Below are 72,089 nucleotides of genomic sequence, written 5' to 3' on the forward strand. Positions count from 1 at the left end.
GGGGACGGCTGCCGGGGAAAAATTTGGAGACGACCGAGACGTCCCTGATAACGTTACACTACTTGTGATGCAGGCTGCTGCTCTATATTTTGTATAAAATCAGCAGGACTTGTTCTCCTCCCCCCTTCAGACCCCCCACAGCCACCTGTCATTCAGAAAGAGGTTCTCCTTGACGAGCAGCACTGTAACCAGCAGAGGAACTTCAGTCTGGGTCGAGAGGAACCAGAGCCTCCACAGATTAAAGAGGAACAGGAGGAACTCAGTCAGGAGGAAGAGCAGCCTTTACTGTGGGAGGAGACATCGATTTACCCCCATATAAAGCTACACAGAGCAGGTTGGTAAAGTCACAATGTTCTTCGTGAAACAAAGAGGGAGATCTATCACCTATTTGTATCATTAAAGGATGCATTTTAAAAGCAGCCTGATTTGGATCAGCTGAACTCTTGTGTTAATAACGTTAACTTATACTACGGTACTTCTGATGCAGGCTGCAGGACACAGATACCATCATCTTCCTCAAATTGTACCCCGCATAGGGGACAATTTGAGATCTACCTCTATGTTATCCAATGCTGGAGAATAATTAAGTTTATAAATTTCATCCAGGTTATTTGAGATCAACACACCCAGGTACTTTATGTGTTTCTGTGTCCATTTCGGGTCTGATAAGACTGAGGAAATCATTTTTGGTTCTGCCCCTGGTGATATGACACCGCCTGTGACCATCCATGGTACTGACATTAAACAAGTTCCGTCGTACAAATATCTGGGGGTGATGATAGACACCACTCTGTCATGGTCCTCACATATTGAGTACATTTGTAAGAGGATACAGCAGCGTATTTACTTCCTACGAAGACTTAGATCGTTTGGTGCTAGTAGTCAGATCTTGTCTCTCTTTTATACCTCTGTTGTCCAAACCGTGTTGTTGTACTGTAGCATGGCCTGGTTTAACAGCCTATCAATAACCCATAAGAACAAACTGTATAGCCAAATTAAGATCTGTGCTAAAATTACTGGTAGGCCTGTTGAGGCTGTGCTACATTCTTTCAAAGAAGCCCATACTAAGAGCATGCTTAGACTAGCAAAAAGTATCTCCTCGGACCCCTTACATGTTTTAAATGGAGAATATCAACTGTTGCCATCCATGAGGCGGTTCAGGGTCCCTAAATTTAAGAAAAACAGACTAAAGAACTCTTTTGTACATCAGTCTGTCCTGCTTTTAAACCAACATCGATAATTCAGAGGATATGTTTGTTGCTTTTTGCTCTTTCTGCTCTAGTGTCCTGTCCTGTCCATCGTTCTGTCTTGCTATGTACTGCAATGTTTTGTCTGTAACCAGTTCTGTCCTGTCTGTATTGTGAACGGTGATGCCATGGAGGCAAAACAAATTTCAGTGTAAGCTGACAATAAAGTTGTATCGTATCGTATCGTATCGTATCGTATCGTATCGTATCGTATCGTATCGTATCGTATCGTATCGTATCGTATCGTATCGTATTTCCATTTAAACTGTCTCTGGAGTGAGGTGTAGTCACAGTTAGAAATTGGCCTAATTTGCTCTGCTCTGTTCACCTTTCTCTGGGGCCTCCCCCATTTCAAAAATTACGACCAATCCAGTTGTATGTGACTCTCTCAAGATTTGGAAGCAATTTAGACAGGCCTTTAAATTTAAAGATTTTCTTATTAACACACCGATCACAAAGAACTATGCCTTCCCCTCTTCCATTTCTGACAGTACTTTTGAACTTTGGAGACTGAAGGGAATATCTACCCTTGAGGATCTATTTATTGAGGACACCTTTGCCTCCTTTGATCAGCTCTCCGTCAAGTTTAACCTACCCCCATCGCATTTTTTTTTAGATATCATCAGATTCGTAACTTTTCTCGCTCCAATTTGGGCCAGTTTCCAGAGCGTCCACCCGAAACCCAATTGGACCGTATCCTCAAACTGAACCCTGCTGTAAAAGGATATATTGGTATGCTTTACCTTATAATTAACACTCTTGACCAGGTCCCACTGGAACCCCTCAAAAATTCGATGGGAGAAGGATATGGAAATATCTATTCCTGAGGAAGTATGGGATTTAGCAATCAAGAGAATACACTCTTGATTGTGTTATTCAGTTTAAAGTGGTCCATCGCCTTCATTACTCTAAAGAAAAACTGGCTAAAATGAATCCAGAGCTAGATGCAAACAAGCCACCGCCAGTCTTTGTCATTCTGGTCATGCCCGAAATTAGTTCAGTTCAGGCAGCTCATTTTTGAGGCCCTGGCCACTATTTTGCAGTACCATTTAGAACAGTGGTGACCAATTTGGGGCCCGCGGGCTGTTCGTTTTGGCCCACCACGGATTTGGGGAAAAAAAAAAAAAAAAAATTTGCATGCCAGGCCAGGCCAGGCCTGAGTGTGAGAGCAATTCAATCAATAGACAATAACATTGGTGTGTTTAAAATGAGATATTCCACTAAATATGGCTAAAACGGATTCAAACATGCAAAAAAGGCAAATTTTTCTTTGCCGCCAGCCTTAATTATTATTATTATTTTTTGGGATGGGGGGCCCCCCTAAGAGCTCCGCCCCTGTACCTTGAGGATTTTTCAAGTTGTGAATTAAGTCAAATTTCTCTCTTGATTACAAAGGTGGAAAATAAAACTGTTTTTAACTGGGTGTTTACTGATTAAATGTTTAAGCTCCCCACAAATAATGTCTCAGACTGTTTTCAATAATGAAGACTACTTCACTAGTCAATGATTGTTTATCCATCCCATTCACTAATCCATGGTTCCTTTCCATTCATCTCTCTCTCTCCCCTGCAGCAACGCCCTCAGGTTACATCAGCCATTCATAAATATGCACACCCTCTTTATCCCTGTCCAATCAATGTCTCCCACGCTTTCCCTCTCTTCGGCTGTTGCCAATCACCTAAATGAAGTTCTATTTAAGACTCTTGCAAGTTGTAACTCACCCTGTTTGTTCACCCATATAGCTGCTGTTCCTGCGTAGCTGCTGCTTCGCCCCTCCTCCTCCCCTGAACACCACCAATGTCATGACTCCAGTAGAACTCCCTATGGGGGTTCTCTATCCTATAAATCACTGACGTCCTCCTCTTGTCTCAGAGGAGCGTCATCATACCATGGAGTCATTCGCCAAATCTAAGTGTTGTTTTATCATTAAAGTTTATCGTACTTTCCTTCTAGTCTCTCATTATTGAAATGCAGATGTTTTTTAAAATATATATAACCAATTGCAAATTATTACAATTACCAAACAGATAAAAAGTAGATTATTATATTGAAATGTTATTTTAGATTTAGAATGTTAATTTTCTATAAAACACAATACATTTTAATGTAATTCCACAACGTTTATTTTTGGCCCTCGGCCCTCCACCCAGATTGAGTTTTGGCCCTTCATGGGAAAGAATTTGGGCACCCCTGATTTAGAACCTTCTCCTTGGAGTGCCATTTTCGGGCTCGTTCCAGCTGGTGCACATCTAAACGCTGCTCAGCTGAATCTAGTAGCCTACACTACTTTACTAGCTAGGAGATTGATATTATCCAAATGGAAAGATGCTTCCCCGCCCACTTTTGCACGTTGGATTAAGGAGGTTATGCAGTCATTAAAACTAGAAAAAGTCAGATATACCATGAGAGGATCAGTTTCCAAATTCTACTCAACATGGAGGTCATTTCTTGATTTTGTAGAGGCTTTAGATGCCCAGCTGTTAGCCGGAATGGACTAGTATTTCGTTTTTTTTCGACTTCTATCCCCCCTCTTCTCCCTCCCTCTCTCTCTCCCCATCGTTGTGTGTGTGTATGAATGAGTCTGTATGTGGGAAATTAATTTAATGCAAACGCTTTTGAGATGCCTCTTGCCAAGTGAGGTGGGAATATGTTGTGGTTGTCTTTTCTTAAAGGAACACTCCGCCCATTTTCAACCAGCTTTGTATCATTAGAACATCAGTAGTATATCAGAAAACTATAAACGGTTTTGAAGTCTGTCATTTAATTGGACAGTTATTGAGTGTTAAAGTGTGGACCAGTGACATCACTGGTCCTCACTAACTCAAATTAATAACTCATTAACTCTCAATAACTGTCAAACTATTCATCATTCATCTAGTTTGACAGTTATTGAGAGTTGATTTGAGTTAATGAGTTATTCATTTGAGTTAGTGTGGACCAGTGATGTCACTGGTCCACACTTTAACACTCAATAACTGTCAAATTAAATGACAGACTTCAAAACCGTTTACAGTTTTCTGATATACTACTGATGTTCTAATGATACAAAGCTGGTTGAAAATGGGCGGAGTGTTCCTTTAACCCCTTCTAAAGCCACCTATTTCTGAAGAAAATGGTGAAAACGACATACCCAAACTAAAATGCTTACTCTGGCTGAACCGCTAGGGTTACAGACAACTGCCTGACCTTTTCTGAAAGGTAAGACTTTGAAGTTTCTGGTCCAAGTGTCAGAATGACTCTATGTCTTACTGACCCTGAGTAACCCCAGCTCAAACACAGTGGTTGATTCTCGCCTAGAATAAAAAACACTTTTAGAGTGTAAACAGTTACCTGTGGTTGTTGTATTTATGGCTAGAAACCCAATGGAGACATAGCCACAGGCCTTACCACATCCCAACTCAAAGAAGATGAAAAAATACCAAAACATGAGTATTTGGCAGTGGTTTTTGTAGGGAGATACCTAGGGGGATTTCCAAAAAGCCATTATAAAAAGCCATTTGAAAAAGCCAAATAATCTGAAATGTTGTCTTTGTCTTTGTACAAAGACAGCTATAACTTCTGCTGTGTTGACCTGATCTGAAAAAGGAAGACATGGTTCGATGCGCAAGATTCAGCCGGTTAATTTGGTATGTAGCATGAACAGCATTGTTCAGAATTAACTACCTAATGAATCACATAAATGACAAATAAACAGCAAAAAATCAGAAACGTAACGCCGGCGTTATACGGTGCCATGCAAGAGGAGTCATTTAATCCATGATATAAATACTGGGCCGAAATTAAAGTGACGTAATACCTCCCACAAATAGTTCCATTCAACTCTATCAAACGCCTTTTCGGCATCTATTGCTACTACCACCATGGGAGACCTGTCATCATGAGTATGTGAAATCACATTATAGAATCTCCGAAGGTTATCCGAGTGATAGAGAAAATTTACATCACATTAGCCTTTATTTGGACAATCTCTAGTTATTAATATATTCATATACATTTCCATTTTAGTTACATATAGTTATGACATATAGTTATTTGACCCCAGGAAGAATAGCTGCAGCTCTGCTGTAGCTAATGGGGATCTTAAATAAAGACAATAAAGACAAAGACAAAGACACAGACATACTTCATATTTAGATGACCTGTGTACTGTGATGGAAAAATTGTTTGTAATGATACGATACGATACAACTTTATTGTCAGCTCACACTGAAATTTGTTTTGCCTCCATGGCATCACCGTTCACAATACAGACATGTGTATATGTGTGACCTATAGGATGTTTGCCCAAACTATGCTAACGGATGTTTTGGACCCAGACAGGAGTTTCAGTTCTATGTGAAACTACCCGTAACATCAGACTACCAAGAGACCCCTGTTGTAAAACGAGGATGTGTACCTGTCTATGGCTGGTTTCGTGTCCTTTTGATATATCATGAGACAACATGTTTGTGCAGGAACGCACGTACACAGGGGAACTTCCCTCTTTCTTAGATCCAGCTTTTGACTGTATAAATACTTCACCCTGTGCGGAGGAGCGTCAGGTTCTCTCAATGACAAGCAACCTGTTTTAAGTTGTTTCAATGAGATTGCTCAATCTGCAGATTAATAAATACTTCATTTACTTTCAAGAGTGCTTTGTGACATTTCCTTCTCTGGACTTGCTCGTTTGCTGAGGTTACTGTTTTTTCCACAACAGTACATACACAGATAGACATCATATTTGGATAACCTGTGTACATACACAGACAGACGTATTTAGATAACTTGTACCGTACATTTGCAGCTCCTCTTTAACCGGGGGAAACACCATACATTTCCATTTTAGTTACATATAGTTATGACACAGACATACTTCATATTTAGATGACCTGCGTACATACACAGATAGACATCATATTTGGATAACCTGGGTACATACACAGACAGACGTATTTAGATAACTTGTACCTTACATTTGCAGCTCCTCTCTATCTCACACTGTGCCCTGTCACCGTGCCACGGTGCCCTCTACAGGGCCAGAATAACAGATAGGTTGAGTCTACAGAGTAGCCTTCAAGTGTGCGTCAAGACATTAGGGCTGTCACTTTTCATTCGAAATTCGAATTCAACTTCGATTGTGGGGGAGGAGGGCATGTTCGAATATATAATTGACCTGTTCGATTTTTATTTTTTATTTTTTTATTATTATTATTATTATTATTATTATTATTATTATTACCTTTATTATTATTATTATTATTATTATTATTATTATTATTATTTTTATGAACCAAAATTAACTCATTGAGTGCCAGCCACTTTTGGAGAACGGACGCTCCCAGTGCCAGAGTTTCAGAGCGTTTTCAGTGATTTCTCGAGGCCCACAGAATATTGTGTGATATTACTATGTAAACAGCGAACACGCTGAGACTCTCTTCTATCATCAGCAAAAAAAAGTTTATTGATATCATTTTCCGTTCTTTAGTTATCAGCCGGAGAAGATAGGTTGATTTCAGCAAAAACAGACGTTTCAATTTAGAAGCTGAGATAATGAGCCTTTTGTGAAATGAAGCATTTCAAGCACATCACTGACTCTGAAGCTAATATTTTCTGATGTAATGACACCTCAAATAATTTCCTTCAATAAAACAGTGAAAACAAAGGAATTTTGTTTGGCAAAATAATATTTTTTAGCTGCAACCAGCAGCGCTGGCCCCTGCGTGCGCAGACCCTACACCTTCTTGCTGGTCTTGATTTACTGCTGGTGGGCATCAGATATTCTAGCTTGTTTGCCTGTCTCTGTCCATCGAGCTTGCTGTCTGGGTCTGTGTTGTATGCTGCCCTGCGTGCCCCACCCCCCTCCTCCTCCGTGGGAGTGTCTCTGGTGGCTCTCTGCTGCGTTTGCTCTGCGTTTGCTCTGCACTGAAAAGTGCGCTGCACCCAGCTTTTTCACAGCGTGTCGCCGGCTCCCAGCTGAGAATAATGTAACTTTTCAGAAAGACGCTGGTGTCGGCAACTAAATCATATGGAGGGGCTATCGCAGCGGAGACAGAGGGGCTCAATTGTGGCAGCAGATTGACTGCTGTTCACAGGCACAGCTAACGTTATGCTTCATGCATATCGATGCATACCGATGCCGTTTCCGTTTCCATAACGACTTCTCTGTTTTTTACTCAACTTTCTCTAATCTGGAGAGCACTGTCGCCACCTAATGGGTCTGTAAAATAGGTTATACACATTCAATAGCTCCCATACTTTTAGAGGAGATGTATCAGGCTTTGATCCACGTCCCACCGTCAAAAAACGCATTTGACAGAAAAAAAGTCTCCAGATTTGTCGCGTTAGTCTCTTCTGAGAAAGATTGTCTCCAGGGTCTGAAAAGTTGTCTAGAGTTGGATGCAGCCAAGTTTGTGAGGCAGTGTTGTGACTGTGAGCATCCAAGCTAACACGTCGGGCTGATGCCCAGTGGCCTGGCCTGAAAAAATAAAAAAAATAAAAAAATAAATTTAATTAACCAAAAAACTTAGAATATATTCGAACGAGTTTCGGGCAATTAAAGTTCGTTCGAACTTTATTTTGGGAAAAAGTGACAGCCCTACAAGACATGTCATCTGATGTGTGTCCTATAAGTATCTTTGACTTTCTGTTCAATGTATGTAAACCTATGTATCCATCCGTGAATATACAAGAGTGCATCTCTTGGCCAAGATCTATGTTAAATACATCATATGCAGATTATACAGCCATTTACACCTCCCATAGTGACCTGGCACAAATCCAACATTCCTTACAGCAGGATTTCCAATCGGTTCAGAACTGGTTTTTTAACAATAAACTTGTTCTGAACAAAAAGAAGTCCTGTAGTATGGTGTTTGGCTCTAAATATCGGCACCCCCATCTTTTAGATCTAAATATTGTTTTAGATGATGGTTCACCCCTTGTTCAAGTTCAGTTATTTAAATATCTTGGTCTTTGGGTTGACCCCGAACTTTGTTTTAAGCCACACATTGACAATGGCTGGGTTTCCCAAAAGCTTCTTTGCGCTAAGAAGCTAATTTAACCCTTCTTAAGGCTCCCGTAAGAAGCCAACGAAGCCAACGTGTTTCCCGATTGCTTCTTAGCCTAAAATTATCTTCCAATTATCTTCCGTTAAGAAGGCTGCGTTTCCCAAAAGCTTCTTAGCTTCTGAAATAAATAATGTTTAATAAAGTTTAAGGGGACCATGATTAGGTTATTCTACAACAGTGTTTCTCAACCACTGAGTCGTGGCCCACTGGTGGGCTCAGAGTGCCATCTAATGGGCCGCAGAGGACCTCTCACATCGAGATGGTGGACAGCTCCAGTTAAGATGCTTCTTAAGAGCCTTCTATTTTTTTTTTTTTTCTCTTCTGTTAAGAAGGCGTTTGGGAAACACTTCTTTGGAGCCTTCTTAACTCCTTAAGAAGCTTCTTAACTCTTAAGAAGCTTCTTTGTTGGGAAACTCAGCCAATATTGTTAAAAAAGCTTATTGTTGCCTTGGGTTTCTTTATCGTTCTATTAATTGTTTTTCTTTTGAAATAAGGAAAAGATTATTTTTACAGCTTGTTTTACCAATTATTGATTATGTTGACATTGTCTACCAGAACACCACTGAAACATATCTTAGGCCCCTAAATGTTCTGTTTAATTCCCTCTGTCGTTTTGTTCTTAGATGTCCTTTTTTAACACACCACTGTCATATGTATGATCAACTTGACTTGTTATCACTCAAAAACAGACGGAAATTTCACTGGTTACAATTTATTTTCAAATGTATTTACTTTAATTACCCCCAGTATTTAAAAGTTTATTTGGTCCCCTGTAACTCTCCATATCCACTCAGACACCACCAAAACCCCTGCTTCAGTGTGCCCAGAATTCTTAGAGAAATGGGTCGCAGATCATTTGCTCACAAGGCCCCTTCTGATTGGAATCTCCTTCCCTCCCCTCTCAGGTCTATCACTTCTCTTCATTCCTTTAAGTCATCTTTACTTTCTTCTCTGAAAACTCCCTGTTCCTGTTTTTAATATTATTTTATAATTTTCTCTTTTTTCTGTGGCTATGTCAAGCTTTACAAGAAACTTTGTATATACATGTACCATGTATTACTACACTACTACATACTATGTATATAGGCTATGTATATATTTTTGTAAACATTATGGTTGGGTTGGAGACGTGGGTGATGGGGAGATGACAAGCTGTGTGCATGTGTGTGTGTGAGTTGCGCATTTCCTGTTTTGTGTTCTTTTATGTTGTTCTATGAGGACCCCCTCGAAAATGAGATTTTTTCTCAAGGGGCTTACCTAAATAAAGAATAAATAAATATCAGACGACTTCTTCTGACTCCTGGCTCCATCATTTCATTTCAACTGGTTTCCTTCAAATGGTTCACTGTTTACCTTTTGGCTGTGGAATTTCATTCTCTAACACAGAGGATAGCTTACCTCCCATAAACCCCGTCTGATCTGAATGTATTAGACCCTGTATAACTGTATCTAGCCGCTGTACAAGCACCTTAGCAATTATTTTATAGTCAACATTCAGAAGTGATACAGGTCTCATTGAGGCACAGAGTAATGGGTCCTTATCTTTCTTTTTTTAAAGGGTAATGATAGCTAGTGTAAGGGACTCGGGTAGTTTGTTTTTTAAATAGCAGACATAATCATGTTTTTAAATGGATTCGCGATCTTAGATAGAAAGCACCTGTAAAACTCAAACCATCATTACCAGGAGATTTACCATTATGTAACTATTATGTATCTATAGCTTTTACTAGTTCCACAGAAGAAATATCTTTGTCTAAATCTATTTGATCTGATTCTGATATTGTAGGGAAGGCTATTCCATCTAAAAATGATTGTACGCTCTCTAAGGAGCCAGTATTCTCAGACTGATAAAGCTCTTGATAAAATGATCTGAAAGTCATATTTATGGATACCGGGTCCATTGTAATACTTCCATCAGAGCCTTTAAAGTCCCTGGAAACCAAAATCCACAAAAACGTTCTAACTATGTTATTTAGGGTCTTATGTTAGTAATTGTCTGCCTCAGAAATTATTATACATTACTTTCAACCCAAAGCCTTAAAATCGACACTTTTCTACAAGGTACTTCCTCATTGAAGAGAGCAGTGCGCGAGGTGCTAAAATGCAGGAGCTTATGACGTCATAAGCTCTATATAACCTTTGTACACGCACGCAAATCGCCATTCTCCTTTTGTCCGTTCTTTGCCCCCAGTGACAGCGCTTGCTCAGTGTATGTCTGTCTGCCTCCCACTCTGTGCCGACTGCCGAGCGCTATGCTGCTCTCTCTCTCTCTCTCTCTCTTCTCTCTCTCTCTCTCGGGACTAGTGTGAGAGAGAGCACAGAGAGAGACACACAGCCTGGTGACGCGAGGTTACTCACACATGCACACACACACTGCGCTGTGCAGTCGCAGCAAGAGTCTCTCCCTCTCCGAGCAACGAACACACACACACACACACACACACACACACACACACACACACACACACACACACACACACACACACACACACACACACACACACACGGTGTGTGTGTGTTCGACACAGGCACTGACTCGATCTCTCTTTCTCTCTTTCTCCGTTTCCCTCCCCCCCTCTCTCTCGCGCTCTCCGAGACAGAAATTTCCCTGCTGCAGACGGGACACGCCCACACAGTCCGCGGGAGAAAATACACTCTAAAAACTAATTGATTCTCATGACTTTCTCCACCTAAATTTATATACTTTGCAACGTTCATCATCGTTCAAATTTGGCTGGTGGCTTATTAACATAGGGTCCTGTGATGTGATGAACTCAAAATGCTAAATAATAATAAAATATTTCTGGTTTCCAGGGACTTTAATACTATGGATTGCTCTTTCCTCTTCCACCTTTTTAATTTGCCAAGCAAGTAATTTGCCTGAACTTTCACCATGCTCCACATAACTGTTTTGTTTTCAAGATTGCCTTTTCAGCTGCTCGTGTATTTAGGATATTAAACTTTAGCTTTACACTATTCAGTTGCTGCAATTAAAGTAACATCATCCTTATCAATGCCCATTCTAAAAATAGCTCAGTCACGGCCACTCTCTGGGTGAAACTTAGACACGTTGCTTCACTTGTGGCATCATAGTGAGGAAGCACCTATCCTTATGCTTTAAAATAAATTCTACAAAATCCCCCACAGGATTATCTCAAGTTAAACCATCATTCAAAATGAATCATTTTGCCATGAGTTAACAGTAATGACCGCATCCCATCCCATCCCATCCCATGCAAAATGACCAATTAGGCATTAAAATATTAAATACTATGGCCCACAACAACCCTTCCTCATTCTAATCTCGTCGTTAGTGAACCCGTGTCCGCCTGACAGGCTGTGGTTTGCACCGGCTTCAGTGCACAGCCTGCAGTTCCTTTGAAAAGAGGAAATGTTCTCTCCCCCCATCCCAGTGGCGTGCCTGACCAAGTTGGTGCCCTAGGCAAGATTTTTGCTGGTGCCCCCCCCCCCCCCCCCTCCCCCAAAGAAAATATAATAAAAATGATATCGCAGCTAATCCAGCACTGCAGTGCAGGCTCAGAATCGCCCTTCCCCAGTGGCGCTGGAAGTACTTTTAGGTAGGGGGTGCTGTAAGGAAGGGTCTCTCGGTGCTGCCCGCGAGGGCAGCGCCGAAGAAAATTTTACGTTTTTTGGACTTTCATCCATATTTAGAAGAATATTTAATTTTAAATTAACATTAGGATTATACTGTTGTGATGTCATTATTCAGTATCTTCTCTTTTCTCACTCACTTTCAAGCACCTGCTCTCCCTTTAGTCGTTTTACACTACAACAGACAGAAACACAGGCATAAACACTGAACTTATTATTATTATTATTATTATGGAAAACCAGATTATTATTATATCAGGTGTGGTGTAAAGTGTCCAGTTTAAATACATATGAAAGAATGTACATGTACAGTAAATGTGTAAATAAGCCACAGGATTGTAAACAAAGGCTTAGTGCAATTACATGCACTTGAATTGAGCTTTACCACGACTTCCATTTATTATACTTATTTATTTAGACAATCTGTATTAGTCTCCACCTACTCGGCCCATTACTGTCTCTCCAGTGCTGCTGGATAAGGTTGCATCCTCCTCATCCTCCTTCTCCATCTTGAGAGGCTCCGCCCCCGGGCCTCTTTGCTCCTCCCGCGACCGGTTCACCACCTCGTGTGCTCTCCGTTTCAGGACCCGGAAATCGTGAGCAATTACGATACCAAACGGTACCAATTTGCTGCCAATAAAAGAGGGAGTGTCTGTGGCTCAAAGAGCTGCGTCCTATAGAAAATCTGAAGCAACCAATTAGAGAGCAGCCTCAGTTCACATGCTTGGCAAAAGTTGAAGGACTCTCATACACACTCATTTGGCCAGCAACCAGCACCCAGGAAGTATTCACCGTATGTAGAAGAGAGAGTCTGGCCCAATTCCAATCCGCCCCCTAAAGACTCAAGCCCTGAACCCTCAGTCCCTCTAATGGCCGCCATCTGAAAGTGGTTGAGTTTTACTTCGTTTCGAACTCAAGCTCTCACTAGTGCCTACTTCGCTGCGTACACAGCATTATGGAAGACTGTCATTTTTGCTCCAAAAATTACTTTACATTAAAACCTGACCACGCCCCTTTAGGTGACGTGGTGCCCCCCTAGGGCTGACTGGGCCTCCCACCTCGCCCCCGTGACTACGTCACGGCCAGTCAGCCCAGGGGCCGTCACTCTTCCCTTCTTCCAGCCAGTGTGAGGACGTCGTTTTCTTAAGCTCCGCGGTTAGCTCGAAAGTCAGCACTCTTCATAGCTTGGACAAATAGACTCGCTCCGGTTAATTTGCCCACCTTCGAGAGGTTCGCGTGGACGAGATAAATCAGGATTCGGGGACCCGTTCCTGTTCTCTTCACCAGCGGCATCGGATCAAGTCATCCAAGCTAAGAGTATCTTCTTGCTAACTGTTGTATTACTGCCGCCGTGCAGTGCATGTATTACTGCCGCCGTGCAGTGCATGTATTAACGTTTCCCCGGCTGGGTTAACGTTGTTAGGCTCGAGCGCAAGACTCAGGTCTGCACTCATAACTTTTAGCTAGGTTGCACACGTGCAGAATAGCTTGTACCGTTAAGCACTAGAACAACAGGCTAATTAGCACAGTTGTCAAAGTTAGCTAGCTTGCATCCGTGCGGTTACTTCTGTTGCTAGGTACTGTAGGCGCCAGCTACTAGCGTTAGCGTGCGCACGTTTCTCCGGCTGGAGTAACGTTAGATAGATAGCTAGCTAGTCGTCTCGTGCAGCTAGCAGCTAGCTTAGCACTCCAGCATCTTCACCGTTGCAAGCGACTGTAGACAGTCAGCTTACACGGTTAACTCCCACTAATTCTGGTACAGTTGGCGGGGCTTGTTGGCGGGTTAGCTTCTGCTCACTCGCACAATGAACCGGGCGGCTGACATGAGACAGAGGGAGACAGCCAAGAGCTGTGTTAGCTGTGAGGCTACTTTGGCGATCCAGGACCGCCACAACCAGTGTGTGTTTTGCCTCGGGCACAACCATGCTAGCGACGCCCTGTTGAAGTCAGACTTCTGCCGGGCATGCGAAGGCTTTACCCTGGCCGTTTTATGGGAGAGAGCGATGCTCTTTGTCCAGGTGGGCCCGCGGCTTAGCCACGCACCTCCCGAGGGAGGCGCGTGCGGTGGGTCTGACCGCTCGGAGGAAGAGGAGTTACCTGAAGAGCAGGGCTCCCCGGTCCTACCCGAACGGCAGAGTTTGAACTGGGGGGACGAGCCCATCGACCCTGTGATAGAACAGGGGGGGTTTTTCCCCTATGACCCCATCATTCCCCCCCAGGACGCCCCCCAAGAGGAGTTGTCTGGCGGGGAGGAATGGGACCGCGCGACCGTGGCCACCTCTCTGTTAGGGACCCGTTCGGAGGCTAGCCTCAACGAGCCCTATCAGAAGCAGTTTCTGGGGGTAATGTCTAGGGCTGCAGCTAAGCTTGGCATCGCTCGGGCCGAAACACCTCCGCCCCTCGAATCAGTGCTGCGGGGTTGCTATTACCAGCCACTCCAGGCACCACAGGCACCCCGCCCGAAGCCCCGGCTGCCGGTCTGTATAGACGTGGTTCGCGCGGTGCAGTCAGGATGGGAAAGGCCTCAGGAGGCCAAGCCGCTCTGCGCGGGCATGGCTCCGTGGTCGGCCTTAGAGGGGGCGGATAAACTCGCGTTAACCGCGATGCCTCCTATCGAGGACATGGTGGCCAGACACCTGGCCCCTAACTCCGCGAGGCCTGCTTTGCCCTCTAAAGCGTGCCAACTTACAGCCAAGTTGGCCGAAAAGGCGTACTTGGCCGCGGGGCAGTCCGCCGCCATGACCAACAACCTGGCCATTCTGCAGGGCTACCAGGCGGTGCTCCTGCGGGACATGCAAGGTGACCCTGCCCCCGAGCTGTTTACAGAGCTCAGGATGGCCACGGATTACGCCATGCGTATGGTAGACTGCCTGGCGCAGAACAGTGGGAAGGTCATGGCCTTCTCCGTTCTCACCCACCGCCACCTGTGGCTAAATCTTACCCAGCTCCCTGAGCAGGATAAGAGGAGGCTGCTGGGGGCTCAGATCTCCCCGGGGGGCCTGTTCGGCTCCTCCGTGGAAGACTTGGCCCAGCGGTTGGAGACGCGTCAGAGGGACTCGGCGGCGGTCAGCTCCTTCTTGCCCAAGCAGGCTTGGCTTCAGGGCCAGCCTTCGGCTTGTAGCTTTAGGGACAAGCCCACCGTCCTCGGTGCCCAGCGCCCGAGCCCGGTCGGGAGCTCTCCTTGGATCGCTTATCCGCCGTCAGGAGGCCCCCGGGACAAGCCCACCATCGATGGTGCCATGGGCCCATCGTTGGTCGGGAGCTCTCCTGGGGACCGCGCGAGCGGACGAGCCCGCATCCCGCGGTCAAAAGAGAGGCCTGCCTCCTTACTCCCCCCAGCCGGCGAAAGCCGCACGGCTGGGGGGTTTCGCCGGTTCAACACGCTCACAGGGCACGTCAGTAGGCGGAGCCCGCGTAAGAAACCGGCAGGGGGGCTTAGCCTCGTTTGTCCCGCCCCCCCCCCCTTTTTCTTCCCCAACCAAAGCACCGGGTCCCCCGGTGCCCAACAATATACTAAACAGACCATCGTTGCCCGACAGGCTCGAGGCCTGGGAGCGTCTGTGTTCCCCGTCCCCGTGGCTGCGGCGCACCCTTCGGAAGGGTTACGCCATGCAGTTTGCCAGGGCCCCACCCAGGTTCGACGGGACCCACGATACGGTCGTGGAGGGGGAGTTCATAAACATACTCCACAAGGAGGTCATTTCGCTCCTCGCCAAGGGGGCGATCCGCTCGGTCCCCAAGGCAGAGGTGCGCTCGGGGTTCTACCACAGGTACTTCGTCGTGCCCAAAAAGGACGGCTCCATGCGTCCAATTCTGGACCTCCGGCGCCTCAACAAGACGCTGAGGAAGCTCCCGTTCCGAATGCTCTCTTTTCCCCACCTCTTCAACACGTTGAGACAGGGGGATTTCTTTACTTCCGTGGACCTGAAAGATGCGTTCTTCCATGTCCACGTGGTCAAGAGACACAGGAAATACCTGAGGTTCTCCTTCCTAGGGAAGGCTTACGAGTTCTGTGTCTTGCCTTTCGGCATGTCATTGAGCCCGCGAACCTTCACGGCTTTCGTGGAGACGGCCTTGGCCCCCCTCCGCGCGAGAGGGGTTCGCATCTTCCTTTACCTCGACGACGCTCTTATTGTGGCCGGCTCGAGGATCGATGCCATGAAACATACCAAGGTGGTGACCGATCACCTGCAAACCTTAGGGTTTCTGGTGAACTGGAAAAAAAGCTGCCTCGCCCCAGAACAGACGGCGATCTTCCTGGGGCTCGAGTTGAACTCCCGGGCTATGCGAGCCCGCCTTTCGCGGGAGCGACAGGCGCGCACGGTGCGGACAGCGAGGACATTAAGTCGATGCTCCTCGGTGTCAGTGCTTCAGTGCACAGTCATGTTGGGCCTGATGGCCTCGGCGCTGCATGTGCTCCCCCTGGGGAGGCTACACATGCGTCCGTTCCAGATCTGGTTCCTTGCGTTGCGCTTGGATCCAGCCAGGGACCGTCATCGCAGGGTGCCTATGACAGGTCAGGCCTGCCTGGCTTTGGCCATGTGGGCAGACCCCCGTTACCTATCGAGGGGCACTCGATTGGGCCCGGTCCCGCTCAGGCTAGTGATTCGCACCGACGCCTCCCTCTGGGGTTGGGGTGCGGTGTGCGGGTTTCTGTCGGCGAACGGCCGGTGGGAAGCTCAGGAGCATCGCCACATAAACGTCTTGGAGCTGGAGGCGATCCGCCTCGCTCTGCTTCATTTCCAGCGAGTCATACATGGACGCCATGTGCTGATTCGCTCGGACAATATGGCGGCGATCGCCCACCTGAACAAACAGGGCGGTGTGCGGTCGAAGACTTTGAACCGGTTAGCGGCGGAGATTCACCTGTGGGCGTATCCCCGTCTCCTGTCAGTGTCGGCGGTCTATCTGCCGGGACGGCTGAATTACGGCGCCGACCTGCTGTCTCGAGGCTACCCCCGTCACACGGAGTGGTGCCTCCACCCTCAGGTGGTGGAACAGATTTGGGCCAGGTTCGGTCGTGCCCGCGTCGATCTCTTCGCATCGCGGCGCGCGACGCACTGCCCATTGTGGTTCTCAATCCAGGAGGACAGCCCCCCGTTGGGACACGACGCGTTGGCGAACGCGTGGCCACGGGAGGGGCTCTATGCGTTTCCACCGATCCCCCTGATCCGTCAGGTGTTGGACAGGGTGAGGGAACAGCGTCTCCGGCTCGTTCTAGTGGCCCCGTTCTGGCCCAGGCAGACGTGGTTTGCGGACCTGGTCTCCCTGGCGCAGGGCCCGCCGTGGGCATTGCCGGTGCGGGCCGATCTCCTGTCCCAGGCGGAGGGGGAGGTGTTCCACCCCTCCCCAGGCAGGTGGAAGCTAGCAGTCTGGCTCCTGAACGGGACCAGTTGCTAGCACAGGGCTTGCCTGACAATGTGGTGCGCACTATTCAGAGTGCTAGGGCCGCTTCGACCCGCACTCAGTATGCGTACAAGTGGCGGGTTTTTTCGCGATGGTGCACAAGTAAGGGTGTGGATCCAGTGAACTGCAGCGTGCGTTCAGTTCTCTGTTTCCTTCAAAGCTTGCTTGACGCGGGGCAGTCCCCGCAGTCGCTTAAGGTGTACGTAGCCGCGATTTCGGCTTGCCACATGGGGATTGAAGGGACCCCTGTGGGGGTGTGCCCGGTGGTCTCGCGCTTCATGAAGGGGGCGCGTAAACTGCGCCCGCCGTTGCGGTGCGTTTTTCCCAAATGGGACCTGGTTACGGTGCTGGACGGGCTAACGGGTCATCCGTTTGAGCCCTTGGACTCCGCCGATTTAAAGGTTCTGTCCTTAAAGACTGCGCTGCTGCTGGCCTTATCGTCAGGGAAGAGAGTCAGTGACCTGATTGCCCTCTCGGTACAGCAGGCCTGTATGGTTTTTGGGGACGATGGGCGCAGGGTTACGTTGCGACCTAACCCGGCGTACCAGCCCAAGAATATTAATGCCAGCTATAGGTCTATGGTAATAGACTTATCGGCATTCTGTCCCCCGCCGTTCAGTTCGGGTGAGGAGAGACGTTTGCACATGCTGTGCCCCGTAAGGGCGCTCTCGGCCTATGTGGCTAGGACGCGCTCATTACGCATTACAGATCAGCTGTTGGGTTGCTTTGGGCAAAGGGCCCAGGGCGGACCCCTTTCCAAGGATCGCTTATCACACTGGATAGTGGAGGCGATCGCGTTGGCATACTCTGCCGTGGGCAAGGTTCCCCCGGAGGGTATCAAGGCGCATTCTACGCGAGGTGTTGCGACATCCTCTGCGTTGTTGCGTGGTGTGTCGGTGAAGGACATGTGTGCCGCGGCCTCATGGTCCTCTCATCACACTTTCGTCAGGTACTACAGTCTTGACGTGTCCGGTTCGCAGTTTGCGCACGCGGTGCTGTCGTTTGCAAGAAAGTAGTATCGTTGCCACTCTAATATGTCAGACGGTTAGGCATAAACGTTGCCATATGGCCGTGGTTCACCGGTGCCTTTCGGGTCGCCCTGTGGGGTGCTCCCGGCAGCAAGGTCGGTTGAATGGAGGCACTAGTGAGAGCTTGAGTTCGAAACGAAGTAAAACGTTAGGGTTGTGCTACAACCCAGGTTTTACGAGTGAGAACGAGAGCTCTCACTACCCAGCCTTGCTGCGTCGATGCGTCTCTGGGTGCGTCGGATCTCAGCTGGCTGGAAGAAATGAGTGGCGGCCCCTGGGCTGACTGGCCGTGACGTAGTCACGGGGGCGAGGTGGGAGGCCCAGTCAGCCCTAGGGGGGCACCACGTCACCTAAAGGGGCGTGGTCAGGTTTTAATGTAAAGTAATTTTTGGAGCAAAAATGACAGTCTTCCATAATGCTGCGTACGCAGCGAAGTAGGCACTAGTGAGAGCTCTCGTTCTCACTCGTAAAACCTGGGTTGTAGCACAACCCTAACGTTATCAAGTGTGGAAGGGATCCACATTGGATAAATAGGAGGATTGGGACAGCAGAGCCCTTTGCACTTGACAAGATGATGTTGACTCTGGCAGGTTTGGGGCTCACTATATATTGTTTATTGTCAAGACGCTTTGAGGAATAGACTCCCTGCGATGAGTCTGTTCTCATCCAGGCTCTGGCTCTACAGAGTGGACAACAGGTAATTTAAAAATAAATGTAGCCTACTGCAAAATCTGCAATCTGCAACATGTGTAATTATAATTAAAATAAGCATAATAATGACATGTCACCCAACATTATACACAATGTCAATACTGTACAATACAGATTTGGTAAAACTATTTCTCATTCATCAAAAAAGTTGTGGATTGCAATTATAATAGAAATGATGGATGATTATTCTAGGATTGTGTAAAATAACTACTTGCATTCCTCTGATATAATATTTTTGTCTAATCTGAAATCCCTATTAATGTAATGTTTCATTGTCAATTAAGGCATTCCAGCGCACTCGCAAACACCGCGTTCGTTTCGCGCGTGTTCTTTTATTTTTTTGGCAGATATTTGCAGCCTTGCCCGTTTTATACGTCACAACGCTATGCATTGTGGGCAATTCCCTTTCCGTAAGTGGCCATAGCTGCTCCCTTACGGTAAGGGGGCAGAAAGGGCTCACTCCGAGCCCTCATTCACTTTGCGATTTCACCGTGGGACATCCCTAAACCCTCACTCCCTTCACGTGAACGCGCCTCTAAGGGGGTGAGTCAGTAAGGGGGCGAATTGGAATTGGGCCGAGAGACTAACAGGAAGTGTAAACACAATCGGAACTGATTGTGTCCCTGCTTCCAGTGACCAGGTGTAAAGCAGCCGGCGATTTGAACAGGAAGTCGTAACACAAACAGGTCAAGTGGGCGGGGCTACATAAGGTGGTATTCACACAGATTGGAACCGATTTTTAATTAATGCTGACAGGCACTGACAGACTACCATCCACATTGTATGAGTAATTTACATTTGATTGTATAATTATTTAGCATTATCTAATTAATTTAGGCTCAGTTTAACATGTTTGACTAGACTTTCTTCTCTAGTTGGAGGGAAGGGCGGTGCCCCATCCCCCTCTAGTGGCCAGCTGCCACTGCATCTGAGTACTTACAAGGCTTTATCGTGCGGTATTGAGAATATCTAATTGGATGGATATCATCAATAAGATAAAATACTCTGCTGCTAGTCACTCTGTTCTGCTCTGTTCCTCGGTTTAATCTGTCTTTGAGAAGTCATCATTACGGCCGGTAAATATAAACCCAACCTGTTAAACCCGGTCCAACAGCTTAAATGTTACTGAACCATTACAAGTTATATTCTCACTGACAAACCAACCCATTTTCTTCTTCGACACTGACCTTTTATATTTTCAAAAATGTAATAAAAATGTCAAAATAGAGAGACAAGAAATAGAAAAGCTACGGAACAAATCGAAGGAGAAATATATTTGGTATCAAATCAGCAAGAGTTCTATTAGCACACTGACAAAGCTCATGTCCCCCTACTCAAACAAAGAGGGCTTTGATTCAGGAGCCACAACATTTGTATTGATCAAGTCCCTTCCTGTCTCCTCCCCCTTCAGACCCTCCACAGCCACCTGTCGTTGAGGAGGAGGTTCTCCTGGACCAGCAGCACTGTAACCAGCAGAAGAACCTCGGTCTGGGTCGAGAGGACCCAGAGCCTCCACAGATTAAAGAGGAACAGGAGGAACTCTGCACCAGTCAGGAGGGAGAACAGCCTTTACTGTGGGATGAGGCTGATATCTTTAAGTTGACTCCAGCTTATGATGGAAGTGACCACAGTGAACATAAGTCTCTGCATTCAGATCCTTACCAAACTCAGAGTGTAGCTGAGAAAGAGCCTCTAGCCAACATCTTATCTGTATCTGACAGAGACGGCTCTGCAGTATCAGAACCAGACAGTGATCGCCATCTCCTCTCTCACAACCTTCATGTAGCTGAGAGCCAAGCTTACAACACATCCAGCTGTGGGAATGCAGGATCAACTAGGAGTACCTTGGCATACTTTCACATGAGAGGGCACACTGGTGAAAAGCCATTCAAACATGACCTTTCTGCACAAACGTCCAACCAGAAGTCTGACTTGGAAGAACACATGAGAACTCACACAGAGGAAAAGCCATTCACATGCAGAGTTTGCGGGGAAGGATTCATCTCTCAATCTAACCACGACCAGCATGTTAAAATCCACACAGGCAACAAGCCACATGCTTGCAACACATGTGGGAAGAGATTCAGCCATGGTGAGCATTTGAAACTGCACATGAGAGTTCACACAGGTGAGAAACCGTACAGCTGTGTCTACTGCGGGAAGGATTTTAGATACGGCTCAGATCTCACAAAGCATATCCGAGTGCATACAGGGGAGAAACCTTATGAATGTCTTTTGTGTGGGAAAAGATTTGCTGTCAGCAGTGCACATCAGAACCCACACAGGGGAAAAGCCTTATAAGTGCAGCACTTGTGGGAAAGCTTTTGCTAAAATCAAAAGCTTGAAAGAAGATGTTCGGACCCATACATAGAAAAAAACATAAAGGTGCAGTTTCTGTGGAGAAGGGTTCAGCAGCAGATCAGGCCTGAAGAAGCACACGACTGTCCATACTGGAGTTGAGTACCATGGCTCAAAAACTGTTAAAATAATTGATATGAAAAAATGCTAAGAAGATGGAACTAAGAGAATCCCATGGAGAACAATGTAACTACCAGGGCTCTTCCTCCCCCACAAACAAATCTTGGTGGGCAGGGAACCAACACACAACTGTAATGTAGCAAGCCTCCAATAAAATGTGGAGCTTCATCAATGGCTTCATCTGTATCAGCCAAGAGTACGCACACTTTCATTTCAACCAAACACTTCACCATCTGATTTCACCAGTTGGTTTCCCTCTCTGAATGAATTTGTGCTAATCAGTGGAATCAGCTGCTGTAGTGTTGAGCTGGAATGAGAACCTGCATACTGTTGATTCATAACGGCACATGATTGAAAACCACTGAGCTGTCATATCAGGAAGGCTGATTGTCGGCTGATAATAGTGGGGGAAAAACATGTTTTGCATCCAGCCCTTCAACACGGAACAGAAGGATCAGATCCCTCTTTCAGAATGACAGGGTCACCGTCCCATATCTAATCCATTTCTGTTGAAAATATGTCCCAAATATCCAGTGGGAAAATTTTTGGAGTGTCAAGATACTTTATCACAAACCTTGTTGTGATGTCTGTCTCAAACTTCTCCATCAACGCTGTCGCTATCCAGCAAAACATTATTTGCAATAAATTAGAAATTACATTTTTAATTGCACTTTCTTTGGACTTCATATTTTTGGAAAGAATTTGCCAAATGTTATTCGTAGTAACATTTCTGTTCACTTTTCATTTCTATACAAAGTGCTGCTGTTTGCGTTTCTGCATTTCAGAACAATAAAGAAACTCCTGCACACTGTCTCACCTTCTGCTTTGGATACATTTTAATAATCGATGTTTCAGCCATCAGACCTCCCTCAAGTAGCATGGGTGGTGTGGGTGTAAGATCTGCTCGCCTACACATCTCCCCTATACAGTATACATGTATAGGTTGAGGCGATGTCTCGTTATAGACGCTGGGTTAGCTGGGTCAGCCTGGGTGGGGGCGTGGTCAGGGTGGGGTAAATCCTCTGTTCTATCCATTCAGCAAAGTTAGAATTTAGCTGATAGCCCAGCCCAGGCAGACACGATCGAGGATTTAACCTCCGCAGTAAACGCACATCTGAACAGACGTCGTGTTCTGCTCTAGAATCCCCAAATCTGTAGTTTAGAGCCGCAGCACCTTCCTTTGGTGAGTCAGCCCATTGAGATATATGGGCAGTTTTACCCCACTAGCACGCCAGCCGTATAACATTTTGTGGGCGTTCCCACACATGCCGACTGTCTCTATAGGAGGTGCCCCCCATCATCCAGTCAGAACAGAGGACATAAGCTGAATTGACTGAGCACCTTGAGGCAATTACAAGGTAAATAAGTAAAACATTGAAACACAAACTGAATAAAGTATACACAGTGCTCAATACATCTTCAATAACATTTCAATTATAACAAGTTCAAATATAGCACATAGAAAATGACGAGTGAAACAGGACCGATCAGGACAGACAGAATCAACAGTGTTGCCAAATATTAAGTTAATCCTCTAAAAAGGTGGATAACAGGATAAGGGACAAAACACAATCTGAAAATTATTCTGGCTCCAGAATGAACAAACTGGGATGCATTCCAGAACAACAAATATTGTGTTATAGCCTAAATATTTTTGATTATAGCAACATTTCACATTCACAAAAGTAGATTTTCTAACCTTTATTCATTTTTTTTTAATAAATGAAATGCAACAACAACCTATTCAGCACTCTACAAACCCCAAAGCCTTAAAAACGAATGTGTAAATTGTAGCCTACTAAAATTGTCTAACTGCTGCACCTCTTTATTAATTGTATCCTTTGTTCTTTTTCTTATTCTCTTTTCTTTCATTGTATATTTTATTTACCCATTTAACCCCTGGAATATATAATGTCTATGCATAATTGATGTTGTTACTCAGTTTATAAATATACATGATAAACAAACAAACAAACAAACAAACATGAATCTGCTAGCGGAAGCAGTACCGTCTAGCTCAGTTTCCCCACAGGAACAGTAACAGACAGGAACTCGAGTTTTTAGTTCCCAGCTGACGTGTTGGTGTCTAATGTGCGGCGTTGTACTCTGTGATATAAGGGTGTCTTATGGCGTTGTTGTAGTTATGATAGATTCCCGTGAGTTTAACTTTAATAAAGCTTCTCTTTTAAATAGGGTAACATGATATATAGAGTCCGGCGGAAGTAGCTCCGCAGAGAACATAGGTAAACAAACGATGCTACTAGCTAGCTAGGCAACCGCATAAAACAACACAGAAGAAGAAGCTAACTAGCTGGTCGGGTCATCTGCGTTTCTCGTTCTCGAAGTCGTTAAGTATCTCTCGTCTACTTGAGTGGAAATGTCTACAGTCCAGAGTTTGAGGACGTTCGTCAACGAGCGACTAACTGCGGCTGCTGAGGAAATATTAGGAGTGTTTGTAAAAACTGTACTAGAGTACGAGGACGAGATCGACCGTCAGCGCAGGCTGCTGGATGTCGTTTTGAGGCCTGAGATAAAGCTACACAGAACAGGTTGGTGAAATCACAATGTTCTTAGTGAAACAAAGAGAACATCTGTCACCTATTTGTATTATTAAAGGCTACATTTTAAAATCACTGTTGTGCTGTATATTAATCTGACAAGCCACAATGACTTAGCCACCTTGTGGCTTTAATTAACTTTTTGCAGCATGTAACCTCATCTTCCTCAAATTGTCCCCTGAATATGGGACAATATGAGGAAGACTGAGACGCATGCATCTACCCTTAGCACATTTAAAAGCATTCCCTTGAATTGGGCTTTTCCAAGAAAACAGGTTGGACACATGTGTTAATCGTTCTAGGTGATAACTGGGCTATAATATGAAGCAGGGTTCCCACAGGTCCTTGAAATCCATGAAAGTTTCTGAATTTGAGGGAGGGGCGAAATGCAAGGCCAGCCTGGCAAGTTTGTGAAAATAGACATAGGTCATTTATATTTGATGGAAATGGCCCTTTAAAGTCCTTAAAAAGTCCTTGATTTTGACGTTTAACAAGGTGTGGGAGTGGAACCCTGATGAAGGCTAACATAACATTCCACAAGCATTTTTGAAGGAAAAATCCAACCAGAAAATGAAATCCATCAGTAGATCCAAAAACACAGATGCTTTGTTTGTTGAATCCAATATGATGATGGTCAGAAAATATCGATGATTCTAACTTTAATAGTCAGCTATCATTTTAGGCTCATATTTTTTTCAAAAGGCTTCATTCACATCTAATTTTGGAGAACAACTCTTTATCTTTGCATTCAAATCTCACCACCCTGTTGAGCTGGCGACCTCATTAGCAGCCGGCATGCGTATGTGAGCCCCCTCAAGGGATAACCAAACAACGTTGGCCCGGAATTGCTCGCAACTGTAATGACGGCGAGTGGTGCTGCTACTTCTGCTCTACAGTCTACTACACCAGACAAGAAGTTTAACAAAGAGGGAACAGACACACAGAGAACAGTGCTGCAAGGACGAAGAAGAGGCACGGTAGGCTAGAAAGGAGCGCTGCGTATGTAAAATCTGAAGCAACCAAATAGCAGCCTCAACTCACATGCTTGCCAAAAGTTGAAGGAATCACATACACACTCATTTGGCCAGCGACCTGCAATGAATGCTGACAGGTGCTGACAGGCTACCAGGCAGGCGCATTGTATGAGTATTTTATTTTACTAGGCATCCCGCTGCTCTGCCTCGTTTGCCCTATTGGCACATGTGGGTGTGTGCATGTGTGTGCCTTGCTCACTAAATGTTATTGCATCAGTGATGTCACAATGCCACCTTGTGTGTGTGTGTGTGTGTGTGTGTGTGTGTGTGTGTGTGTGTGCCCCATGATATCACTGATGACATCAGTGTGTGTGTGTGTGTGTGTGTGTGCCCCCCTATGACATCACTGATCAGTCTTGTCACAATGCCTCCTTGTGTGTGTGTGTGTGTGTGTGTGTGTGTGACATCACTGTGTGTCTGTGCCCCATGATATCACTGATGACATCAGTGTGTGTGTGTGTGTGTGCCCCCCTATGACATCACTGATCAGTCTTCCATCACTGATCAGTCTTGTTGTCACAATGCTTGTGTGTGTGTGTGTGTGTGTGTGTGTGTGTGTGTGTGCGCGCGCGTGCCCCTTATGATATGACATCACTTTTGACATCATCACGGTCAATGATTGATGACATCATATCATTAGCTAATTAGCCTAATTAAAAAATCCGGCTCCGTCAGGTCACCCGCACGTTTGCCCTTTACACACCCTGAAGGTTTCAGCCCGATCGCACGTGAAACGGCATAGCTGTGGCCGAACACAGAACTTGAAACAAACAAAGTCCACATACTCAATTTTATATATAGATAGATAATTATTTAGCATTATCTAATTAATTCAGGCTAGGTTTAACGTGTTTAAGGAGACCTTCTTCTCTACTTGGAGGGAGGGGCGCTTCCTCAGCCACTGCATCTGAGTACATGCAAAGCTTTCTTGTGCGGAATATCTAATTGGATACCATCAATAAGACGGAGAAAAAAGAAAAAAAACTGCTGCTAGTCACTCTGTTCTGCTCTGTTCCTCGGTTTAATGTGTTTGAGAGGTCATCATTACGGCTGGTAAATATAAACCCAACCTGTTAAACCTGGTCCAACAGCTTAAATGTTACTGAACAATTACAAGTTATATTCTCACTGACAAATCAACCCATTTTCTCCTCTGACACTGACCTATGTTTTCAAAAATGTAATGCAAATATCAAAATAGAGAGACAAGAAATAGGGTTTTGATTACATTTCTGATCGCAGGAGCCACAATAGCTTGTATTTGTTCGATCAAGTGTTCTTTCCTTTCTCCTCCCCCCTTCAGACCCCCCACAGCCATCTGTCTTTAAGGAGGAGGTTCTCCTGGACCAGCAGCACTGTAACCAGCAGAGGAACTTCAGTCTGGGTCAAGAGGACCCAGAGCCTCCACAGATTAAAGAGGAACAGGAGGAACTCTACACCAGTCAGGAGGAAGAGCAACCTTTACTGCAAGAGGAGGCTGATATCTTTAGGTTGACTCCTGCTTGTCATGGAAGTGACCACAGTGAACATCCGTCTCTGCATTCAGATCTTTACCAAACTCAGAGTGTAGCAGAGAAAGAGCCTCTAGTCAACATCTCATCTGAATCTGACGGAGAGGGCTCTGCAGTATCAGAACCAGACAGTGACTGCCAGCTCGTCTCTCACAGCTGTCATTTAGCTGAGAGCCAAGCTTACAACACATCCAGCTGTGAGAATGCAGGATCATCTAGGAGTACCTTGGCCTACTTAAACATTCACATGAGAGCCCACACTGGTGAAAAGCCATTCAATCATGACTTTTCTGCACAAACGTCCAACCAGAAGTCTGACTTGGAAGAACACACGAGAACTCACACCGGGGAAAAGCCATTCACATGCAGAGTTTGCGGAGAAGGATTCATCTCTCAATTGAACCACGACCAGCATGTTAGCATCGCCCACACAGGCGAGAAGCCGCATGCTTGCCACACCTGTGGGAAGAGATTCAGCCGTGATGGGCATTTGAAAATCCACATGAGAGTTCACACAGGTGAGAAACCGTACCGGTGTGTCTACTGCGGAAAGGAGTTTGCAGGCAAATCACATCTCACAAAGCATATCCGAGTGCATACAGGGGAGAAACCTTATGGATGTCTTTTGTGTGGGAAAAGATTCGCTGTCAGCAGCAATTTGAATGTGCACATCAGAACCCACACAGGGGAAAAGCCATATACGTGCAGCACTTGTGGGAAAGCTTTTGCTAAAAACAAAGGCTTCAAAGAACATGTTCGGACCCATACAGAGGAAAAAGCATAAAGGTTCAGTTTCTGTGGAGAAGGGTTCAGCAGCAGATCAAACCTGAAGAAGCACACGACTGTCCATACTGGAGTTGAGTAGCAGGGCTCAAAAGTGCCAAAAATACTTGTTATGACAAAAATGCTAACATGAAAAGAGAATCCCATAGAGTAGTGTTTCTCAACTGGTGAGTCGGTACCCAAAAGTGGGTCGCGGGGCCATTTTTGAATAGGTCATGGATGTGTGCATGATAAAAAAAAAGTTATTCTACTCATTGAGGACGCTGACGTCCGTGGCCAACATGACTGCCTGTCCGAGGCTGTAGCGGGCTCATTTTTAAATCCAGAGTGAAGATACTGGTACCATATAAAACTAGAAGACCTAAGGCATCCATTGTCATGCCATGCTAGCTTGTTGCAAAGGGGGCTAAATGACGCTATAAAGTTAGACTAAATTCAGAAAATTCGGTCGTGACTTGATGACTTAAGGAAGAATGTGGGTCGTGAGGCTAGACCAGTTGAGAACCACTGCCATAGAGAACAATGTAACTACCAGGGCAATTCTTGGTGGGCATGGAACCAACGCACAACTGTAGTTTATAAAAGCCTACAATAAAATGTGGATCTTCATCAATGGCTTCATCTGCATCACCCAAGAGTACGCACACTTTCATTTCAACCAAACACTTCACTTCATCTGATTTCAGCAGTTGGTTTCCCTCTCTGGATGAAGTTGTGCTAATCAGTGGAATCAGCTGCTGTAGTGTTGAGCTGGAATGAAATCCTGCATACTGTTGATTCATAATGGCACATGATTGAAAACCACTGAGCTATAGACAGAAGAACAGTTTTAGAGAAAATGATTAAGTGTGATAAATCAGCTTGAAGTGTAAATTAGGTTTTTAAGGTGTTTTCAAAATAAAAGCTCTGCAGAGCGGTTGACAAACAGGGACTTGGGACTTGATTGGGATATTAGACTGGAAATAACCATTTAACACGATTACTGGGTCTACTACTGTTACTTTGTGGCCGTCATCCTTATGAGTTGAAGAAGCTCACAATGTCCACACTGTTGTTCAGTGTGGAAACCAGTGTTAATGTCGACTAAAACTAATACATGACTAAAACTACCCTTTTTCACTGACGAAAAGTAGGTTTTAACTAAATAAAAACTAATTTATGATGACGAAAACTTTGAGGAAATCTATTGAAATTTTCGTCAAACAAATAAAAACTAGACAAAAATGTCTGGGAGGGATGAATTGCGAAGAGATCCAATCAGATGAGAAGAAGAAGTTAAACGGTTAAATCTGTCTATATTGCACATTACTTAAATAAGTCAGTTAGATTTTAGTTTACTAAATCTACTGTAGATTTAGTCGAATAAAATCTTATATTTAGTCATCTAAAACTAGACTAAAGCTAAAACATTTCTGATGACTGAAATATGACTAAAACTAAATGCCATTTTAGTCAAAAGACTATGACTAAAACTAAATCAAATCAAAATTAACACTGGTGGAAACCCTGCAGGACCCACGGCACATGTTAAATTCTATGCACTGAAGCACTGAGACACAGGTAAATTAGGCCTACTTAATTCCACTAACATACCACACGTTAAAGTTAAAGTCAGTTAATGTTTCTAGGCAGCATACACGGTTTACTGTTTGCAAATCCCCGTTGCTACCTGTGGAATGTTAATGTTTTGTTTTTACACCAGGAGAGACACTCGAAATGTTGTGATGCACATCAGGCGCATTAGGTCAATTTAGATCTTACCAGATTATCAGGCCTGATAATCGAATTTGGTGTGACTCCGGCCCGGTGTTGTGTTGTGTGTGTAAGGCTGGTTTCACACCGACGACCCACGCCTTGCCTTGCCTCAACCCACGCCTACGCCGAGCTGGGCGTGAACCTGTTACACGCTTTTGCGATCACACTGCACGCCTTTTGCACGCCGAACCTGGAGCCGAGTCACAAGCGCCTCTCCTCTCTCCCGACTGTATTTTTTCACGTGTTGTCCAGAATTGTCATGGGTAGCCTCTAGGTAAAATAAATCTGATATATTTAATGTTCTATTGATGCTGGATATGTATAACCAGGTCTGACTATAGTCGGACATTTTAGAGAGGTGATCTTGCAAGAATATGTGCTGGCACAACAACATTGTCCATCTTGCTTCTTCGGTCGCTATTCTCTCTCATGAAGATTTGTTTGCCGACACGGAGAAAGCCCCACGTGATAGCCACCCGTCAATCTCTCTCTCGCTCTCTCTCTCTGCTCAATACTGTTGTAGAAACTCCATTTTATTTTGAAATTCAGTTGACTTTGACAGTTCCCACGGATATTGTCGCGTTTTTCTTTCATGGCTTGACAGAAAAGCCTGCCTGCACGCGCCTTGTCGGCGTGAAAATAGAACTCTCGCCTATTCGATAAAATCGGCAAGGCACAGGCAAGGCGTGGGTACACGCAGGGTTCACGCTCAGGCGCCCGGTGTACACAGCCTCGTTGACTAAAACGGACGCCTATTTAAAAGCGTGGGTAAAGGCAAGGCATAGGCAAGGCGTGGGTCGTCGGTGTGAAACCAGCCTAAGGCCTGTGTGTGTTTTTGGCTTTTATTTTGAAGCTCTGTGTGTGTTTTGGGCTTTTATTTTGAAGGTTTGGGGCTTTTACCACATAACAGCCAGAACTAAAACCACATAACTTCCAGACCTAAAACCACATAACAGCCAAACCTAAAACCACATAACAGCTTGGTCTAAAACCACGTAACAGCCAGACCTAAAACCACATAACAGCCTGGTATAAAACCACGTAACAGCCAGACCTAAAACCTGTAACAGCCAGACCTAAAACCACGTAACTGCCTGGCATAAAACCTTGTAACAGCAACGGTGCTAGACCTAAAACCACATAACAACCTGGCCTAAAACCACGTAACAGCCAGAGCTAAAACCTGTAACAGCCAGACCTAAAACCATGTAACAGCCGGCCCTAAAACCATGTAACTGCCTGGCATAAAACCATGTAACAGCCACACTGCCAGACCTAAAACCACGTAACAACCTGGCCTAAAACCACGTAGTATCCAGACCTAAAACCATGTAACAGCCAGACCTAAAACCACGTTAACAGCCTGACCTAAAACCACGTAACACCCATATCTAAAACCATGTAACAGCCAGGCCATAAAACCACGTAACAACCCGGCCCTAGGCCGTGTAGTGTCGTTCGCAAATCGTTACTAACAGACATCGCCCGTCTGCCTAGGCAATCTATTATAGGATATGCTTTATGTACAGTAAGAAACTTTTGAATTTGTGCCTGTCTTACCTAACTGACCTATAGTCCAGTAGGTTGTATTTTTTTACACATTATTTTAATTTCAGTATTTAGTTAGTTATCTAATGTTTTTTTACTCTTATTTATTTTCATTTATTTTTATTTTCCCCCCAGTTCAATTATATTTCAAGTTGAAAGAAATCCAGTGTTAAAAAGATTCCCCCCCCCCAAAGTTAATATAATGCATGATGTTCCCAAAGCCAATGAATAATCGTGTCAAGTAACATTGCACTTCCTCGGCTCCCCAGCAACACACCCACCAAGTGTGAAATCGATCGGACGAACGGACGAACCGGAGGAACTCCGCACCAGTCAGGATGGAGAGCAGCCTTTACTGTGGGAGGAGGCTGATTTATTTAAGTTGACTCCTGCTTGTGATGGAAGTGACCACAGTAAACATCAGTCTCTGCATTCAGATTCTTACCAAACTCAGAGGGTAGCAGATGAGATGAGAGGTTGGCTAGAGCCTCCAGCATCTGAATGTGACAGAGAGGTCTCTGCAGTATCAGAACCAGACAATGACTGCCAGCTCCTCTCTAACAACTGTCATGTAGCTGAGAGCCAAGCTTACAACACATCCAGCTGTGAGAACGCAGGATCAACTAGGAGTACGTTGGCATACTTAAACATGAGAGGCCACACTGGTGAAAAGCCATTCAAACCTGACTTTTCTGCACAAATGTCCAACCAGAAGTCTGACTTGGAAGAACACATGAGAACTCACAACGACACCGGGGAAAAGCCATTCAGATGCAGAGTTCGCGAAGAAGGATTCATCTCTCAATCTAACCACGACCAGCATGTTAGAATCCACACAGGCAACAAGCCACATGCTTGCCACACCTGCGGGAAGAGATTCAGCCGTGGTGACAATTTGAAAACGCACATGAGAGTTCACACAGGTGAGAAACCGTACAGCTGTGTCTACTGCGGGAAGGAGTTTAGTCACGGCCCAGATCTCACAAAGCATATCCGAGTGCACACAGGGGAGAAACCTTATGGATGTCGTTTGTGTGGGAAAAGATTTGCTGTCAGCAGCAGTTTGAATGTGCACGCCAGAACCCACACAGGGGAAAAGCCGTATACGTGCAGCACTTGTGGGAAAGTTTTTGCCACAAACAAAGGCTTCAAAGAACATGTTCGGACCCATACGGAGGAAAAACCATAAAGGTGCAGTTTCTGTGTGGAGAAGGGTTCAGCAGCAGCACAAACCTGAAGAAGCACACGACTGTCCATACTGGAGTTGAGTACCAGGGCTCAAAAAGTGTCAAAATATGTGATGTGAAAAAATGCTAACAAAAATGAACCAAGAGAATCCCATAGGGAACAATGTAACTACCAGGGTGCTCCCCCCCCCCCGCCATAAACAAATCTTGGTGGGCATGAAACCAACGCACAACTGTAGTTTAGCAAGCCTACAATAAGCTTCAGCAATGGCTTCATCTGTATCAACCAAGAGTATGCACACTTTCATTTCAACCAAACACTTCACCACCTTTTGTGGACTTCATATTGTTGGAAAGAATAATCATTGTAATATTTCTGTTCAATATGTGCCGTTTGGGTTTCTGCATTCCAGAACAATAAAGAAAGTCCTGCACACTCTCACCTTCTGTTTTGGGAAACTTTAATATTTGATATATCAGTCATCAGACCTTCATGACCCATCATGCATCCACACATCTCCATCTATATACAGTATACATGTATAGGAGGTGCCCCCATCCAATCAGAACAGAGGACATAGAAGCTGAACTGACTGAGCACACATTGGGGTGATTACAAGGGAAATGAGTAAAGCATTGAAACAATAAGTTAGACAGTGCTCAATACAATACATCAATAGCATCCACATTTATTCACAACAAGTCCAAATATAGCATTATTGAAAATGACAAAAGAGTGAATCAGGACAGACAGAATCAACAGTGTTGTCATAGAAGATAATACCCTAAAAACATGGATAAGGGACAAAGCACTGGAATCAGAAACTTTTTCTTCAAAATATTAGAATAGAATAAATGTAAAAGGCATGGTAGGCCAGGGAAGGCTATTAACTTTTTTCTAAACCTCAGCACCAGAATGAACAAATTGGGTTTCATTTCACAACAAAAACAGAACATTTCACATTCCCAAAAGCAAGTTTTCTGACAACCTTCAATCGTTTTGTATATATAAATGAAATGCAACAACCTATTCAGCTGCAGCACTCGACAAACCCCAAGGCCTTAAAAACTCCTAATATGTGTAAATTGTACTATAATTATCTGAACTGCTGGATCTTATTTCATTTTATATTTTGTTCTTTCCTTATTCACGTTTCTTTCATTGTATATTTTATTTACCACGTTAACCCTTGGGCATATATCATTATGCATAATCGATGTTGATGATTGTTACTCAGTTTATAATTGAATTGATAAATAAACAAACAAATGAATCTGCTAGCGGAAGCAGTACCGTTTAGCTTAGTTCCCTGACAGGAACAGTAACAGACAGGAACTCGAGTTTTTTGTTCCGAGCAGACGTGTTGTCTAATGTGCGGCGTTGTTCTCATCTTTAACCGTGTTTTATGACGTTGTTGTATGATACATCCCCCGTGAGTTTAACTTTAACAAACAAAAAATCTGTTTTAAATAGGGTAACATTATATAGAGTCCGGTGGAAGTAGCTCCACAGAGAACATAGGTAAACAAACGATGCTACTAGCTAGCTAGCTAGCCAACCGCATAAAACAACAAGAAGAAGCTAGCTAGCTGGTCTGGTTGCTGAGTGTCGGGTCATCTGCGTTTCTCGGAGTGTCTCTCGTCTACTGCAGTGGACATGTCTACAGTCCAGAGTTTGAGGACGTTCGTCAACGAGCGACTAACTGCGGCTGCTGAGGAAATATTAGGAGTGTTTGTAAAAACGATAGTAGTGTACGAGGAAGAGATCGACCGACAGCGCAGGCTGCTGGATGTCTTGAGGCCTGAGATAAAGCTGCACAGAACAGGTTGGTGAAATCACAATGTTCTGTCACCTGTCTGTATTATTAAAGGCTGCATTTTAAAAGCAGCCTGATACACTACGTACGTGTGTGTGTGTGTGTGTGCGTGTGTGTGTGTGTGTGTGTGTGTGTGTGTGTGTGTGTGTGTGTGTTTGCTTGCTTGCGTGTGCGGGCGGGCGAGTGAGATTGTTTAGCAGCTGTGCTGGGTCCTGTACCACAAAGCACGATTAGTGGCTTAGCGAGGTAACTTCAGGATTAAACCTGGGTTTTGCCGTGCTTCGATGCTAGTTCACTTCTTACCGAGATGGATCACCATGGCAACGTATGCTGCATGGCTAAGTTCAGAGGAAAGATCAAAAACCCATGAAAGAGACCCATCTTCTGACCAATCAGCCCTGTGGAACCAGCAAGTCACCATTCATAGGATCCCCACATGAAAAATCCATTGCATTCAAATGAAAATCACAAAATGCATGAATGGCTCCTGTTGAATTAATCGAGGACTGAAGCCTTACGCTGGGGACACACCAATACGCGGAACTTGCTCCGCGCAGAAGGCACTTAAAGTCTGCACACAGAGAGCGCAGCTCACTTCTCTTTCTCTGTGCGCTCTGCTCGTCCGCTATATATTTTGCCCCAGATCTATTGTCTTCGTTATCATGGGTATAAGTAAATAACGACATAAATATATAAAGTAATATGTTTGGGATAACTGTTAATGACTACCTTCGGCGTTATAAAATGCAATTGCATCATATTTATGTCTGTTCTCCTCCCGTTTTCCCAGTGCGTGCTGTTGTAGAGAGAAGGCGAGTCCTAGCTCTCTACTTGTTGCTCCGCAGGCAACGAGCCCCTAGATGGGAGCCGCTCCCCCTCTCCAACTGCTCTCTCTCTTTTCACACTTCCAAAGGGGCAATCAACAACGTAAATAAACATTATTTTACTTTGAAATTGGTTTTATTTGACGAATGTCCGGTTTCGGAGTTCCTGTCTGCCCTGATCTGTTCAGCTTGACAGAGTCACTCACGGGCGCAGGGGTCCGCGCACGAAAATAGAAATCCAGGCTATCTTGCGCGCCCTGCGCGTCCGCGGAGCTTCGCGCTGCGCGCAATTCGGTGTGGACTGACAGATCTGTTAACATGGTGTCCTAATGAAAACTGGCTGCGCACAAGGTCGCGCCGTGCAGCTTACGCGCAGGAGACGCTTGCGGTGTGTTTTCGCCGTTACACTTGTTGTAGCTACATAATTAAATTAAGTCTAACACTTTGGAATATGTTTTTATATTTATTCTTTTGTATTTGCTCCCAAGTAGCTACAAAACTCGACAACATTGGCCCGGAAGTGCCCGCAACTGTAATGGCGGCGACCGGTGCTGCTACTTCCGCTCTAGTCTACACCAGACAACAAGTTTAACAAAGAGGGAACAGACACAGACCAGCGCTGCAAGGACGAAGAAGAGGCACGGTATGCTAGAAAGGAGCACTGCGTATGTGTGATGAAATGAGCGATGAGGAGGACGAGGGAAAGACGACAAGGCAGGCACGGCTAACTCCCTCACCCAACTCCCTCTCTTCTGCCGTCCTCTCCTTGCTTCCCTCAGCCGGGCAGTTCTCCCTCCTGCCCACTGAGGAGGCTTCTAGTTAGCATTTAGCTGCTAGCCCAGCCCAGGCAGACACCATCGGGGATTTAACCCCCGCAGTAAATGCACATCTGAACAGATGTCTATGTACCTGCTCTAGAATCCCCAATCTTATAGTCAGCCCATTGAGATATATGGGGGTGTTACCCCACCCACGCGCCAGCCGTAGTAACATTTTGTGTGCGTTCCCACAAAATGTCTCTTGAGAATATCTAATTGGATACCATCAATAAGACGGAGGAAAAAATACTGAAAAAGAAACTCCTCTGCTAGTCACTCTGTTCTGCTCTGTTCCTCCTGTCAGTTTAATCTGTTTTGGAGAAGTCGTCATTATGGCCGGTAAATATAAACCCAACCTGTTAAACCCGATCCAACAGCTTAAATGTTACTGAACATGTTGTATTCTCACTGACAAACCAACCCATTTTCTTCTTCGACACTTCAAAAACTTAATAAAAATGTCAAAATAGAGAGACAAGAAATACAAAAGCTACGGAACAAATCGAAGGAAAAATATATTTGGTATCAAATCAGCAAGAGTTCTATTAGCACGCTGATAAAGCTCATGTCCCCCTACTCAAACAAAGAGGGCTTTGATTCCATTTCTGATCGCAGAAGCCACAACAGCTTGTATTGATCAAGTGTTCTTTCCTTTCTCCTCCTCCCCCCCTTCAGACACCCCACAGCCATCTATCGTTAAGGAGGAGGTTATCCTGGACCAGCAGCACTGTAACCAGCAGAGGAACTTCAGTTTGAGTCAAGAGGACCCAGAGCCTCCACACATTAAAGAGGAACAGGAGGAACTCTACACCAGTCAGGAGGGAGAGCAGCCTTTACTGCAAGAGGAGACTGATCGTTTTAAGTTGACTCCTGCTTGTGATGGAAGTGACCACAGCGAACATCAGTCTCTGCATTCAGATCCTTACCAAACTCAGAGTGTAGCAGAGAAAGAGCCTCTAGCAAACATCTCATCTGGATCTGACAGAGAGGGCTCTGCAGTATCAGAACCAGACAGTGACTGCCAGCTCGTCTCTCACAACTATCATGTAGCTGAGAGCCAAGCTTACAACACATCCAGCTGTGAGAATGCAGGATCATCTAGGAGTTCCATGGCCTACTTAAAGACTCACATGAGAGCCCACACTGGTGAAAAGCCATTCAATCATGACTTTTGTGCACAATCGTCCAACCAGAAGTCTGACTTGGAAGAACACACGAGAACTCACCCCGGGGAAAAGCCTTTCAGATGCAGAGTTTGCGGAGAAGGATTCATCTCTCAATCGAACCACGACCAGCATGTTAGAATCCACACAGGCGACAAGCCGCATGCTTGCCACACCTGTGGGAAGAGATTCAGCCGTGATGGGCATTTGAAACTGCACATGAGAGTTCACACAGGTGAGAAACCGTACAGATGTGTCTACTGTGGGAAGGAGTTTGCAGACAGCTCACATCTCACAAAGCATATCCGAGTGCATACAGGGGAGAAACCTTATGGATGTCGTTTGTGTGGGAAAAGATTCGCTGTCAGCAGCAACTTGAATGTGCACATCAGAACCCACACAGGGGAAAAGCCGTATAAGTGCAGCACTTGTGGGAAAGCTTTTGCTAAGAACAAAGGCTTGAAAGAACACGTTCGGACCCATACAGAGGAAAAACCATAAAGGTTCAGTTTCTTTGGAGAAGGGTTCAGCAGCAGATCAAACCTGAAGAAGCACACGACTGTCCATACTGGAGTTGAGTACCAGCTACCAGGGCTCAAAAAGTGTCAAAAATACTTGTTATGAAAAAAATGATAACTATGAAAAAATGCTAACAAGATGGAACTAAGAGAATCCAATAGAGAACAATGTAGCTACGCAGGTGCTTTCCCACCCAAAACAAATCTTGGTGGGCATGGAACCAACGCACAACAGTAGTTTAGCAAGCATACACTAGAATGTGGAGCTTCATCAATGGCTTCATCTGTATCAGACAAGAGTACGCACACTTTCATTTCAACCAAACACTTCACCATCTGATTTCACCAGTTGGTTTCCCTCTCTGGATGAAGTTGTGCTAATCAGTGGAATCAGCTGCTGTAGTGTTGAGCTGGAATGACAACCTGCATACTGTTGATTCATAACAGCACATGATTGAAAACCACTGAGCTATAGACAGAAGAACAGTTTTAGAGAAAATTATTAAGTGTGATAAATTATCTTGAAGTGTAAATTAGGTTTTTATGGTGTTTTCAAAATAAAAGCTCTGCAGAGCGGTTGACAAACGGGGACTTGGGACTTGGTTGCCATGTTAAGACTGGAAATAACCATTTAACACTATTACTGTTTCTACTACTGTTACTTTGTGGCCCTCATTCTTTTACATATGCAAAAATGATTTGAAGAAGCTCACAATGTAACACTGTTGTTCAGTGTAGAAACCAGTGTTAATTTTGTTGACTAAAACTAAAACTTGACTAAAATGACCCTTTTTTACCTGACGAAAACTAGATTTGAACTAAATAAAAACAAAGTTGTGATGATGAAAACTATGAGGAAATCTATTGACATTTTCGTCAACAAATAAAAGATGAAAATATTTGGGTGGGACGAAATGCGAAGAGATCCAATCGGAAGAGAATAACTTAAACCGTTAAATCTGTGTCTGTATTGCACATTCAAACCTTAAAGGAACACTGATGTCATTTGTGCATGAATGACATCACTTGTCCACAACTTAACTCAAATCAACTCTCACTAACTGTCAAACTAAATGAACGACTGCAAATCTGTTTACAGTTCTCAGATATACTACTGATTTTATAATGATACATTACAAAGCTGGTTGAAAATCAGAGTGTTGCTTTAATAAAATTTCATAATAACAGATTAATAGATCTTTCCAATGAGTTTGGAAATTCTAGAGAAACGTACAAAAAAGGCATTATTATACTTAAATACGCCCATTAGATTTTAGTCGGCTAAATCTTCTGTAGATTTAGTCGACTAAAATCTTATGATATTTAGTCAACCAAAACTAGACTAAAGCTCAAACATTTCAGATGACTGAAATATGACTAAAGCTAATGACTATGACTAAAACTAAATAAAATACAATCAAAATTAACTGTTGGAAACCCTGCAGGACCCCTGGCACGTGTTACATTCTATGCACTGAGACACAGGTAAATTAGGCCTACCTAATTCCACTAATGTTATACCACACGTTAAAGTCACCCACAGTGAATGTTTGTAGGGCAGCATAGCAGACACGATTCACTGCTCGCAAATCCCTGTTGCTACCTGTGCAATGGTAAGCGGAAAACATCCTTGTGTGTCAGCCTCGACTTGCAGCCTTGCCGGCGGCAGCTAGTCCCACTGGAACCGTTCCAGTATAATGGGACTAGCTGCCGCCAGTGGAACAGGGTAGTCCTCAGCAAAATGAGTAAATCATGTGATTTCACGAGGATTTCAATGACTAGAAGTTAGCCCAAGGAGAGAAAGTAGTGCATATACTTGGTAATAGCTTTCACGCTCTCCTGTTGTCTCCCCATCTACATCTATATGGGCAATCTGTCTGTTCTCTGTTTCAGTTTTTGTCCCACTGATGATGTCATAGTGATGTCATAAGAGCAAAGTCATCTTATGACATCACTGATTTCATAGGCACCAATGAAATCGTGACTAACAGACACCGCCCGTCCATACCTAACTCTAACTGACCTATAGAGCTATAATAGTTTCCCAATATGTTGAGTATTTTGCAGTAGTTGTATTTTTCATACATTATTTATTTTAATTACAGTGTTTAGTTAGTTATATAATTTCTTTGCTCATATTTATTTTCGTTTATTTCTCTTTTCCCCAGTTCAATTATATTTCAAGTTGAAAGAAATCCAGTGTTAAAACGATTCCCCCCCCCATGTTCAAATAATGCATGATGTTCCCAAAGTCAATCAGTAATCGTGTCAAGTAACATTGCACTTCCTCGGCTCCCCAGCAACACACCCACCAAGTGTGAAATCGATCGGACGAACGGACGAACCGGAGGAACTCTGCACCAGTCAGGAGGGAGAGCAGCCTTTACTGTGGGAGGAGGCTGATATCTTTAAGTTGACTCCTGCTTGTGATGGAAGTGGCAACAGTGAACAACATCAGTCTCTGCATTCAGATCCTTACCAAACTCAGAGAGTAGTAGATGAGATGAGAGGTTGGCTAGAGCCTCCAGCATCTGAATCTGACAGAGAGGTCTCTGTCGTATCAGAACCAGACAGTGACCACCAACTCCTCTCTAACAACTGTCATGTAGCTGAGAGCCAAGCTTACAACACATCCAGCCGTGACAATGCAGGATCAACTAGGAGTACGTTGGCCTACTTAAACATTCACATGAGAGGCCACACTGGTGAAAAGCCGTTCAAACCTGACTTTTCTGCACAAACGTCCAACCAGAAGTCTGACTTGGAAGAACACACGAGAACTCACACTGGGGAAAAGCCATTCAGATGCAGAGTTTGTGGAGAACGATTCATCTCTCAATTGAACCACGACCAGCATGTTAAAATCCACACAGGCGACAAGCTGCATGCTTGCAACACCTGCGGGAAGAGATTCAGCCGTGGTGACAATTTGAAAACGCACATGAGAGTTCACACAGGTGAGAAACCGTACAGCTGTGTCTACTGCGCGAAGGAATTTAGATATGGCCCAGATCTCACAAAGCATATCCGAGTGCACACAGGGGAGAAACCTTATGGATGTCGTCTGTGTGGGAAAAGATTTGCTGTCAGCAGCAGTTTGAATGTGCACACCAGAACCCACACAGGGGAAAAGCCATATACCTGCAGCACTTGTGGGAAAGCTTTTGCTACAAACAAAGGCTTCAAAGAACATGTTCGGACCCATACAGAGGAAAAAGCATAAAGGTGCAGTTTCTGTGTGGAGAAGGGTTCAGCAGCAGATCAAACCTGAAGAAGCACACGACTGTCCATACTGGAGTTGATTACCAAGGGCTCAAAAAGTGTCAAAATACTGAAAAAATGCTAACAAAAAGGAACCAAGAGAATCCCATAGACCCCCCCCCCCAACAAAAAAAAAACCTTGGTGGGCATGGAACCAACGCACAACTGTAGTTAAGCAAGCATACAGTAAAATGTGGAGCTTCATCTGTATCAGCCAAGAGTACGCACACTTTCATTTCAACCAAACACTTCACCATCTGATTTCACCAGTTGGTTTCCCTCTCTGGATGTGCTGATCAGTGGAATCGGCTGGTGTTGAGCTGGAATGAAAACCTGCTGTGGATACTGTTGATTCTAAATGGCACATGATTGAAAACCACTGAGCTGTCGTAAAAAGCAGGCTGTTAAAACGAAAGTGGGGGGGGGGGGCATGTTTTGCATCCAGCCCTTCAACATGGAATAGAAGGATTCTGAAAGAGGGATCTGCCCTCTTTCAGAAGGACATAGTCGGTGTCCCATATCTAATCCATTACTGCAGAAGATTTGTCCCAAATATCCAGTGGGAAAAAGTTTGGAGTGTCAAGATACTTGATCACAAACAAACCTTGTGATGTCGGTTTCAAACTCCTCCAATGCTATCCAGCAAAACATTATTTGCAATAAATAAGAAATCATTGATTTTAATTGCACTTTCTGTGGATTTTTTTTTTTTTTTTTTTTAGAATTTGCCCAATATAATCATAACATTTCTGTTCAATTTTCAATTCAATACAAAGATGTGCAGTTTGGGTTTCTGCATTTCAGAACAATAAAGAAACTCTGGCACACTGTCTCGCCTTCTGCTTTTAATAATGAATAAAATTCTATTAATAGACATTTCAGTCATCAGACTTTCATCAAGTATCGTGGGCGACATCGCCACCTCTCCATCTATCTACAGTATACTATGTATAGGAGGTGCCCCCATCATCTAATCAGAAGAGCACCTTGGGGTGATTACAAGGTATACATGAGTAAAGCATTGAAACACAATAAATTAGAGAGTGCTCAGTAACACCCACATTTAAATTATAACTAGTTCAAATATACTGTAGCACATAGAAAATAACAAGTGGATCAGGACAGACAGAATCAAGTGTTGTCAAATATTAAGTTAATCCTCTAAAAAGGTGGATAAGGGTTAAAGCATTTGAATCTGAAAAATGTTCTTAAGAATATTAGAATAGAATACATTTAATCAAAAGGCATGTTAGGCCAGGGAATACTATTATATTTTTTTGTAAACACCAGATCCAGAATGAACAAATCTGGCTGCATTTCGGAGCAAAAACAGTATTGTGTTTATTTTGATTATCTTAGCAACATTTCACATGAACAAGTTTTCTAACAGACAACCTTTATTCATTTTTTTTAAATAAATGAAATGCAAAAACCTATTCAGCATCTGCTGAACCTCTTATTTAATTATATATTTTGTTCTTTTTCTTATTCACTTTTCTTTCGCTGTATATTTTATTTACCCATTTTAACCCCTGGCATATATGAATAATTGATGATTGTTACTCGGTTTATAATTAAATTGATAAACAAACAAATAAATGAAATCGCTAGAGGAAGCAGTACCGTCTAGCTCAGTTTCCCACCAGGAACAGTAACAGTCAGGAACTCGAGTTTTTAGTTCCGAGCTGACGTGTGTTGTCTAATGTGCGGCGTTGTTGTCATTTACTCTGTGATATGAGCGTGTGTCTTATGGCGTTGTTGTAGTTATGATATTGATACACCCCACGTGAGTTTAACTTTCGTAAAACTTCTGTTTTAATTATGGTAACATATATAGAGTCCGGCGGAAGTACCGCCATAAAACAACAGAAGAAGAAGCTGGCTAGCTAGTCTGGTAGCTTGAGAGTTGTTGGATCATCTGCGTTTCTCGTCAAGTGTCACTCGTCTACTGCAGTGGAAATGTCTACAGTCCAGAGTTTGAGGACGTTCGTCAACGAGCGACTAACTGCGGCTGCTGAGGAAATATTAGGAGTGTTTGTAAAAACTATAGTAGTGTACGAGGAAGAGATAGACCGTCAGCGCAGGCTGCTGGATGTCTTGAGGCCTGAGATAAAGCTACACGGATCAGGTTGGTGAAATTACAATGTTCTTAGTGAAACAAAGGTCAAATCTGTCAACTATTTGTATGATTAAAGGCTACATTTTAAAAGCCCGATTTGGATCAGCCCAGCCGAACTCTTGTTAACGTTCAATCGTTTTACAGTCAACGGTTAACACGCTACTTCTGATTGGTGTGTGAGGTTTAGCAGCTGTTGTACTAACTCCTCCCTCAGAGCGTCAGACACTCAATTAGTTAGTCAGTCAGTCACTCAATATAACCTTGGACTCAATCCACCCGTCCACAAATCAAAACCGACTTTGATAATGTATGTGTGACCTGCACTGACAAAATCTGTCATATTCCCCCCGAAACACATTTTGGGTGATACCAAAATTAACTTTGTACTTCAATGATTGAGTGAGATGGGTCCCTTTATATTATGTCTTGACTGTTTCCCAAACCATGTTTTTGAGAAAAAGGGCCCCAAATGTTGACAAATAAGCTAGTTCTTCTTGTCACCTTATGAGCTTCAAAACTATATTGCTGTTCAAATTTCACTTTATACTTTCATTTTATTTTACTCAAATCTGGTGAAACCCCAAAACAGCCAACAGTCGGTTTAATCTGTTTTTAAGAGGTCATCATTACGGCCTGTAAATATAAACCCAACCTGTTAATCTCGGTCCAACAGCTTAAATGTTATTGAGCCATTACAAATGATATTTCCACTGAGAAACCAAGCCATTTTGTTCAACACTGACCAAAATTGTGTTTTCATAAATGATATAATACCATGAATGATATTTCATGAATGAAATAATTAAAATGTCAAAATCCAGAAAAATAAATAGAAAGCAACAAACAAACAAAGAACAACTCGAAGGAAAAGTATATTTGGTACAACATCAAATCAATACTTCTAAAGTTAGTACTCTGACCAAGCTGGAGTCCCTCTACTCAAACAAAGAGGGCTTTGATTCCATTTCTGATCATAGGAGCCAAAAGAGCTTGTATTGATCAAATGTCCCTTCCTGTCTCCTCCCCCTTCAGACCCCCCACAGCCATCTGTCATTGAGGAGGAGGTTCTCCTGGTCCAGCAGCACTGTAACCAGCAGAGGAACTTCAGTCTGGGTCAAGAGGCCCCAGAGCCTCCACAGATTAAAGAGGAACAGGATGAACTATGCACCAGTCAGGAGGGAGAGCAGCCTTTACTGTGGGAGGAGGCTGATATCTTTAAATTGACTCCTGCTTGTGATGGAAGTGACCACAGTGAACATCAGTCTCTGTATTCAGATCCTTACCAAACTCAGAGTGTAGCAGAGAAACAGCATCTAGCCAACATCTCATCTGAATCTGACAGAGAGGTCACTGCAGTATCAGAACTAGACAGTGACCGCCAGCTCCTCTCTCACAGCTGTCATGTAGCTGAGAGCCAAGCTTACAACACATCCAGCTGTGAGAATGCAGGAACATCTAGGAGTACCTTGGCCTACTTAAAGATTCACATGAGAGCGCACACTGGTGAAAAGCCATTCAAACATGACTTTTGTGCACAAACGTCCAACCAGAAGTCTGAATTGGAAGAACACATGAGAACTCGCACAGAGGAAAAGCCATTCAGATGCAGAGTTTGCGGGGAAGGATTCATCTCTCAATCGAACTACGACCAGCATGTTAGAATCCACACAGGCGACAAGCCTGCTTGCAACATCTGTGGGAAGAGATTCAGCCGTCGTGACAGTTTGAAAACGCACATGAGAGTTCACACAGGTGAGAAACCGTACAGCTGTGTCTACTGCGGGACGAGCTTTTCTGATCGTTCGACATTCACAAAGCATATCCGAGTGCATACAGGGGAAAAACCTTATGGATGTCTTTTGTGTGGGAAAAGATTTGCTGTCAGCTGTCATTTGAAAAAGCACATCAGAACCCACACAGGGGAAAAGCCATATAAGTGCAGCACTTGTGGGAAAGCTTTTCCTAAAATCAAAAGCTTGAAAGAACACATTTGGACCCATACAGAGGAAAAAGCATAAAGGTGCAGTTTCTGTGGAGAAGGGTTCAGCAGCAGATCAAACCTGAAGAAGCACACGGCTGTCCATACTGGAGTACCATGGCTCAAAAAGTGTCAGAATACTTGATATTAATTTTTTTTAACAAAAATGAACCAAGAGAATCCCATAGAGAACACTGTAACTACTAGGGTGCTTTAATTTATGAGAATTAAAAAATGCTAACAAGACTGAACTAAGATAATCCAATAGTTTATCAAGCATACAATAAAATGTGGAGCTTCATCAGTGGCTTCATCTGTATCAGCCAAGAGTACGCACACTTTCATTTCAACCAAACACTTCATCTGATTTCACCAGTTGGTTTCCCTCTCTGTATGAAGTTGTGCTAATCAGTGGAATCGGCTGCTGTAGTGTTGAGCTGGAATGAAAACCTGCATCCTGTTGATTTATAATGGCACATGATTGAGATTGCCATAGACAGTCAGAGGACCAGTTTTGGAGAAAGTGATTAAGTGTGGCAAATCAGCTTGAGTATAAATGTGAGTTTTTTTTAAGGTGTTTTCAAAATAAAAGCTCTGCAGACCTGGGACTTGGTTGGCTTTGTGGCCCTCATCCTTGATGATAATAAATGCAAAAATGATTTGAAGAAGCTCACAATGTCCACACTGTTCAGTGTGGAAACCCTGTAGGACCCACGGCACATGCTGTTCAATGCTATGCACTGAGACCGGTAAATTAGGCCTACCTAATTCCACTAACGTTTATACTAGGCTTGGGCGGTATTACCGTATATCGGAGTACTTAGAAGTCCCAACAGTATGCTTTTCAGTAGCGTCAATAAAGGGTTTCTATCTTTTTTGTTCAGCCACAATAGTCACAATTGTCCTTGCCTCTGCTGGGCTTAGCCGAAATAATTTTGTATTCGTTTATTTTTATTTTCATTCACTATTTGGCTACTTTTTCAACCTTATTAATAGGCAAGCATATACTGTACATGTTACAAGCAACACTACATTGCTTAAGTTTAAGGCTTGCCCATAACGGGGCCCATTCTGTTTGTTTAATTGTCATTCTCCATTGATGACATTTCACATTTGTGAACATTGAACAGTGTGTATGTAAATAAAGTTTTCTGAAACGGAAGTTGCAACTTATTTTTATTTTTATTGATGGACATGAATACAACAGGAACTCCAGCTTTTTTATACCACACGTTAAAGTCACCTGTTAAGGACAACGAAGACTGTTAATCACTGTGACTAACTGTGGAATGTTGATTTAACATTTTTGTTTTCACAGGCTTTTCATAGGCTACACTACAGTACATGCATAAGAGGTGGAGAGGACATTGAAGCTGAACTAACTGAGTACCTGGGGTGATTACATCATTGAAACAATAAATTAGACAAGTGCGCTCAATACATTTTCAATTGCATCCACATTTCAATTATAAAAAGTTATAACAAGTTCAAATATAGCAAATAGAAAATGACAAAAGATTGATGTCAGGATGATACAGAATCAAGTGTTTTGAAATATTAAGTTAATCCTCTAAAAAGGTGGATCAGGTCCAAAACAGTCGAATCTGAAATCTATTATTAAAGAATATTGGAATAGAATACATTTAATCAAAAGGCATGGTAGGCCAGTGAAGACAGATTTTTTTTGTAAACCCCAGCTCCAGAATGAACAAACGGGGATGCATTTCAGAACAAAAACAGTAACTGTAACAGTATTGTGGTATAAATATTTTTGATGCAACACTTCACATTCACAAAAGTAAAATTTCTAACATACAACCTAGAATTATTATTATTTTTACATACCGGTAAATTAAATTAAATGAAAACGAATTCAGCACTCTAAAAAAGCATTACAAACTCTTAATATGTGTCAATTGTAGGCTCCTACAATTGTCTGAACAGCTGAACCTATTTAATTTCATTTTATATTTTGTTGTTTTTCTTATTCCCCTTTCTTTCATTGTGTATTTTATTTACCGCTTTAACCCCTGGCATATATCATACCTATGCATAATTGATGTTGATGATTGTTACTCTGTTTATAAATAAATGATAGATAAATAAGTAAATCAATCAATCAATGCTAGAGGAAACACTGAAGGAGGCGTGTAAACCGACATAGTCAAATGGATCTGGGTTCACTCACACTTCACAGAATGAATTAGTCCATGGGCCAGACCAGATTCCGGTACCACTCAAGGTGGCAAAAGTTGCTTATAATTTTTGATAAGACACATGTCTGTAGATGATATTTTGGTATGATAGCCATTCCTTAGTGGTAGCTGTGACACAGTTACCAGCTTGTGAAGTGAACCACCCCTAAAGTAAATTGCATTTTAGACGCTGGTGCATATGGGTTATGCACATGGTCAGGGCATTTTTCAATATTTTGTACTATTGTTTTTGGTCCTATTTTAAAGGGGACCTTCTTAGCTTTCATTTAAGGCAACTGCTGCAAACAACTACTGTTTGTTTCTGCCTACAGCAGAAACCTGCCTATCTCTGCTGCCAAAAGGGCCTAAACATCTCTGGCCCTTTTCACACCTAGAAAACCCCCACTTTGCACTCAACAAGAACAAGAACAGCTCATAAGTTAACTGAAAATGCATGCTGACATAAGCATTTTCACATCATTTTTAATCATCTATTCATATCCTCATTAATATTAGGTCAATAAGAGATTAGTGTAATTGTGTTAATATTCCCATTAAATACTTAGGCCTATACTGTAGGTAGATTCAATGTTATTTTCTAATGTTAGAAGTGCCTCGCAAATGTGGTTGAACACTCCCCCCCCCCCCCCCCACCACCACCAGCAGCTAAACGACTAATATAGCCAGTCCAGTAGTAGTAAATATTTTTTTAGAAAATGAAACATTTAATATGTGCTGTTTGAAGTATCCAACTCCTTTCACTTTGGCAAACCTCAACTCAAATACAGAATGGCGTCCACTGCAATGAATGTGCAAGGGCAAAACAGAAGCTGCCTTGGCATTATGGTCCCTATCTTCCCACTGGCCTTAGGCGCTAAACTGCCGTTAAACGCAAAAAAACACGCTTTGCGCCTGCCTCGGGAAGATAGCATCATGTTTTTAGGCCCCGAAATGCGCTTTACGCCGAAGAGGCGTGGCGCAGTGCCAGAATAGGCCAGAATGAATATTTACATGCTTGCTGTATTTAACTGCAGTGAGATTGGTTTGAGAAGCATAATATGGAATAATATATATGGAGACAGACGGGGATGAAAGAGGGAGGAAGGAGCTCAGAGCGCTTTGGTCGGGCTTTTCTGACCGGATTGGATCGCTTCATGGAATGGAACATGAAAGGGACATTGAGATTCGTTTACTGCACTTCTCCAATGAGCACGATGTGAATAATTCTACGCTTAAAAGGCGTGGTTATAATGCTTAAAGGAGAATTTCGTTTTTTTTTAACCTGGAGCCCTCCTCACATTAATTATGATCTGACGATTCACCCAGTGTTCTCCGGTGCGATTCTGAGCCTCCTAGGCGTTGTAGTGATCTAAATAGTGTGCAAGCCAGTCCTTGAATGGCGCTGCATCGGGGCCACATGGCAGCATGTAAATAGACAGTTTTCTTCCCGTTTTCTACCCATATCGTCATTATATGATCCCTAGAGAAACATCAGAATGCTAATCACCACTGGGCTGTTTCCAGTAGTGTTTACCAGGGATCTCATATCCTCATCCGGGGTCTGTGTCACCAACTCTCGTCAAGTCACGCGAGACTTTCCTGCCGGCTGGCCTGTGTGACTTGACGAGAGAGCCATATACTGTAGCTACAATCACTGAGCACTTTACTGGAACGCCAGACTAATACTGGGTAGGTATCAGGGTGGCAATTTTGGTGTTTTAGGGGCAAGGCCATCTGGACTTCGGCGTCACGTATTTTTTTAGGGCACAAGGCCACATGCCAGGGCACAAAGGCCATTGCTCTACTGACATCATGAAGAGCGATTTTTCATAAATGTGTGTTAAAATGAGCCAATGACACATCCGTTGCACATTAAACTGAGACCACTGATGCTTTTAAAGCAACTGACAGTAGCAGGCTGGTAGCAGGGTACCACCAATGTGGCCTTAGGGATCTCAGGGCATCACGGCCAGAAGGAGGGGCAATGGAGGCCTCTGCGTAATTCCCACCCTGGTAGGTATAGCTTTCAGCTCGGTGTTAGCCGGCTACCAAAGTGACATCCGCCTTAAGGTTTGACGTGTTGCATTCTGAGATACCTTTCTGCTGACCAAAGTTGTTGTTTTTGCACCATTCTGTGTAAATTCTTGTTGTGAGATCGGCAGTTTCACAAGGGTTGGTGCCAGACCTAATACTGCATGGGTAGGTATCAGCTTTCAGCTCGGTGTTAACCGGCTACCAAAGTGACAGACGTGTTGCATGCTGAGATACTTTTCTGCTGACAAAAGTTGTTGTTTTTGCACCATTCTGTCTAAATTATTGAGACTGTTGTGAGATCAGCAGTTTCAGAAGGGTTGGTGCCAGACCTAATATCAGCTTTCAGCTCGGTGTTAACCGGCTACCAAAGTGACATCCGCCTTAAGGTTTGACATGTTGCATTCTGAGATACTTTTCTGCTGACCAAAGTTGTTGTTTTTGCCCCATTCTGTGTCAATTCTTGAGACTGTTGTGAGATCAGCAGTTTCAGAAGGGTTGCACCAACAACCATGCCGTGCCGCGGTCAAAGTCGCTTATGGTGTGAGTGGCATAATTAGTTCGTTTGTTCAGCCATAGTAACACACACAATGCCAGCATTGGTAAAATAGCTGTTGAATTCAACAATTTGATCAGAGTGAAATAAATGATAAACAATAAACACATGTTGCATGCAGGTGTAATTAGGCTACATCTCAATTAGGTCAACAACAGACACGTTTGAACAAACCGGAGCTCTGAAATGAAACCCACCACGCCTCTTGCCCAGGACAAAATTATAAAAAAGATTATTTTCTTTTTTGAGGGAATGTAATCATTTTATCTATCACATCCGCTATTTCTGTTGCTCTTTTCCCCCCCAATATTTTATTTAAATTGTTTCTTAACAGTACACAAACAAAACACACGAACAGGCTCGGACAGAGAAAACAAAAAACAACAACAACAACAGAAACAGAAACATTCAATATTACCACGTGGTGCTACAAGCTGCTTAAGGTGCTTATGTGCTCATAAGAGATATTGTCCAAAGGATCCCACGCAAGGGCCGGGGTGCACGAGCAACCAGCTGGGCGAGTCACCAGAATCCCGTTAGTGAAGGGCAGAACCAAAATGATCACTTATTTTGACAAAATGTTCCATACATTTATGGACAATTAGAGGGTAATTGTGCTTTTTGCTTTAATTGAGTGTACCTGTCCTGTAAATCCTGTGTTATTGAGACGGCGTCCAAAATTAGCACCAGCCACCAGCCAAATGCTGACAATATATGCAAGTGGCTGGTAGATTTGCTTCACTCACCATCCAAAAAACCCACAATGGTAATCTATTGAGTGGCTGGTAAAATTTTAACATTCACTAGCCATTTGACTGGTGGACAAAAAAGTACATTTTGGACCCTGTATTGAGATCCAGGTGAATTTATTTCTCGTTATTTTGCTGTTGGCTTTGTTCATGTGGCTGTGCTGTAAATCCTGTTGAGAGTCAGGTGAATGTGTCTTAGTTATTCTGGATACTGCATACCGGTATGTGCGCTGTGAGGGGGGCTCTTTATGTGACCATGCCATGCCATCATGTCATAATCCACCTGGGCATAAGATGTTGGGAGAAGCACATTCCTCTATACCAGTGGAGAGGAGTGAAACAAGATCCCTAACGGAATTAAATCTGCATATTCTCTAAATGGTTTTAAAAACCTGAAACAAATTATGGCTGAGTAAACTAGAGTAATGTGCAAGGCGAGCCTTCCGTTGTAATGGCTATTTAACTTGTGTGTTTTTGTTGATTGTTCTATTTGGTTTATCCGATGTTATGTGTTACCGTATGACCAGGGACCATGTTGGAAATAAGTGTTCACACTTTTAGATGTCTATCCCTTGGATTTTGTCTGCTATCCATAAAGTCAGTCAATCAATCAATCAATCAATCAATCAATCAATCAATCAATCAATCAATCAATCAATCAATCAATCAAAAATCAATCAATAAGATACTCTGGTACCATAGACCTATGAGCATCCTTATGCTTGACTGTGGTGTTTGTTATGGCCAATCCATGTCTAAAGCACAGAAGTCCAATAACAGAACACTCAGGTTCAGATCAGGGAAGCCATCCCAATCATGCCCCTCCAAGTGCTGCGAGCATTCCAGTTTTGTGTTTCTGATGTTCCTTGATGCCACCGGGCTAAAATAAAAAATACAATTTAGGTGAAAATTGTGGAAACATGTGTGTCATTGTCATGATGGTTTGAAGAGCTCAAGTCACCTCTATATTTGTCAGAAAAAAATCACAACTGGCCTTAAATGAAATCTAAGAAGGTTCCCTTTAAAATAGGACCAAAAACAATAGTACAAAAGATTGAAAAATCCTGACCATTAGCCTAAACCAGGATAGGCACCAGCGTCTAAAATGCAATTTACTTTAGGGGTGGTTAACTTCACGAGCTGGTAACTGTGTCACAGCTACCACTCAGGAATGGCTACCAAAATATAATCTACAGACATGGATCTTATCAGAAATCATAAGCAAGTTTTGCCACCTTGAGTGGTCCCGACCTTATTTATGTCGATGGTACCGACAAGTGAAATTTTGAGCTCTGGCCCACAGACTAAATGGTCGAGCAATTTGGGATGGGCACTAATTAAATCGATTCTGTAGTAGTTTAAGTTGTAAAACTGTTACAATACACTAGGTGGCGGTAATGCAACATATGGGTGCCAACCGCCATAAAACCCGAAAGAAGAGGAAGAAGAAGAACGCTAGAGGAAGCAGTGCCGTCTAGCTCAGTTTCCTGACAGGAACAGTAACAGGCAGGAACTGAAGTTTTTAGTTCCGAGCTGACGTGTTGTCTAATGTGCGGCGTTGTTGTCATATTTACTCTGTGATATAAGCGTGTGTAATATGGCGTCGCTGTAGTTATGATAAATCCCGTGAGTTTAACGTTAACAATAAAACAACCACGATTAGTCCGGCGGCGGAAGTAGACAGACAGCAACAACAGCTAGCTAGTAGCTAGGCCGGTAGCTCAAAGTTGGATAATTTGCGTTTCTCATCAAGTATCTTGTCTACTTGAGTGGAAATGTCTACAGTCCAGAGTTTGAGGACGTTCGTCAACGAGCGACTAACTGCGGCTGCTGAGGAAATATTAGGAGTGTTTGTAAAAACTATAGTGGAGTACGAGGAAGAGATCGACCGTCAGCGCAGGCTCCTGGATGTCTTGAGGCCTGAGATAAAGCTACACAGAACAGGTTGGTGAAATCACAATGTTCTTAGTGAAACAAAGATAAAGTCTGTCACCTATTAAAGGCTGCATTTTAAACGCTGCCCGATTTGGATCAGCTGAACTCTTCTGTTAAATCTTTATACAGTCAATGGTTAAGACGCTACTTCTGATTAACTCAAACTTGACTGTCTCCCTACTCAACCAAAGAGGGCTTTGATTCCATTTCTGATTGCAGGAGCCACAACAGCTTGTATTGATCAAGTGTTCCGCCTTCTTTCCTTTCTCCTCCCCCCTTCAGACCCCCCACAGCCACCTGTATTTAAGGAGGAGGTTCTCCTGGACCAGCAGCACTGTAACCAGCAGAGGAACTTCAGTCTGGATCAAGAGGACCTAGAACCTCCACAGGTTAAAGAGGAACAGGATGAACTCTGCACCAGTCAGGAGGGAGAGCAGCCTTTACTGTGGGAGGAGGCTGATATCTTTAAATTGACTCCTGCTTGTGATGGAAGTGGCCGCAGTGAACATCAGTCTCTGCATTCAGATCTTTACCAAACTCAGAGTGTAGCACAGAAACAGCCTCTAGCCAACATCTCATCTGAATCTGATAGAGTGGGCTCTGCAGTATCAGAACCAGACAGTGACCGCCAGCTCCTCTCTCACAACTGTCATGGAGCTGAGAGCCAAGCTTACAACACACCCAGCTGTGAGAATGCAGGATCAACTAGGAGTACCTTGGCCTACTTAAAGATCCACATGAGAACTCACACAGAGGAAAAGCCATTCAGATGCAGAGTTTGCGGAGAAGGATTCATCTCTCAATTGAACCATGACCAGCATGTTAGAATCCACACAGGCGACAAGCCGCATGCTTGCAACTTCTGCGGGAAGAGATTCAGCCGTGGTGACAATTTGAGAACACACATGAGACTTCACACAGGTGAGAAACCATACAGCTGTGTCTACTGCGGGAAGGAGTTTGGAGACGGCGCACATCTCACAAAGCATATCCGAGTGCATACAGGGGAGAAACCTTATGAATGTCTTTTGTGTGGGAAAAGATTTGCTTCCAGCAGCAATTTGAATGCGCACACCAGAACCCACACAGGGGAAAAGCCATATAAGTGCAGCACTTGTGGGAAAGCTTTTACTAAAAACAAAGGCTTCAAAGAACACGTTCGGACCCATACAGAGGAAAAAGTATAAAGGTGCAGTTTCTGTGGAGAAGGGTTCAGCAGCAGATGAAATCTGCACACGACTGTCCATACTGGAGTTGAGTACTAGGGCTAAAAAAAAATTAATCCAAAAAGGTTCATAGTGTCTATACTTTACTTATTGACGCCACACACCATCTAGTGACACCTCTGAAGAAGACGGAAGTATTACCGTCGAAACTTGTCAGGTAGGAACACAAACCTGTGTCTGATATAAAAGAAAACCTATCAATCTAAAAAAAAATTGGGGAAAAAATGCTAACAATGAAAATCTTGGTGGGCATGGAACCCACGTGCAACTGTAGTTTATCAAGCATGCAATAAAATGTGGAGCTTCAGCAATGGCTTCATCTGTATCAGCCAAGAGAACGCACACTTTCATTTCAACCAAACACTTCACCATCTGATTTCACCAGTTGGTTTCCCTCTCTGGATGAAGTTGTGCTAATCAGTGGAATCGGCTGCTGTAGTTCTCTGTTTCAATTTTGTCCCGGAAGTGATGTCATCAGTGATGTCACTTGAGCAATTGTGCATTGTGACATCACTGATGATGTCATAGGCATTGTGACATCATCAGTTATGTCATAAGAGCAATTGTGATGTCATCAGTGATGCAAATTTGTGACATCAGTTTGTGAGATCATCAGTGATGTCATAAGAGCAAGTGAGCCCACACAGCGGTCGAGCTGCAGGGCGGGCGAGCGTATGCGAGCTACAGGGCCAGCTTGGCGAGCTGCAGGGCGGGCGAGGCCACGTAGCGGCTGAGCTAGCGTGGCGGCCAAGCCTAGGAATCAAGCGCGCCTAGTGATTGAAAACCACTGAGCTATAGACAGTCAGAGGAACTGTTTTGGAGGAAATAATTATAAATGTGAGGTTTTAAAGGTGTGCTCAAAATAACACGCTCTGCGGAGTAGTTGACAAACGGGGACTTGGGACTTGGTTGCCATGTTAGACTGGAAATAACCATTTAACACTATTACTGTTTCTACTACTGTTACTTTGTGGCCCTCATCCTTCATTACAGATGCAAAAATGATTTGAAGAAGCTCACAATGTAACACTGTTGTTCAGTGTGGAAACCCTGTAGGACCCACGCTGCATGTTCAATTCTAGGCACTGAAGCACTGAGACACAGGTAAATTAGGCCGACTACTAATGTTGATACCACATGTTAAAGTCACCTCCCGTTAATGTTTGTAGGGCAGCAAAGACAAATTACCATCTGTAAATCCCTGTGGAATGTTAATTTTCAATTTTTGTTTTTACACCGGGAGGGATACTCAAATGCCGTGATGCGTAGATCAGGCGCATTAGGTCAACTTAGATCCATTATGTACACTAAGCAACTTTTGAATTTGTGCCTCTCTTACCTGACTGACTGACTGACTGACATATAGAGTTGACCAATATCTTGAATCTTGAAATTCCATGTAAAATGTCCAGTAAAGTCCATTAACTGATATACATTATAATCAGAATCACTTTTATTGCCACAATATGTAAGATTACATACAAGACATTTTTCTATATTAATATAATATATAATATTCAGAGATAAAAAAAATAAGTTATCTAAAAGACAAAATTGCAAGTGCAGTCCAATGTATACAATGTATACTAGGAGCAGTGTTAAGTAGGCATTAAATATGATTTACAGTCCAAGTCAAATAGGCATTAAATAGGAATTTACAGTCCAAGCAGTGTGCAATGTAGTTAACAAGAGTAAATAATGGAGTAAAAGTTCTGGTTGGAGAAGCACCTATACTCCTTTAATGTAACGAGTGTAGTCCAGTGACTGTTACTGTAAACTCGTGTGTATGTGTGTGTGTGGGGGGGGGGGGGGGGGGGGGGGAGTCAACTGTGCTTGGGCGGTAGTGGGGCGTGGTAGAGTTCTTAATAGAGGGGGCTTTCGGGCTTTGTTGATGAGGTCGATGGCAGATGGGAAGAAGCTGTTCTTGTGGCGAGAGGTTTTCATCTTGACAGACCTCAGTCTCTCGCAGAGGGGGAGCATTTTAAATCAAAATGAAAGCCTTTGTGTCCGAGGTGGGAGGGGTCGGCCATGATTTTACGAGAGCACTTCAGTGGGTAGTGGGTAGTGTCCATGGGATAATGTCCATGTAAAATGTTCACGTAAATGTCCATGTAAGATTCAATTAAAAGTCCTTTAAGTGTCCCTCGTATAATGTCCATGGGGGGACCCCAGTCGTTGCAGAGTCGGTTTGCTCAGGGGGGATCGAGTGTCCTGATTTGTGGGAGTATGTTGTGTTGTGGCAATATGTTGAATATTTTGCAGTAGGCTGTATTTATATATATATAATTTTTTTCATTCCCCCCTCCGAGTTCAATTATATTTAAAGTTCACAGAAATCCAGTGTTAAAAAGATTATTTTTTCAAGTTCAATAAATACATGATTTCCCCAAAGTCAATGAGTAATCGTGTCAAATAATCTTGTAACATTGCACTTCTTCAGCTCCCCATGAGCAGCACACCCACCAAGTGTGAAATCGATCGGACTAATGGCCACACAACACACACCAGAACGGACATAGGTGGTCATTTTGATCTCACTGGATTTCCCAGGGTTCTAGGCCTATTTTCTTTTCATAATTTTGGCGTTGTAGCCTATGTTTTGTCTTTTCAAAAGGGATCTCAACTAGGGCTGCACAATTAATCGTATTTTCATCGTCATCGCAATATGAACATGCGCAATAAACACATCGCAAAGACTGCCTGAAACGCAATGAATAACAAAGGTGGTTTTATTTACATGCGTCATGCATTCCCACTCAGCATCTGATCATTTTGTCTTGTGTTGTAAATCCAGCATCCACCTTTACCTTACAACAGTGCACTCCGCCCCTCTGCCAAAGCCCAAACACGCTGTGTGTAGTTTCAGCTAGAATCAGTGTGTATTTAATTTCTTTATTCAGTGGGCATAGGCTATGTTTGGGGTCTATGTTAGCATTATTAAAGGGATAGTTCAGTTTGTTTGAAGTTGGGTCCTATGAGGTACTCTCATACAGTCAGTGCACTGGGTAAAGCACTCTGGACGCATCGTGCACCGAGATTGGAGAACTGCACTCCAGCTGCAACAGGCACAGAGAGCTGTCTGCTGAGTGTGAAGGGGGCCATGAGCAAAAACGTAAAAAACAACAGAAAGAATACATAAAGTGCTTCCATACTGCTCACCTGGCATAATGCAAGTCTCCACAATCCCTGAGATGCCAAGTTGACTTGAAAATATGTCATTTACACCTTGTTTTTAGCAGGTCAAACCTTATTTTTCCTAGACTATTTTGCTAGGTGTCAAAAGGGCGTAAGTGCAATTACACTCTTTTGACAGCAAACAAAACACACTTTTAATGACTTTGCAGTACACTATGACTATAAAATGATTTCCCTGACCCTGTCATGTTACCTAAAGAGCAGGTTGACTTGATATGTCCTGGCTGGGACACATTCAAAGAACTGTAACCCCCTGCAAAACTCTTACTATCAGACCTCGTATTGACCAGTTCACACTCCTAACCTTATAGAATAACATTTGAATCTGGGCATAAGTATTTAATGGGAATATTAACATATTTATATTCATCTAATATTGACCTAGAATATGAATTAGAATATAGGATAGTAGAAATTATATTATCATGCTGCAAATGCTAGCATTACTTATGACAGCATGCATTATGAGCTGACCTAAGTGCTGTTAGGATCCTCCAGTCTACCCACAAGGCTTGGTCAGTGTCAAAAGTAAGGTTTTGCTAGCCTGGTAAACCAGCCTGTCACGTGAATTTTCCCTAACGCACCGACATTTGAATTTCTGACCAATATTTCAAAATGTTTTTTTTTTTTACTGGTCTGACTGTGCAGCCGTAGGCTGTAAACTGTGTTTTTTAAAATATCAACAAGAGTGAATTAGACATACCGGTATATTTGATTTAGAGTGTAGTTTGCATGGGTATTTCTTCAATTTGTGTGACATAACTTAAATTTGTGTATTTTATCGATTTTTAATGACAGCTTTTATTCTGGAAAATCCTGACCGGAAGTCAGAAATTCCTGCTCACAGCACACTGGCAATGTTTGCTAGCGGCACATAACAGGAGCTAGCTAGCTAGCTAGCTAGTCCCGGGTAGCTTGAGAGTTGTTGGATCATCTGCGTTTCTCGTGAAGTATCTCTCGTCTACTTGAGTGGAAATGTCTACAGTCCAGAGTTTGAGGACGTTCGTCAACGATCGACTAACTGCGGCTGCTGAGGAAATATTAGGAGTGTTTGTAAAAACTATAGTAGAGTACGAGGAAGAGATCGACCGTCAGCGCAGACTGCTGGATAGCGTTTTGAAGCCTGAGATAAAGCTACACAGAACAGGTTGGTGAAATCACAATGTTTCTAAGTGAAACAAAGAAGTAAGCAGCCCGATAACGTGTGTGTGTGTGTGGTGTGGTGTGGGGGGGGGGGGGGGGTGACTGTCTGAGAATTGAGATTTCCAAGAAAACAAGGCTGTACACAGGTGTTAATCATTTTAGGTGATAGCTGGGCTGAAGGCTAACATTTCACATGCCTTTTTTTAATACCTACTTTGGAAGAAGAAAACATCCAACGAGAAATTCATCAGTAAATAATTCCAAAAACACAGATGCCTTACTTATATCATACATATGGTAAGAAAATACAGATGATTTCTAACTTTAATTGCCAGCTATCATTTTCATGATATATTTATTTATTATATGTATTTATTTAGACAATCTGTATGACTTCCACTAGACTTCACCTAGTCTCTCCGGTGGTTGCATCCTCCTCATCTCCTTCCCTGTCTTGAGAGGCTCCGCCCCCGGGCCTCTGTTTGGTCCTCTCCCCACTGACAGCCTGTCTCCTGGGACCGGTCGCCATGTCAGTTGCCATTTCCTAAAACTGCCTAACCTCGCATCACCAGGCTCTTCTCAGCGAGAAAGAGCCTGGCCTCTTTTCACAATTGATTTTGTCATCCTGCCTGGTTCCAGCCTAGAGCCCACCCTAGACAGGAAGTAACAGCGGATATAGCTCGTCAACTTTTACGTTAACTTGACAATTAGACACAACGTATCAGAACGGCAAACAACAAAACAAAAGATGGACGTACCAAATGAAGTTTTTGAAGAAGTTCTTGTAGAAACATTGCGGATTCACAATCTCACATCTTTTAAGCCAATACAGAAGCTTTGCATCAGACAATTAATCGAGGAAAGAGACGTCAAGCTAACGACAACAAAGACGTTTTTTGGCGCACTTCCTTCCGATGTTCATTCTGGTTCCGTGGTTTACGCCCCCATGACAAAAAGCGGGGTGAAAGGTACCCAGACTAAAAACTGCCAGTCAACTGGGACCATGGAAACGGTACCAATTGCAAAATGCACATAATCTGTCTTTTTGGAAGGAAAAGAGGTCGGCGGCCATGTTTGGAAAGTAGTGCCGGCTACCTCTTTTCCTTCCAAAAAGACCAATTATGTGCATTTTGGATTAATATTTCATTAATATTTTATGTGGTGAGTACCCGAAGCACAACATGTATTTTGGCGCAGTGAGATGTGTGTTTTGGCAGATTTTTAACAGCTGTACCATTAGCCTCCATTCTATGGCGATAATTACTAACTTCACGACTGTAGCTCACTGTAAACTGAGCGGACAGTGCCGGTAAGGCATGGTGTATCTTGGTTATGTGGGGGGATGTGGCAAATGAGCTAAACTTCCAAAAAAGTGGTGTATCCCTTTAACGTGTTTAAGTAAGTAGACTTTCTTCTCTAGTTGGAGGCCTCTAGTTGCCAGCTGCCACTGCATCCGAGTACTTACAGGCTTTGTCGTGACCAGTCGGCAATACAGCCAGTCTCTTTTTGAGGCCAATGCGGAAGTTGCCATACTCTCAAATGGCCAGTGGGGGGCGCAGCTTGTGTAACATCATCCCTGAACGTCCATTCAACTCTATGTGAAACGAGCCAACTTCTCTCTCGGTCTCTGTCTTAAATAAACACTTTACAAATGAGTTTATGGTCTGAAAAAACAATTTCAAGTATTTTTCATGCTCTCAAGGCTCCAGTTTTTTTAATTATAGCCCCATTTCGAGGAAAATAGGCGATATACTTCGGATATTGGGAAACAGTAATACCTCCGCCCGTTAGAGGCAGCAATGTGCCGCAAAGGCATCTAGTCTGCGGAAAGTACACGAATAAGAAAACCTAGCAAAACAAGGCTAGTATGGCTAGCAGATAGCAAGTCATACTTTAGCAAATTATCAGAAAATAGCGCTACTTTATGATATTTTAATAATGTTAGTAGACACACGTAACTGTATAGATGGCATACATGTAACGTGACGCTCATAACATGGCGGACCGTTATCTAACGGTATGTAAAGTAGCCTAACGTTAAATGGTCTGTCCATGTTATGAGCGTCACGTTACATGTATGCCATCTATACAGTTACATAAGGTTATATGTTAACGTGACATAACATCACAAGTTTTTGCAGACTTGAATGCTGTTGGTCGTTTGTTCAATTTGCTTTTCTGTATGGTATTGGACATTTAAAAATGATACATACTTGTCTTGAGGCATCCGCCAAGCTCAGCAATTTGTTATCCTTATTTTAAAACATACTTTATCAGATCGATATAACTCAACATAGCCTAAGGTCTTGCACGAATATGTCTACTGGTAAATTAGGCATATATAGATAATCTACCAAGCAACACTTGATACAAATATAGGTAACCATTTCACAGCAGTACAGCCTACCATGGTGGAAAATTAACCATTCTTTAAGTTTGAATGATATCAAAATATATGTTGCATGGTGTAGCCTTTGTTTATGTCGAATTGTTACAGATAACCATATTTCAATAAATATAAATCATTCGTTGATTTGAAGCAGTCGGTTGGTTCTCCATCTTCATTCTTCTTCCTGGTCATTTGGTCGAAGCTGGTTCACTCGACATCAAATATCTTTATATCACATCTTATTAACAACCTGCCTGCTCTGACCAGACAACTATAATGGGCTCGTTCTATGAGATTTGGGGTACATTCGGGTACATGATTTACTTTTGCACATAGCCTACACAACAAGGTTCTTTGTTGGCAATGTTTATTGACAAAAACACACTGGCAGATACATACCAAATGGCTCAAAGTAAATCTATCAAAAGTCTCAAATCTGTCAGCATTTAGCTTATGTTATTGCAATATCTTAGGTTGAACAACTGATGATCAGCAATATTCTCACAGTAATATGCACATGGGAATCAAAACGTAGCATTCATTTTCACAAATAATTTGACCAAGGGACAATGTGCCTCTGTTCTGTTGTGCTGTTCCTGCTCCACCATGGTACTCCGACGGCCATCCCTTGAAGAAACAAACGACACCGTGTTATATTAATTACTATAACATAACGCCACCAAATTTCAGTTAAAGTAGGCTATAACGGTGCTCACACGTTAGCACACGATGCTAATCGAGCTAGCGTTAGCTTACAAACATGAGCATCACTCAAACAGTCCAACGAGTCCAACATAGCAGAGCACCAAGTGCGCGACCAAATCCACCTCAGTTATCAATTTTAGAGTTTGCCCAGAGATAAGTATAATAGCAGTTTACCTTGTGGAGGCTTAGCAGCAGCTAGCAGGCTGGAGACTCACACCAGCTACTCAGGCACAATGCACCAGGATCACACCACACCATGGTCTCTTGGCCAGGCCCCGGACAAGATGGTGGTCGGCTGGCTGGACTCCTACTCGCCCATACCTTCGGACTAAAAGTTATTATATTTGTTGTCCTGGACCATTTCACCACTGCAACCAGCCAGCCAGCGAGCAAGCTAGCAAACAGAAGCGAACAACAAGATGGCAGTCGTTCAAGCCTGTGAGACAAATTCGGAAACTCCCCCGGCAGCCGCTAGGGGCAGCCGCCCCCTCCTCCTCCTTCTTCTTCTACTAGTGTTTTAACAGCCCTCTCTCCCCGTACTTCCGTGTAAAGTTAATCCATTCAACCAATCAACGATGAGCAGGAAGCGGGAGATTCAAGCCTCATTTTCTGCTATCAAAACCCAATGGGTGACGTCACGCTGGCTTTATCCATCTATTATACAATCCATGGTCGTGACTCATGCGGTATTGAGAATATCTAATATGCAAATCAGATGACATCAATAAGACAGAGAAAAAAACGCAGAAAAAATACTCCGCTGCTAGTCACTCTGTTCTGCTCTGTTCCTCCCATCAGTTTACCGTAATCTGTTTTTCATCGTTACGGCTGGTAAATATAAACCCAACCCAACCTGTTAAAGCAGCTACAAGCAAGATTTTCGATTGTTATTAAACAGTCTAAATTTAATATCGATGCATCACATCTTACCTCTAATAGTAGACGAGACCAACGCAGAGTAGTCTCGCTTGAACCCCGAGTGAATCGGCCAGTGTTGTCTTGACAATTAGTCTGTCTGTGGCCAGGGCAGATCAGGAAGTGAAATGAAACGGTTTGCAGCAGCCACTTCGGCCATAACCACAAAATTACTTCCAACAAAACTTGTTAGAATATAACGAGAGATGTTCGCGAGAGTAGCAAGCCCCTGCATGGCGTTCTCCTTGTTTATGGTCTGTTGCTAGGCAGAGCGAAACGGCGGAAGGCAGGCAGCTGCCGTAAACCGTTTCGTTTCACTTCTGGGTTTATCCGGCCCGCCGGTAGACTGAGAGAGAGAGCCTGGTGACGCGAGGTTAGTAGACAGACACAGACTCTATAATCATCAAGAGAGCAATCTCCGATTCACATGGCCTTGGTCTCAGGCAGCTACTATTATAGGTAAGATGTGATGCATCAATATTGTAATTATACTGTTGAATACAACAGCTTGACGGTGCAAACAAAGAATAGGGTGGCCAGGCTGGTCAAAACAGCCTCTAAGATCATCGGTCGACCTACCAACCAAGGCTTCGTCGACAGCCAAAACGCAGCAACTCTGCGTCTGGCCCGAAAAATAACCAGAACTCCCTCTCACCCCTAGCCTGGGTAAACCCAGCCCCGAGTGACCTGCTCTCAGGCTTACCCTGCTTACAGTCACAAGGTTAGTGACTGAGAGCAGGTCTGAGAGCAGGTCACGTGGCGGCTGGGTTTACCCAGGCTATCTCACCCCCTCCATCAGGAGTTCGAGCTACTCCCCTCGGGCAGGCGGTTCCGAGTCCCGCGGTGTCGGCTTAATAGGACAAAGAACTCCTTCGTGCCCCATGCCATCACCCTCCTCAATAAGCAGGGGGGGGGGGGCAGATAAATGAACTCTGGAGATAGCCCGCATTACGACTGGGGGGGAGGGGGGTAGTCTATTTAAATGCCCCTATGCGTTTTTATTTTCAGGTGGGTGTACTTCTGTTCCCCACTGTGATTTTTAGTTCATTTTTAATTTGTAGGTGGATTCCAGAATGAACTGATTTTACATATTGCCCCCCACATTTCTAGTTTTAACTTTTTATCATCTTATTTCTTATACTCCTTGTTTCATGTCTGGCCCACATCCTTTTCTACTGTAAGTTTAAGTCTGTTTGTGCACATATGTCTTTCATGTCTTTTATCTTCTTTGTATTTGTATTTTTGTATCCATGTTGGCACTGTTGCACATTACAACAAATTTCTGTGAAAGCAGACAATAAAACGAACTTGAACTTGAACTTGAATAACAATCGAAAATCTTGCTCGTAGCTGCTTTAAACCCGGTCCAACAGCTTAAATGTTACTGAGCCGTTACAAGTTATATTCTCACTGACAAACCAACCCATTTTCTTTCACACTGACCAGAATTGTCTTTTCAAACATGCAATAAAAATGTCAAAATAGAGAGACAATAGAAAAGCTATGGAACAAATCGAAGGAAAAATATTTTGTTATCAAATCAGCAAGAGTTCTATTGGCACTCTGACCAAGCTTGAGTCCCCCTACTCAAACAAAGAGGGCTTTGAAGGAGCCACAACATCTTGTATTGATCAAGTGTCCCTTCCTTTCTCCTCCCCCTTCAGACACCCCACAGCCTTCTATCGTTAAGGAGGAGGTTATCCTGGACCAGCAGCACTGTAACCAGCAGAAGAACCTCGGTCTGGGTCAAGAGGACCCAGAGCCTCCGCAGATTAAAGAGGAACAGGAGGAACTCTCCACCAATCAGGAGGGAGAGCAGCCTTTACTGTGGGAGGAGGCTGATATCTTTAAGTTGACTCCTGCTTGTGATGGAAGTGACCACCGTGAACATCAGTTTCTGCATTCAGATCTTTACCAAACTCAGAGTGTAGCAGATGAGATGAGAGGTTGGCTAGAGCCTCCAGCATCTGAATCTGACCGAGAGGTCTCTGCAGTATCGGAACCAGACAGTGACCACCAGCTCCTCTCTAACAACTGTCATGTAGCTGAGAGCCAAGCTTACAACACATCCAGCTGTGAGAACGCAGGATCAACTAGGAGAAGCTTGGCCTACTTAAAGATTCACATGAGAGGCCATGCTGGTGAAAATCCATTCAATCATGACTTGGAAGAACACACGAGAACTCACACTGGGGAAAAGCCATTCAAATGCAGAGTTTGCGGAGAAGGATTCATCTCTCAATCGAACCACGACCAGCATGTTAGAATCCACACAGGTGACAAGCCGCATGCTTGCAACACCTGTGGGAAGAGATTCCGCCGTCGTGACAGTTTGAAAACACACATGAGAGTTCACACAGGTGAGAAACCGTACAGCTGTGTCTACTGCGGGACAAGCTTTTCTGATCGTTCGACTCTCACAAAGCATGTCCGAGTGCATACAGGGGAGAAACCTTATGGATGTCTTTTGTGTGGGAGAAGATTTGCTGTCAGCAGCAATTTGAAAAAGCACATCAGAACCCACACAGGGGAAAAGCCATATAAGTGCAGCACTTGTGGGAAAGCTTTTGCTAAAATCAAAAGCTTGAAAGAACACGTTCGGACCCATACAGAGGAAAAAGCATAAAGGTGCAGTTTCTGTGGAGAAGGGTTCAGCAGCAGATCAAACCTGAAGAAGCACACGACTGTCCATACTGGAGTTGAGTACCAGGGCTCAAAAAGTGTCAAAATACTAACAAGATGGAACTAAGAGAATCCCATAGAGAACAATGTAACTACCACACAAAGTCACCAACCATAGGGCAGAAGAGACAAGTTACGTCCTTTGTAAATCCCTGTTACGAACTGTGGAATGTTAATTCTTAATTTTTGTTTTTACAACGGCAGCAGAGACACTGGAATGAAGTGATGCACACATCAGGCACATTAGGTCAACTAGAAACCGTGCGCTCTTTTCTAACCTCCCCCACCACGCCCACTGAACTGGCAGTGGTCATTCCTACCGTGCCTCATGGTGCCTCCAGCCAACATGGTGGCGGGAGTCATAGCGAAATGCCATTCGATAGCAAAGTCTTTCTGTCAGGCGCGGACTGTATAATCGGGCACGTCGGGCAAATGCCCGGTGGCCTGGCCTGGTCTGGCCTGCAATTTTTTTTTTTTTTTTTTGGTGCCAGCAGTCAGGCCACTCACTGAACAGCAGGCCAGGCGCCGCCTACTGGTTTACTAGTGGTTTTATTACTTTATTAGTTAGTCTGAAGTAATAATTACACTTCAGGGTTAGTGGGTGCATCTCATTGTAAAATTGGACTCGGCCCAAATTGGGCTTCAAACGGCCCAAATTGGGCTACAAACGGCCCAAATCTGGCTTCAAGCGACCCAAATTGGGCTTCAAACGGCCCAAATTGGGCTTCAAACGGCCCAAATCTGGCTTCAAACGACCCAAATTAGGCTTCAAACGGCCCAAATCGGGCTTCAAACGGCCCAAATTGGGCTTCAAACGACCCAAATTTTTCGCCGGCGACCTTTCCAGCACGCGCGTCGGCCCGTATCGGCCTGGCCTGCTTGGTATCTAATGCCCGGCCTGAGTTATGATCCCAGTCCGCCCCTGGTTTCTGTTCCATTTCAGAACTGAGTTGACAGTTTACTGACAGCTTTGGCTCTTGGTCCTCATTGTTGTGTTGTTTCTGCCCTGTGCTTCCCAGAGATCGCCTGTCAATCAAACAGCGTGGGCTGACGTATTGTATTTTGAGTTTCTTGACCCATTCCTTAATTCATTCGGAAAGAGCGCCCACTCGGCTTCTTTCTCCACTTGCGCTCTCATTTTCGTGCAGTGTCAGATTGGATTTACGAACGCACCCATTGTTGACCAATATTAAAAAGTCCTTTTAAAAAGGATGTATAACGGGGTGGAGGGGTGGTAGGATAATGTCCATGTAAATATCCATGTAAAATGTCTGGTAAAGTCCTCTTAAGTGATATCTAATGGGGGAGGTTCGTGAGACAATGTACATGTAATGTTCATGTAAGATGTCAATTAAAAGTCCTTTAAGTGTCCATGGGATCATCTCCATGGGGGGCATGTGGAATATTTTGCAGTAGGTTGTATTTTTAATTATATATTATTTTCGTTATTTCGTGTTTTTTGTTGACTATTTTTCTCTTTTCCCCCAGTTAAATTATATTTCAAGTTCAAAGAAATCCAATGTTGAAAGCATCCCCCCCCCCCCCCCCCCGAGTTCAATAAATACATGGTGTTCCCAAAATCAATGAGTGTGTCAAATAATATACGCACGCACGCACGCACACACACACAAACAATCAAAGCTAGAGGAAGCAGTACCGTCTAGCTCAGTTTCCCCACAGGAACAGTAACGGACAGGAACTGGAGTTTTTAGTTCCGAGCTGACAGGAACTGGAGTTTTTAGTTCCGAGCTGACGTGTTGACAAATGGGCAGCGTTATCTACTCTGTGATATAAGCGTGTATCTTAGCCAATGGCGTAGCTGTAGTTATGATACATCCCAGTGATTTTCAATTTAACATAAAACAACCACGATATTAGGAACTCTCTGTATAAAATAGTGTAACATTATAAAGAGTCCGGCGGAAGTAGCTACACAGAGAACATTGCTAGAGCTGTGTTCCTTGAACAAATATAAGACTTCCGCTTTACTTCCGGTTTGCAGAGCTAGCAAATATAAGACTTCCGGTTACCTTCAGAGTAAAAGCGGCGTAATTCATGTTTTTATAAGGCATAGAAAAATGGTTAGTTCGCAGATTAAAACAATAAACAAAGCATCTAAACGAAGGTATACAATACAAATTATGTTTCTGTTTAACACCAACTGTTTTAATAACATTGAGAAAGCTCTTCTCAGTATGTAAATGGCTAAAACCTGTTCACTGGAGTGCTAGCCTTTACAAATTGGACTCTGGACAGGTTTGTGTTCAGAGTGGGAGCTTGCCAAACATATGCACGTGCTCAGGAAGACCTCCTCTATGAGATCCCACTCTCCGCTAAGGCCATTATGAGTAAAAAAAAATATGGCGGCCCATCAAACCCACCCAAACACACTACGGTGACATTTCTGGACAGCTTTTGACACAGTGGACACCCCCGTGTCCAAGATGTCGCCACAAACCATATGTGCACGCGCTCAGGGAGACCTCCTCTATGACATCCCACCCTCCGCTAAGGCCATTAGGAGTAAAAACAAATATGGCGGCCCTGTAAACCCCATCAAACACACTACGGTGACATTTCTGGACAGCTTTTGACACAGTGGACACCCCCGTGTCCAAGATGTCGCCACAAACCATATGTGCACGCGCTCAGGGAGACCTCCTCTATGACATCCCACCCTCCGCTAAGGCCATTAGGAGTAAAAACAAATATGGCGGCCCATCAAACCCCATCAAACACACTACGGTGACATTTCTGGACAGCTTTTGAACAGTGGACACCCCCGTGTCCAAGATGTCGCCACAAACCATATGTGCACGCGCTCAGGGAGACCTCCTCTATGACATCCCACCCTCCGCTAAGGCCATTAGGAGTAAAAACAAATATGGCGGCCCATCAAACCCCATCAAACACACTACGGTGACATTTCTGGACAGCTTTTGAACAGTGGACACCCCCGTGTCCAAGATGTCGCCACAAACCATATGTGCACGCGCTCAGGGAGACCTCCTCTATGACATCCCACCCTCCGCTAAGGCCATTAGGAGTAAAAACAAATATGGCGGCCCATCAAACCCCATCAAACACACTACGGTGACATTTCTGGACAGCTTTTGACACCGTGGACACCCCCGTGTCCAAGATGTCGCCACAAACCATATGTGCACGCGCTCAGGGAGACCTCCTCTATGACATCCCACCCTCCGCTAAGGCCATTAGGAGTAAAAACAAATATGGCGGCCCATCAAACCCCATCAAACACACTACGGTGACATTTCTGGACAGCTTTTGACACCGTGGACACCCCCGTGTCCAAGATGTCGCCACAAACCATATGTGCACGCGCTCAGGGAGACCTCCTCTATGACATCCCACCCTCCGCTAAGGCCATTAGGAGTAAAAACAAATATGGCGGCCCTGTAAACCCCATCAAACACACTACGGTGACATTTCTGGACAGCTTTTGACACAGTGGACACCCCCGTGTCCAAGATGTCGCCACAAACCATATGTGCACGCGCTCAGGGAGACCTCCTCTATGACATCCCACCCTCCGCTAAGGCCATTAGGAGTAAAAACAAATATGGCGGCCCATCAAACCCCATCAAACACACTACGGTGACATTTCTGGACAGCTTTTGAACAGTGGACACCCCCGTGTCCAAGATGTCGCCACAAACCATATGTGCACGCGCTCAGGGAGACCTCCTCTATGACATCCCACCCTCCGCTAAGGCCATTAGGAGTAAAAACAAATATGGCGGCCCATCAAACCCCATCAAACACACTACGGTGACATTTCTGGACAGCTTTTGAACAGTGGACACCCCCGTGTCCAAGATGTCGCCACAAACCATATGTGCACGCGCTCAGGGAGACCTCCTCTATGACATCCCACCCTCCGCTAAGGCCATTAGGAGTAAAAACAAATATGGCGGCCCATCAAACCCCATCAAACACACTACGGTGACATTTCTGGACAGCTTTTGACACCGTGGACACCCCCGTGTCCAAGATGTCGCCACAAACCATATGTGCACGCGCTCAGGGAGACCTCCTCTATGACATCCCACCCTCCGCTAAGGCCATTAGGAGTAAAAAAAAAAAATGGCGGCATTAAAGCCTGGCGGGATAAGAAGGTTGGAAGAATTATAGAGAGACAATTATCCTCTCTCTCACCAATATGGGTAACATAGACTTCCCTCCTTGTCAGTTTTTCAGATTGGATGGATCATTTTCAGATTGGATGTTCATCATTCAAAATAAATGGTGAGAACCGGTCCACAAAACTTAACAACTGGGTGTGATTTTTTTTATGTTACCCTAACCTTGACTGAACTGTTTTACTCATGCAACTTGTTTATCTTTTAAACTTTTAACTGTTTTGCTTGACTGGCCTAAGCCCTTAAACTCAAATGTTTTTACTTTACATTTCCCCTTAAGTGTCTTCATAGTTGTTTAACTAAATAAATAAATATGTTCAATTGTGTACAACACTGTCATGTCCAGATTGTGTCTGCTGGTTGCAGCTCCAGTGACTATTTCACTCAAGCTACTTAAAAGTTAATCAAGACTTTATTCTTACACATAAGAACCTAAATCATAATTCCTCTCACCACGGCTCTGACAATGGCTCTGAAGACGGACCTGATGTCACCCATGTTGCTGTAAGTATAGTGTACATTTTATGTTTATTAAGGTTTTGTCTTAAGAACCAACAATGTTGCATCTTGGTAAATTTGGTCACATGCAGATTTGTAGACTATGTGCTGGTATTTATTTTGTGTAGATGAAAAACAAAGTAGCCTATAAGCCTTTTCTTGTGTGAATGTGTGCGATGAAGTGAAACTGCTTAATTTGAAAATTTGTTGATCATTGTTCTCACAAAACAACTTGATGGTTAATGATAATAATGATAATATTTCTGATCAGAATTTGCTTTTTATTTTCTCCCTATTACAGAGCCTGGATGCTGACTGTGGTGATTCTATACCCAGATATCCAACATCCCTACTCATATTTGAGGATGAACTTTCCACAGAGAGTGAACTTCACTTCAATGATCTACCTAATTGTAGCCCCGCATCAGAGTCACAAAATACCGGTAACTTCGTTCCTGATGACAGTGTTGGCATCGGTGTGTTAGAACCAAGGCAGTCTTTTACGGACTCTGACTCTGAATCCATTATTGGCAGTGGAGAACAACTTCCCCTTGTATATGACAGTCCTGATGAGTCAGTAAATGAGGAATCACATTTGGGAGAAGTCGGTCATGAAAAGTTTGCTCTGGGAAATGAAGACCCACTTTACACTGGTTCACGACTAACCCAAGCTCAGAATTTTTTACTTATACTTTCATTTGTTTTGAGACACAGACTCACAGGCATGGCCCTCTCTGATCTTCTAGATTTGATTAATATTCACTGTCCAGAAAACACACTGTCAACCTCAAAGCATCTGTTCTTAAAAGAGCTTAAGCCAGTACAAGGTCACCTACAATGTCACATATACTGTCCAAACTGTGAGTATTACATCGGTGACCAGGATAGTGAAGGGCAATGTGTTGTATGCAACACAACGTGGGATAAAAAGAGCTCGCTGAAGAATGGAAACTTCTTCATATACTTGCCAATCCAAACACAGTTAGAACATCTTCTTCAAAGGGAAGATATTGCACATTGTCTCAAGCCAGGAGATGGCACGTGTAATTCTGAAATGTATGATGATGTATGCAGTGGTAAAATGTACCATAATCTGAACAAAAATGGAGGCCCGCTTGATTGTCCTCATGGATACTCCTTAACACTCAACTGTGACGGAGTGCCTGTTTTCAAATCATCGCTGTATGGTATTTGACCATTACAAGGGATTGTAAATGAGCTTCCTTACCCTGTGCGGAAAGAAAATGTTTTACTTTTTGGCTTGTGGTTTGGCAATAAAACGCCAAATGTTAATACATTTTTAAAGCCATTCACTCTAGAGTGTCAGAAGTTGTCGACTGTGGGCTTTAAGTTAAAAAGAAACAGCATTTTGGAACAATGTCGAGTTGTGGCAGCTGTTATGATGTGTGATTCAGTAGCCAGGCCCATACTTCAAAACATGTAGCCTGGGTAAACCCATCCCCCACGTGACCTGCTCTCAGACCTGTTCTGACTGGGAACTGAGAGAGCAGGTCACGTGGTGGCTGGGTTTACCTAGGCTACAAAACATGACCCAGTTTAATGGTCTATATGGGTGCAGCCTCTGTTTACATCCTGGTGAACAAGTTCAAAAGGGTAATGGTACTGTTAGGGCATACCCATACAAAGACGTTCCAAAAAGGGACCATGCTTCAACCATAAATGATGCAAGGGAGGCTCTGTGTACCACAAAATCTGTGAGGGGTGTTAAAGGGCCCACATTTCCACACTTTGACATTGTATCTGGCATGCCTCCTGACCATATGCATAATATACATCTTGGTGTGGTTAGGCAAATGGCAAGCATGTGGCTGGACAGTGAAAACCATGAGAAGCCATATTACATTGGGACTAGAGTGACTGAGCTTGATGAACAACTCTTACTAATTAAGCCTCCCTGCAATGTGACAAGAGTCCCCCGATCTCTTCAGCAAAGGAGGTTTTGGAAGGCTAGTGAATGGCAGAACTGGTTACTGTTTTATAGTATCTTTGTGCTAAAAGGAATTCTGCCCCAGGCCTTTTACCAGCACTGGTTAGTCCTTGTCACATTTATGTTCTTACTGTGCAAGGATGTTATTACAACAGAGGACTTAAAAAGATGTGAAAAACTCGTAGTAGATTTTGTCAAACAATTCGAAACACTGTATGGAAAGCAAAATGTGTCATTTAATGTACATTTATGTCTCCATTTGCCAGAATCTGTAAAGAATTGGGGACCTTTGTGGGCTCATTCTGGGTGCACGGTGGCTCAGTGGTAGAGCTGTCGCCTCACAGTCAGAAGGTCCTGAGTTCGATTCTCGCCTGGGACACTGTGGGCGCTGTGGTTGTGTTCCCCCCCATATCTTCAGTGCCTACTGCCCAGGTGGGGTATCTTGTCGTAAGGGCCTTTCTCTCTGTGTGGAGTTTGCATGTTCTCCCCGTGCTCCCCCAGGGGGTTCCTCCGTATATAACCCCCCCACTAAAAACATGCAGAAGATCAGATCGTCATCGTCATCCGACCAGTGACGACAACACCCGAAGTTGGTCCCCGGGCGCTGTACGAGAAAGCGACCACTGCTCCTGGCCTGCCCCCCGGAGGAAAGGACATGCCTGGATGGGTTAAATGCAGAGGACACTTTTCACCGGCCACCGTCAGCATGAGTGTGTTGTGGCCGCATGCATGTGTTGTGGTGTTCGTGTGACAATAAAAGACTTGTAAAAGGCTTGTCCCGTTACGAGTTTTTTTTTATATATTTGAGTCATTTAATGGATAAATACTAAAAATGTTTCATGGCACTCAATGTGTTCCTTTACAGATAATGAAAGAATTCACATATCGGCAAGTATTGCCTCTTTTGAGGAATGATGCACTGAGAAATGCTGTGCCTGAATGCATCCAACTGTATAAAAACTTAACTGGTCAAAAAAGACTGAAGCAGTTTGAAAGAGTAGGCGATCAGGTTATTACCCTTGGTTTGCATTATTCACGAAAACTTAGTAGTGAAGAGACACTGGTCATGAGCAACTTCCAGTCACCGCGGATACAGTTGTGAAAATATTCAGTAGACTTCTAGTCAGCGGAGAACTGTATTACTCACAGGAGTTCACAAGAGTAGTGAAAAGGAACAGCTTCACTGTTTTGTTGCTGAATGGACACATAATCACTGTATACTATTACGTTGTAGTAGAGCAACATGGTAACAGGAAATGCTTTGCTCTTGGAAGAGAGTATGATATATCACACAGTACATTGATTAATGTTGAAAATGTAGTTGGTCTGAAAAGGGTTTTGCGGGGCAGGAAACAGA

At 43.8% G+C, this 72,089-nt stretch overlaps 2 protein-coding genes across 2 annotated transcripts; both read left to right on the forward strand.

Annotated features, from left to right (window-relative positions):
• Nucleotides 1-23,905: 23,905 nt before the first annotated feature.
• Nucleotides 23,906-32,235, forward strand: LOC310783789 (uncharacterized protein; the record flags this gene model as incomplete). The annotated part of the gene is made up of 3 exons (XM_083644693.1): nucleotides 23,906-24,077; nucleotides 26,424-27,149; nucleotides 30,987-32,235. 3 exons carry the CDS (start codon nucleotides 23,906-23,908, stop codon nucleotides 31,904-31,906), a joined length of 1,818 nt encoding a protein of 605 aa, XP_083500819.1. The 3' UTR covers nucleotides 31,907-32,235.
• A 1,063-nt stretch (nucleotides 32,236-33,298) lies between these two features.
• Nucleotides 33,299-41,019, forward strand: LOC310783450 (uncharacterized protein). The gene is made up of 3 exons (XM_083644317.1): nucleotides 33,299-33,730; nucleotides 36,039-36,761; nucleotides 39,345-41,019. The coding sequence occupies exons 1-3, from the start codon at nucleotides 33,562-33,564 to the stop codon at nucleotides 40,265-40,267; spliced, it is 1,815 nt and encodes a 604-aa protein (XP_083500443.1). The 5' UTR covers nucleotides 33,299-33,561; the 3' UTR covers nucleotides 40,268-41,019.
• The last annotated feature ends 31,070 nt before the right edge of the window (nucleotides 41,020-72,089 follow it).

This window comes from Poromitra crassiceps (assembly GCF_964638095.1).
Source record: "Poromitra crassiceps genome assembly, chromosome: 10".
Taxonomy (NCBI): Eukaryota; Metazoa; Chordata; class Actinopteri; order Beryciformes; family Melamphaidae; genus Poromitra; species Poromitra crassiceps.

What these genes read in the sequence shown, in the direction of transcription:
- LOC310783450 (XM_083644317.1), top strand. Translation starts at nt 33,562, where the DNA reads ATGTCTACAGTCCAGAGTTTGAGGACGTTCGTCAACGAGCGACTAACT. An exon ending in GATAAAGCTGCACAGAACAG is followed by an intron (nt 33,731 to 36,038) that starts GTTGGTGAAATC and finishes CCCCCCCTTCAG; the next exon opens with ACACCCCACAGCCATCTATC. An exon ending in GCACATGAGAGTTCACACAG is followed by an intron (nt 36,762 to 39,344) that starts GTGAGAAACCGT and finishes TCGGCTCCCCAG; the next exon opens with CAACACACCCACCAAGTGTG.